Source organism: Prosopis cineraria, unplaced genomic scaffold, assembly GCF_029017545.1.
Source record: "Prosopis cineraria cultivar Desert tree isolate PC_DT_omini unplaced genomic scaffold, ASM2901754v1 PC14, whole genome shotgun sequence".
Lineage (NCBI taxonomy): Eukaryota > Viridiplantae > Streptophyta > Magnoliopsida > Fabales > Fabaceae > Prosopis > Prosopis cineraria.
In genome coordinates this window covers 6,663,217-6,724,164 of record NW_026555345.1, presented here as the reverse complement: position 1 = coordinate 6,724,164, position 60,948 = coordinate 6,663,217, and the positions used below count along the sequence as shown (strand labels likewise).

Sequence of the window (60,948 nt, the reverse complement as noted above, 5' to 3'; positions counted from 1 at the left end):
ACTTGTTACTACTACTATTACTATTATTTTAAATTGATGTTTATGTACTGTTGCTCCCAATGAAACCCCTCTATTTCCTGTTTTTATTTTACTACACGTTAGCGGTTTGAAACAACACAACAAGATCCCTGGTCAGCGAAATTTTTGAATAAAATAAGGGTATAAATTACACTTTCAACTTCCTATACTAGCCACAGTAGCTCTCTTCTCTCAATTATACAACAAACTGTGATCACCTTCAGCCATATGCATAACAATCGAAACTTCTATGTTCGAAATAACAGGGCAAAACTTGTTATTAATTTTTCTTCATCCTATCTTAAATAGGCATTCACATAGTACCTTCCAATCATTTTTGCTACCTCAAAATACCCACAAGTAAGCTCTTTTTTTTTTTTCTAAAAAAAATCTGACCAATATTTTCAATCCCACATTTTATATTCTAAGGCTCATAAATCCATCAAAAAACTCACGAATTTATACCTACCTTACTCCAAACATTCCACAGCCTTCGATTCTTAAGCTTTGTCTCTCTGAACTGTTCTTAAAATCTTGAAATCTCCAGAAACACTAAGTTCAATTGAAAGTTTCAATTGAGTAGGTCCTGCTTTTATATGTGGATTTTGAGTTAACAATGATGGGTATTTGGTTAAGTTAAAGTCTCTCTCTCTCAACTCTTTCAAACTTCATGGAAACTAAACTCTTTTTATCTCTCACTATCGCTGCTGTCTTCGAAGATGAGGAAGGAAAAGGGTGAATGTTTGCTTATCAAACTTTCATTTATTACCTGTTCAACCAACACCTTCCACGTGGCCCATCATTAATTCTTTTAGCTCAAAATAAAAGCCCAACATCCATTCTGCTCGAAGAGAAGAATTGCATTTCGCCCATGGGCTCAAAATGGGCTATGTTAATTAAATATTATGGAGTATTGGCGTGAAGAAAAATAATAGTTTTAAAAGGCTATAATATTTCAAGTCTTATAACTAACTCTTTTAAATATTTCTTTCATCATATTCTAATTTTTCTTTATGTCTCAAAAACAATTATTTTTCCTTATTCAATCACATATGAATATCTTTATCCAATGATTACTCCCAAAATTTTTTAAAAATTATTTCTCATATTTCTTCATATTTAATCAATATTATTATTTAAGTTTTATTCCTAAATTATTCATTAATAGGCATACAAAAACTCGGACATAACAATACCTACCTGTGATAATTCCTAAAGACAAATAAAAAAGAAATCGATAAATTTTTCCCTAAGTTGGTGCATTATTTTCTACTCTCTTCACTTAAAAATTAAGACATTTTTTGAGGATTGGATCTTAAAAAATATAAGGTATTTTTAATTTTTTGAGGTGTAATTATTATCTTTTTTTTAAAGTATCCTTATTAATGAATGACTTTATATTTATTATAAAATATTTAATAGAGGTAAATATATATATTTAATTTGAAAGGAAGTAATTATTTTATTGAGGGTGAGATTTAATTAAAAATACTTATTATTTTTTAATAAAGGGAGAATTTTTTAACTTATATGTAAAAGATTCGTGGAGTAATACTTTCGATTCTCATAACACAGAGCTATACTTTTTTATAAAGATAAAAAAAAAAGGGCATATTGACCTCGTGGAGTTGTTAAATTTACACGTAACACAATTATATTTTTGAGATAATAAATTTTTTAATCTTTCAAATTTATTTCAACCATAAATTTAATATTTTAAATTTAATTTTTATTAATATAATTCCTTATATTTTCTTAAATTATCATGTTAGTTCGTTAAGCTTTGAAAAAAAATAATCTTAAATTAATTTAATATTTAAAGTATTTTGATGACTTCGCATGCATATGTAATTAAATAAGAAAAAACTAGCCCTTAAATAAGTTTAATTTTTTTTATTAATTTATCTCTCGCATTTTGTTCTCTTGTTTTTTTTTTAAATTTCTGAATTTTTTATCTAAATAATCGCATTTCTTTTCATTAATAAATATAGTTGCTCTCAATATTTTCCTATCCATATCAGCAAATTTTAATACTGTTATCTCTTATTAAACAATAATGATCAAATGATAATTAAAATAAATTTAAGAGATTAAGTTGATAAAAATTAAATTTGAGAGACCACAAAGTTCATTATTTCTACATTTTTCTAACGTTCAGCAAAATAAAAGTTTAACTTTATAAAAATCAAACGATTATTTAAAATAAATACAAATCAGGATTTCCAACAATATACAAGAAATAAGTTAGTATAAACTAATAGTGATCACTCATATCACTTTTATTTAATATTGATTAAAATGAAAATTTTCATAAAAAGCAAAGAATTGTTCATATTAAATTATATAGATTAATTTAACATTTTATTAAAATTACATCTTTTTATTCACACTCTGAAATAATGTAAATATTATAAAAAATAATTTAAAATTTCATTAAAATCATATATATATATATATATATGTATTTATTTATTTATTCACCGATATTGTTCTAAATTTTTTCTGCAATTTTTTGAAATTACATGCATTTCTTTCATGTTTTTAATAAAAACATATATGGATTCTAAAAATATTTGTCACATACTTAAACGTCATTGCTTATCTAGCTAGACGAAAGGGGCAATAATTGAAGATAAAAAGGGTTAAGAAAATCATGAAAGCCGCCATTGAGTAAAAATTTGTGCCTAATTGTTGACTAACGCCTGAATCATTTTTCTTTTCAGGGCAATCTTAAGTTTGACGTGCAAAAAGTGTACATGCATATATATATATATATTTTTTACCTATGACTATTTACCTTCCATTCAACATTATAAGAAAGCATTTTTAATTAAATTAAAACGTGTAATAAATTAATTCATTATTTTTAAAATTATATACTTTTTTATTTTTTTTATTTAATAGAGTATCTCAATTAAATTCTTATTAATTAATATTTTTAGAAAAATTTTGTTAACTGTACATTGAAGGACCTAAAGTGCTTTATATTTTTTCATCTCACCTTAAAAAAAAAGTCTTACATTATCCAATGGAGGGAGGAAAACATATAACATTTTTTATTTAGTTAGTATTGGTATAAAATGTAAGATACTTTGCAAAATGTTAATAGCATTAAATTCATTTTTTCCACAAATACCCCTATCAATTGTATTGTAGCCTTGTAGGGAAGGATTATACAATAGTGAAATAAAAGGTTATTAAAATATATTGATTTTAGTTGAAAAATGATATTGAAAAAACAGTGATAGTCTTGTACCATTTCAATGATATAAACTATTTTTAATTACTTTTCTTCATTCTTATGAAACAAAAGTATATTATTTCTTTTTTAATCCTATTTATAAGTTACCTCTAATATATTTCATCATAATAAAAATATATTTTAAATCTTATTAACTTTGTCATAAAATTTAGAGTAAAATACACTGACTTCCTTTTGTTTTGCTAAAATTACAGATGTCTCTCTTTTATTTTTAAAACCTATATTTTCATCCAATCCTTAACACAATTAGGGATATTCCATTAAAAATTCTAAAACACTTAAATTTTTATTTGTAATTATGTTAAAAATTTTAATATTATTAATTTGTCCTTATGATCTAATTGTCTACTCTCTCTCCCAATTTAAAAAGACTTTGAACAATTTAAATTTTCAATATTTAAATAAATAATATATTTTTAAAAAAATTAATTAAATTAAAAAAGTACATATAAACATATTTGGTAATTTATTATATTCAAGTCTTATTTCATAATTTTTTTTATGAAAATATTTCTTAAATGTTTTGAATTTGATGTTTCAATATTATTTTATCCAATTTATATATATAATTTTTTAAAAAAATTTACTAAATAAATACATTTGCATAAAAAAAATTAAAATATAAATGAAAAGGTCAAAAAATATATGCATTATTTTGTTTGGGTAATTTGAACAATTTTTAGACAATATATACTTTTTAAAAAAAGTATTTTGATCAAACACATATAACCTAACAATCAACTAACAATTGAATTGATAGAAATAAAATATTAAAAATAGAGATATTTGTGTTTTATAACTATTCATATTCATATTAGGAGAGGAAGAGAGGTGAATGTAACTGAGGTAAAATAGAGGGTGGTCAAATTATTTTATTCTAAAATTTAACAACTTTTCACATCTATCCCTAATAAAGATAAAAAGAGTTATTCTTAATATTTTTTCCTAATAATTAAAGAGGGTAAAAATGTAAAAATGAATATAAAAACTAGTGAAATGTTCTATAAATAGGATAAAAATTAATGTTTTTCTTTGTTCTATACATAAGATTAGAAGAGTATTTTGAATGTGGGGAGCATAGGGAATTAGGTCACATTATAAAAAAAATAACTTTCAGCGACAACTTTTAGCGATGACTCTAAAAAGTTACTGCTGAAAATGAACAATTTGTGGTGATAATAAAAGTCACTATTGAAAGTGTGATTTTTTGTGACGACATTTGAAGTAGCCGTTGAAATAGTGACTTTCTACAACGATAAGATATAGTTATCATTAATTTCAGACTTTTAGCGGCAACAAATGCATGTCACCACTGAAGGTCTAAGTTTCAGTGATAACATATAAGTCGCTGTTGAAAGTTAACAATTAGTGGCGGCTTCTTAAAGTCATCACTGATTATTAACATATTTTAAAATATGTTATTTTTTTAAAAAAAACTTATGTTATAAGTTTATAAGTCGCCGCTGAAAGTTAAGAATTAGCGACGACACTAAAAATTTACCATTGAAAATGAGACTTTTAGTAGCAACTTTGAGTGTCGTCGTTGAAAGTTTAATTTTGTATTATCATCATAATTTTTTATTTTTATTTATCTAATATTTAACATTTTAAAATATTAATTTTGTTATATTATTGTAATTTTATAATGAATATATAAAATAATATAATGAGTTTTTATTTAATATATTCTATGATTAAATTGTAACTTTAAAATAAAGTTAAGATATTATTTAATACTAATGAGCTAGAGTAAAGAATTAAGCCAAACCATATTATTTTACACGTGTGTTTGGATTAAAAAATTCACAATTGAGGTTAAGATTCAACTAAGGTTAACAAGCTAAGGTTGGAAGAAAAATCAGTAAATGTAATATGATTTATGTTTGAATATTTTTTTTAAAAGTTAGTTAAATAAACTGAAATTTATTTAGATAATTTTATTTAAAAGCCGGTTGAGATATTTAATGACTAAAATAAGCATGAAATTTTTAAGATATATTTTTTGACTAATTAATAAATAAAAAATTAAATTTAAAATTATAACTTATAAGTGAAAAATCTTAAATATTCAAGATAGAAGAGAAGAGAGAGAAAACATAAGCCATCGAATCAATATAGAAATCAATAACACTACTTGTTTATAATAATTAGACATGTGATATCTAAATTTATTTATTCATAGAATGATATTTTATCTAATCTAATTTTTTAATTTAAATTCTACATTTAACACCAATAACTTTAAAGCTTGATGTCAATTTAGAAATATAAATAATTATAAGCTAATATATAATCATCAATATTTTTACTATTTATTCTTAAATATTTGTATATTATAATTATAAATATGAATATTAAAATAAATAATATAACAACCTCAATAAGTAAAAAAATTAAAATAAATAATATAGATGATAGTGTATTAATTATATTTATAGTTTACTTTAAACAAAATAAATAATATAATTTATAATTTTATAAATTAAAAAAATTAAATTGAAGTATTTATGGATAGTAATGATATTTTATAATATTTAATATTTAATATGTGTGTGTGTTTGTATAGTTTAATAATATATATATATATATATATATTTAATTATGTAATAATAGACTACAGGTTCATTTCAACTCAATGACAAAATGGTTAGACACAAAAGAAGGAGGTAATGGATTCAAACCTTGAAGAAGACAATTTTCAAAATAGAAATATAAATTAGTGACATGATGTATTGTCACCGCATATTGAATCAGCGCCACAATAATTTTTTGTTGCTGTTGAAAACTTTTAATAGTGAGTTTTTAGCTTTTAGTAGTGACAAATGTCACTATTAAAAGTTAATTTTTTTGTAGTGTCATAAAATATATGATACTTTAAAAACTTAAAAATGCTTAATTTTAAAATATATACTTTCTAAAAATATCAAAATATGCATACAAATATATCAATACAAACATTCTGTTTCCCTTAAAGTTTTTTCCAGGTTCCATCCCTGAGCAAACAGTAGAATAAAGGTAATTCAAAATTAGCAACATATTACTTCCGATCCTAATTATAAAACATTTTTTAGAAGCAATTTCTTATTCAAAACGTAAGACACATTCTAATATATAAACTATATTTTTTTTCAATGTTTTCCTTTCTTGATTAACGTGATATGAGTTATGTGTTGTTTAATTATGAGAAGTCATTTAAAGTATAGGCATAAATTGTATCATTTAATGATATTAGAAAAACTGAAATTTTTTAGATGCCTGAAATAACAGAAAATGTTCTACAATAAAAATAAGATAGGGCATAAAAATAAATTAAATCGTTTCAAAAGAATTTCGATCCGTGAAAAAAAAAAAAAGTTCAAGTTAAAACTGAATGACAAAGTTTTTGTGGAATTTTTTAAGCGAGAGCACTTTCGTTTATTTCGAGGTTTAAGCTCTTCATTGCTACGCTACACGTACTATCATTCAAGGTCCAAAAAGGCCCTTAAAAGATAATGTCATTATCCATTCATGGTCATTTTTCTCTCTCATACACAAACAACTTAATTTTTAATTTTTAATTAATGTCGCCCACCAAAAACAACCCTTTTTAAAATCGGATAGAATATTAAATAAAAAAAATCAACAATTTATGGTTTGTATGGTTTAACATTGGTCCAACCAGTAACATAATAATTAAATTAAAAAAATTATATATGTATATAATAATTTAAATATAAGAAATACATATGAAATTGCTATTTAACTTAAAAAATTAAATATTTTAAGTTTATCATGACTTAACAAGCCATATGATACAATATAATATTAAATGATTAAAAAAATTAGTCATTTTTTTTAAAAAAAATTGATAAAAAATAAAAAAGTTTTTAAACAGTTCGGTTTTTGAAAACCAGATCTGATTTCCGGCTTGATTTCGGTTCTCAATCCGATCGCCGGTTCAAAACGGCTCGAATCGGCTCAACTCTTAAAATAGTTTTTTTTCTTTGAATCAGATCGGTCGACGATCCGACCCGATCAATCGAGTCCAGTTTTCAAAACAGTGTCAGAGAGAGAAAGGGGATAACAAGTAATAATTGCCAAATAAGCCAAATAATTCAAAGGCTATGAACCATTTTGCTGTTTATCAACTCCCCACACCGTGGCATTACCCATTCCCAGCGAAGCCCACATTCTCTCCAATCAACTTCTTTTGTCTCTTTCCCCATATTCTCCCTCCTCTATCCTTCGTTTTACGCTTCACTCTTCAAATTTCAACGTCGGCTACTTTTTCAATTTTTCTTCTTCTTCTTCCTCATCATTCTTGAACATATTTGTGACATTTCTTATGAAATTGTTTTATAGTTTAGGTTAATTAATTTTCAAGTTAACCACAGTTAAATACTTTATCTAGTAGTGTAAAGTGTTACCGTGCTTATGTAATGTTACATTTGGTACACAATGTTTCTAAGATTAGGAAAGTGCAATGAATGTGTTTATTATGTTTTTACGTGAATAAATGATATTATAAAATAGAAATATCAAAATATGAAAAATGTCACATAAATTATTACAATTTCTATCTATATATGATTTAAAATTTATAAAAAATTTTTGTAAATTAAAAAACTCATATGAAGCATATGGCCAATTCTATCCTTACATGTATAATAAGATATATTTATATCTTGTGTTCTATCAACGTTGCGAAGGTATATGGTGTTCAGACCAAAAAAGAAAGTACATGGTCTTGGCTCTTAAATATAAGATGTTAAATGTAACCAAAATAATAAATGTCAATTACTATATTGAATTGAATTCTTATAGTAACATATCTTTTAGAGTTATGAGAAAATATACACAATCTCATTTAATTTCAGAGTAAAATATTTTGATTACTTTTTCATTTTGTTTTAATTAGACAAACTTCCTTTCTATTTTAAAAACAAGCAAGTTAGTCTAATCCATTAATTTTGTCAAGGACTATTCTAAAGAGATTCCAAAAACTTATTTTTAAATTTAAATTAAAAAAATTTTATTTACTAATTTGCCCCTTACCCTAACAAATCATAGAATATATTACTGTAAAAAAAACATGCTTATAAATTTTAAATTTAAATTTCTTTATAAAATCTTTTAAACTTATGCCATTTCATATTATGCGATGAACAAAAATGCATTTAAAATATATTTTTAAAAATTTTAAAAAATATAAATAAATAAGTTTCAATAAATTTTATAAAAATTAAAATCATAAAATTTTATAATATGATAAAATTAATAAATTGTATAATATAATTAAAATTTAAAAACGTGTTTATTATATTTTTTATTCAATTTTTTTTGGAAAATATAAAAGGGTAATTCTGGTTAAATGAAAAAATTATATGTCAAATTTAATGATCAACTATTAGTTGGATGTATGAAAATGGTATGCAAAATATAGAAAGAAGATTCATATAACACACATTTTAATTTTAAAAAAGGTTTATATAAATTTTCAAAATAGAGATGAGGTCTATATCATTAAGGCATAATAAAAGGGTGTTCAATGTAATTTACGCTTAATTTTATTGATATTTTCTAAGATATCAATATATTTTTTATGGAAATTTTTGTGTGTTAATTAATTAAGATATTTTTGTATTTTAATGTATACTCCCTCCATTAAAAATATAATATATTTTTTAAGGGGTTAGATATTTAAAAATATAAGTTATTTTTAATTTTTTAAGGTATAATCGTTGTTTTTTTTCAAAAGTGTTTCTATGAAATAAATTACTTTATATTTATCTTAAAATGAAATATCCTATAAAATAGGTGTAAATATAAAAAAATTAAATTAATTTAAAAATAAGTAATTATTTTATTAAAAAGTGAGATTCGATTAAAAATATCTTATATTTTTAAATGGATGAAGTAATTAATATTTTTTTAAAAAAATGCTATTAATAAATGAAACACTTTATGTTTGAGGTTATGATGACATTTTAATAAATAAGAATAAGAATAAAAATAATATTAATTTAAATAAAATTAACTAAACATTAATTTATTGAAATAATGTTGGTTGAAAATATCTCCTGTTTTTTCATGGGGCATATTTACGAAACAAAAGTCGGTATGCCCTTCCCTACCAACCAAGGGCAATATGGTCATAACAATAAACTCGCACGCACGCCCACGTTTCAAACCAAAAAAGCGTCCCTTCGAAGTGACGAGATTACCCTCAAAGTAGAGAATAAATGAACGCAAGGCAAGGGCGTTTAGGTAATATGCCAACGGAGGAATGGATGACGACAGATAAATAAGATGATGAAATAGGAAAAAGAAGGAACGCGAGCGTTCCACGCAAAAGCACACAAAGGGGGGCAAAAAGAGAAGAGAGAGAAAGTGAGAAACAAGACCGTTTTGAGTTTGAGAGACGCCATCGGACTTGAAATCTACAATTCGCCGGAATTTTGAAACTGGTTTTGCTTCCGAACACTAGGGTTCTTGTCCGAAGCCACAAGAAACTTGGGGAATTGTCGCCTGCAGAGGCTACTTTAGTTTGAGATTCTCTTCGGTTGCTTTATGAAGTTGAATTCGGAACCTGCGATTCTGGATTTCGAAGAGCTGTGGGAGTTCAATTTGGAATCAAGAGGGTTGGGTTTTGTTGGGAAATTTTTGTTGTGATGTTTACGCCGCAGAAGTTGTGGTCGCTCACACCCAAGAGGGGAACTTTGTCCGGTCCCAATTCTGGTGATGGCACTGCTTCTAAAGGGAAGAGTCTTGCTTTTCTTGAAGCCAAGACGCTGGCTTCTGGTTCTGTTCGGGAAAATGGGGACAACGGATTAGTGGGATCCGGTGGAGCAGCTATGGATCGGGAAGTTTTAGTTGAGAGAATTTCCAGTCTTGAAAAGGAGGTTAGTTAAGCAGTGACATTCATACCTGTGAAGCACGGACAAATTCAAAAATAAAATAAAATAAAAGCATTGTTTCTTATTAGAAACAGTAACACTTCGAATGGCACTTACGCACTTAGAATTTGGCCGTATGGCGTGTCTGTGATATGCCCTTTGAATATCCTTGCGTTTTGGGTTGCATTAAATATGTAGCTTGGATTTTTTTTATGTTACTTGCTCGACTTATTTAGCTTGAATTACCTTCAAAATTTAATTTGCTGGGATGCGAGGAATATCTGTTTTTTTTTTTTGGGAAGGAAGAAAGCAGTGAAGTTGTTGTTTCTTTTTTATTATTTTGGGTAGTTTAAAGCTTACTAGCTTTTTTTACCATTTTGTTTTTGAGGATTTTTGGTCGTAAAAGTCCTTCATTGAAACTAATTTACTTATCCTAGATAAATCGGTTCTGATATTGGAAACTTAGCTTTACACTCTTTGAAGTTCGCAAAAGAATTGCTTTTTGTTGTTGTTGATATTTTTGATTACTTAGTGTGGGTGCAGATTCAGAAACTAAAATTCTGTAGTGGGGGCTTATTAATTGTTATGTTTGCCCAGGAACATTGCTCGGTTATGTTAGTCCTTAGTAATCTGGCAACCGAACCTGCTGTTATTGAAGTAGTTCAAGAAAAACCTTTTTCCTTCCTTTTTTATTTGCAAGGAAAGTCAATCTTTGGAAAAACTTTTTATGTGATTGAAGATTGAGATAGGAGACAGCTTCTTCATTTCTCGTGTTATGGTAGATCAGCAAAAGTATCCATTTGTTCATATGTTGTTTGTTAACTGCGGGGAATTATGGTTTTGCCTTTCCACTCTTGAAGACTTAATTTATGTTGATTTTTGAGATTTGGATAGCTCTGGAAAACATGAATATTGTGGCAACGTTCAATTATAAAAATGTAATGTTATTATTAAAATATGTCTATTAAATTAGCTCGGTGCTATTTGAAAGAAGAGTGATGATTTTGAGGGTTGAACATTATTCCCAAAACTTCATGCATGTGGGATGTTTCGACTTTCTTTTTCAAGTTTACGTTTTTGGGTCTTTCTATTTGATGTTTTATACCTGATCATGTGTTTTTGGATCAGCTTTATGATTACCAATTCAATATGGGGCTTCTATTGATTGAAAAAAAAGAGTGGAACTCCAAGTTGAACGAGCTAAGCCAGGAGTTACAGGAAGTGAGGGATGCTCTTGAGCAAGAAAAGTCAGCTCATTTAATTGCCATATCTGAAGCTGAGAAACGAGAAGATAATCTAAGGAAGGCCTTGGGTGTTGAGAAGGAGTGTGTGCTTGATGTAAGATTTCTTTATGCATAATTTTTGTTTTCTTGCCTTATTTGATGAAATATTGACCTCATGGATGATGTATACTTCATCATACCTTTATCATTGTTGTTGAAGTATGTCTATTGCTTGATAATATTTGGAAATTTACCCACCAACAGCTTGAGAAGTCTTTACGAGAAATGCGTGCTGAGCATGCAGAGATCAAATTCAGTGCAGACTCAAAGCTGGCTGAAGCAAATGCTTTGGTGGCTAGCATTGAAGAGAAATCTTTGGAAGTAGAGGCCAGGTTACGTGCTGCTGATGCCAAGCATGCAGAAATGAACAGGAAGAGTTTAGAGATGGATAGAAGATTGAAAGACTTGGAAGCCCAAGAATCTGCACTTCGAAGAGAGCGCTTATCATTTATTGCAGAGTATTCCCAAAGCTGTTTATTTTTATTGTTGTTGTTATTGGTTGTTATGAACTCACCTTGCTTTGATTTATGACAGGAAAGAATTGCACGAGAGTACATTATCTAAGCAGAGGGAGGACTTGCGAGAATGGGAAAAGAAAGTGCAGGAGGGAGAGGAGAGGCTAGCAAAGAGTCAGAGAATTCTCAATGAAAGAGAGCAGAGGACAAATGAGACTGACAGAATATTGAGGCAGAAAGAGAAGGAACTTGAAGACACTCATAAGAATATTGAAGCCTCCAATGTGGCCTTGAGAAGCAAAGAAGATGACATAAACAGCAGGCTTGCAAATATAAATCTAAAAGAGAAGGCAAGTTTTTTGTTTTTTGAACCATTCTTTGGACATTACTTCCTTTATTCTGTATGATGTATTTTATCATTATGCATTGAATGTCAATATCCTTTTGACGCAGGAATATGATGCAATGAGAATGAAATTGGACCTGAAAGAGAAGGAGCTGTCTGTGTGGGAGCAAAAGCTCAATGATAGAGAAAAAGTATGTTAATTTCCTTGATCTTTGTTAATAGGAAATTCTTGAGTTGGAAGGCGATTGACGTATGCACATTGCTGAATCATCTGTGTAGCTATTTTGAAACTTTTGGTCATTCAAAAAGTTAGCAGTGTTTGAGTTCTCAACTCTTTTTGGTGTAATTGAAATTGAAATGGATGGAAATTGGAACAATTTTTTTCTGAATTGTTACTCTGATGCAAAATTTTAGTGTTTGGGATCCTAAACCTTATCATCAGTTATTATTGAATTCAATGTCCCTACTGCTACTCTTTTCCCCCCCCCCTTACGTATTGATAAGTATGTCTCGTACTTTTTGCAGGTTGAGATTCAAAAGCTCCTTGAGGAACACAAAGCTACACTTGATTTGAAAAAGCAGGAGTTTGATGTGGAATTGGACGAGAAAAGGAAATCTTTCGAAGCTGGACTACAGGATAGAATGGTGGAACTGGAAAAGAAAGAGGTAGAAATCAACCACATGGAGGAGAAAGTTGCAAAGCGTGAACAAGCATTGGAAAAGAAAACAGAGAAGCTTAGGGAAAAAGAGAAAGAGTTTGAATTGAAATTGAAAGGTTTGAAGGAAAGGGAGAAGTCTGTTAAGTCTCAGGAGAAGAACTTGGAGAAAGAGAAAGGGCAATTAGAATGCGAGAGGGAGAGATTGCTCAGTATGAAAACTGAAGCTGAGAAGATAAGGACTGACAACGAAGAAGAGCTGCAAAGGATACATGAAGAGACAAATCGTCTTAAAGTGACTGAGGAAGAGAGGTCAGAATATGTGCGCTTGCAGTCAGAATTAAAGCAAGAAATTGATCAGTACAGGCTTCAGAAAGAACTGCTTCTGAAAGAAGCTGATGATTTGAGGCAGCAAAAGGAAATTTTTGAACGAGATTGGGACGAACTTGACCTGAAAAAAGCAAACATTGACAAGGAGCTGAAAGCTGTGACTAAACAGAAGGAAGAAATATCTAAACTGCAACAATTTGAAGAAGAGAAGTTAAAGAATGAGAAGCAGGCAACTGAAGAATACTTACAAAGGGAGTTGGAAGCTCTTAAGTTGGCTAAAGAGTCATTTGCTATTCAAATGGAGGATGAGAAGTCTGAATTAGCTGAAAAATCTCAAAGTGAGAGGAGCCAAATGCTTCTGGATTTTGAGCTGCGGAAAAAAGAACTTGAAGCTGATATGCAGAAACAGCTAGAGCAGAAAGAAAACAATTTCCTAGAGAGCAAGAAATTATTTGAGGAAGAAAGAGAGCGGGAATTAAGTAATATTAACTATTTGAGAGAAGTAGCCCACAGAGAGATGGAGGAAATGAAACTTCAAAGGAGTAAAGTAGAAAAGGAAAAACAAGAAGCTGCTGAGAATAAGATGCATATGCAAAGGCAGCGGCTGGAAATGCGAGAGGACATTGATGTGCTTGTAGACCTTAACAGCAAGCTGAAAAATCAACGGGAGCAGTTTGTAGAGGAGAGACAGCGTTTCATTAATTTTGTTGAGAAACTCAGGAGTTGCCTGAATTGTGGTGAAATGGTCTCTGAATTTGTGTTGTCTGATTTACAATCCTTAGCTGAAATTGAAAAGATAGAGGTTCCTTCACTTCCAAAATTGACTGATGATATCATGCAAGGTAGTCCTGATGTAAATCTGGTCTCAGGGCAAGATACTGGAGTGTCACCTGCAACTGTGTCAAAATCTCCAGTCTCTGGTGGAACAATATCTTGGCTGCGAAAATGCACCTCTAAGATATTCAAAATCTCCCCAGGTAGAAAGATCGAGTCTGAAGATGTCCATGCTTCAAGAGAGGCAGTGACTTTGTCTGTTGAAGAGGGTAGACTTGAGGAACCATCAGGGGGAATTCCTGGCCCTGAAAACGAAGAAGAGTTATCATTTGCAATTCTAAGTGATTCTTTTGGTGTTCAGAGGACCCATCCTGACAATGACCTGACACAGGCTGAAGCTGAGAAAGATTTATCCATTGACAATCAGAGCAATATTGACAGCAAGGCACTGGAAGCTCCAGAAGACTCTCAGCTTTCTGATTCAAAGGGGGGTCAGCAGAAACCTCGCAAAAGAGGAAGGGCCAGAATAAAGCGTAATTACTCTGTGAGAGCTGTTGTCAAAGATGCTAAGAACATACTTGGGGAACCCTTGAATGATGATGAGACTGAATATCCAAATGGAACTGCTGAGGATTCTGCCAACGTAGATAATGAGACACGGAAACCATCCAGGAGAAGAATGCCAGCAAATGCCAGAAAACGAAATCATGTTCAAACGTCTCAAATGACAGAGAGTAAAAATGATGATGTCAATGAAGGACAATCTGATAGTGAAGTACAAGGGCAACCAAAAAGGAGGAGGAGGAAGGTTGCTCCTCCTGTGCGTGAGCCAAGATATAATTTGAGACGACCCAAAGCGTAAGTGCTTTATTCTGATTCATATATGCCAATATGGATTATCCACCTCGAGCCAATCTGACCTCATCTTACTCATTTGGAGAATAGAAGAGGGAAAAAAATCGATGCATGTTACAATTTTGATGTTCATACTTTGTAGAATCGAATAAGTTTTCCTTAAAGTTATTTTGTGCTGGAGCTTGTTAAAGTAATTTTTACATGCTGTCATATAGAATTTTCTTAACATTCTGGTTCTATGCTTGATTTGGATTCAACAATGCTTTATTGCTTGATCGTTAGCTGATATCATCTCTTATATATATCTATTTTAATTTTTAATATTTATTAGACCATTAGTTTTCTTTTAAATTTTAGAGTTGATAATAGCTGTAAAAAAATTACTGGCCTTTTCTGTCTACTGACGTGGTTGCACACTGATTGCTATAGTGGAACAGCAGCCACATCTAGCCGAGCCTTGTCTGGAGGCGGTAGCAAAGAAAGTGAGGGAGAGGTTGATCGTGTAAAAGAAACAGAGGATGCAATTTTTCACTCTAAAACTTCTTCACTCTCAATGGGTGTCCCTAATGAGAATGGTGGGAACACACTTCCTGTGCAGGTGAGCATAGCACATGGCATTTTATGTTTGCATCTTGTCTCCCTGTTATTTTTTTATTTTTAATTTTTTTATAATCTATGTTTGATTTACCTTTTTCGTCATTAAACCATTGAAAGTTTGGGATTGAGAATAAGCTCTAAATTTTGATGTGAAACTGCATGTGTTTCAGTCTGAGAAAATTGTGGAGATCCAGGATGGCTCTGGTGAAACGACAAGGAACGCTGCCAACAACACTGCCTTGAGTGAGGAGGTGAACGGAACACCGGACGATGCGGGGAATCACGATGCCGAGTATATGAGCGAAGAGTCCCGTGGCGAAGACACAGCAGACCGTGAAGAAGATGAAGACATTGAACGTCCTGGGGAAGCTTCTATAGGGAAGAAGCTGTGGAATTTTTTTACAACATAATTCTTTTCTTATGTTGCAGCTTCAACCCTTTAGGCATTGATGTCATTGGTAGGCTGATGGGTAGTAGTCTGTATTAACTGTTAAAAACATAAATGTAAGTTGTAACCACGCAAGTACCTAGGACTACTCAGAGCAGGATGTTGGATTTTTTTGTTTTTTGGTGCTCATTTTTATTTGGGGTCAAGGACATTAAGGCCCTCTGTACTATTGACAGTCTTAGGCATTGAATAGTAGTAGTTTTCAGTGTTAGGGTGGAAATTAAGCTTATTCCTCTATTGAAAAATTGATTGTTGTATCAAAATGTTTTAGAATCTTCTCTGAAATGTGACTTAATGTTGGAATCGGCTTTGCTCCTCCTTGGAGGAGATCCACTCCAGATCCAAAATCTGGACTTTTCAGATTAGGTTCAGAAATGATTTGGATTTAATATTTTATTCTTTATTTTTATTAAAATAAAAAATTATGAAAAAATTTAGTAAATCTGATTACCAATATGGATAGTTTAATTTTAATATTAATGGTCTAAATTTAATATTTAAATTTTTGATAAATTTTATAAATAGATTAATTAGATTTACAGATTAAATATAAAATATTTAACTTGTAATTTTTTTAAAATATTTTTTTAAAAATGTTTGTTAGTAGGTATTTGTATTGTGCTAATGTCAGAGGATATTCAAACAGTCAATTTATAAAAATTTTTAATATTAAATTTGGATTAGTCATCTATAGTGTTTAGAGTACAACTGTTTGAATAGGCAATTTAAAAAAACTTAAATATTAAATTTAGATCATTAATATTAAATTTATATTGTTTAAATTAATGATTGGATTCATTAAATTTTTTTATAATTTTTGTAATTTTTTAATAAAATATTAAATTTGGATAATCTCTAGACCTAATCTAGACAGACTAAACTTTAGATGTGCAGCAGGGGCTCCCCCTCCCGTTCATGTTTACGGTGCTTTACCCATTGGCGTTGCTGCTCCTTAAGATATACTTCGGCAAAGTTAATCAATTTTGTGATTATTAAAAAAATGATTTTTTTTTTAGGGGAGAGAGGAGAGAAAATATTTTTTGATTAAATTATCCTTTTTATTTTAAAAAATTTAAACTACCCTTGATTTTATAAAAATATACCTTACTACTCCCCCTCTCTCTTATTATAAAATAAATTTTATTACTTTATAATTATTATATAATTTTTTAATGTATAAAATTTTAATATTTGATCTAACACCTTGATAAATTGCAATATTGATGTATTGGTTCTTACAAAAAATTAATGTAAGTTGAAAATATTGACATCCTTAAAATAAGAAATTAATAAATTATAATATAACTATTTTTTTGAATAATATATAAAAAGCAAAAAAAAATATTTAAATTTGATAGGAATAAAATTATCAACTTATTACTAGCTCCCATCTCTTTGTCTCATGAATCAAACAAAGATTCATTAAAATCCCTTCATTTCCTCCCATTTCCTACAATCAATCTTAACAAAGGATCATTAACTCTCCTCCGTTTTATTAAAATCTTTCCTTTCCCTTCACTCCATTGAACCAAAGAGATGGCAAAAGGTTTTTGCTTGTGGGGCAATTTTTATAAAAGACAAAGTTCATTTAAGCATAGTTATCAGTTATTACTGAAAAAAAGTATGTCCAAATTTTAAAAGCACGTCATTACTCAAACAAATCAACATGTTCAAAATTTGCTTCACTAAAGCTCCTCCGGTTTTTTTTTTTTTTAAATTTTTTCATAGATAAAACTTCATATTAATGTGGGAAGCAAATTTGGTGCTCATCAGGGGTGATGAGCACGCCCCGAACCACTCTAAATGGTCTAAATTAAACTATTTTTATTTTTTAAATAAAATTTTATAAAATTTTTAATAAATATATTTATTATTAACATGTACCGTTCATATTTAATTAGATCAGTCTAAATTTAATATTAATTTTTTTATAATTTTTTATAGATTCAAAATATAGATTTACTTTGAATTGTTTTAAATTTGACAATATAAAATGTTAAAAATTTTGAATTTGAATTCTGAACAGTACAAACTAAATCTGTATGATCAATTTATAAAAAAATTAATATTAAATTTAGACTCATTTGATTAAATATGAATGATACATTTTAATAATAAATATGTTTATTAAAAATTTCATAAATTTTTATTTAAAAAATAAAAATTTAATTTAATCTGAATTGTCTAGATTGGTTCAAGGATGATAAGCATGCGGTGCTCATCACCTCTGATGAGTATCAAATGTGCTCCCATTTAATGTCTAGTAGAACATTCTTTGCAATTATTACTTTGATCTTATTTATAAGATACTTTCAACATGTTTTATCAATATCAAAAAAAACCTTAAAACTCATTAACTCTGACTTAAAATTTAATAAGTTTTTAACTTTACCCTTATTAAATATACACTTTCAATAACATATTTTTTCTCTCCAACATTCAATGGAGAGTAAAAAAAAATTTATGATAATAATTTAATGATGTGATTTATAAATAGGACTAATTTTTTTTTCCTTTCTGTCATATAAAATAGGACAAGGGGGAGTACAGTCCAAAAGCTCTTCTAATGAATGCCTTATCAAATATTTTCCTTCTGTTTATCGTTTATCATTATTACATGTAATGAATTTTTATTTTTGCAAGAATCAGTTTCATATAATATTATGTTTTGCAATTAGAATTTATTTTCTATATCACAATGCAGAAAAGCTCTCCAAAAGTGTTGGGGAGAGCTTTTCATTAGTTGTGTATTGAATTAATTTAGAAAAGTAAAAGAAATTGCATGTAAAGAAAATGAATGCTTTCTCCTATTCACAGCTGTACACTGAATCAGATTTATTAGGGCTGTGCAAAAGTCTTTCAGTCCTGTCTGGTCCAATCCAACCCGAGATGATCTCAGTCTTGTTCGGTCTGTATAGTCACTGGTCCTTCAGGACCAAAAGGACTAAAAAGACCAGACTATTTTTTCGGGTTGGACTGGACAAGAGACCAGGTATCTGGACCACTTGGTCCAGTCCAGTTCTATTAATTTTTTTTATTATAATTATAATTAATTTATTTTTGACAAATGTTTAAAGTGTAATTGATGCTAAGGAGATGATTGCATAAAGATTTATTAAGTTTGTTTCTAAATTGTTATTGTAATATAGTGTTGTTGAATTTTGTTGAGTACTGTTTTTGTTAAAGTTTATAAATTTAAATAATTTAGATTATAACAAAAATATTTTTTTTCTTATTGTTAGACATTATTATGGATTTATTATTATTATAAGTATTTTTACTATCTTAATTGAGTTTATTATGTTGGAATGGATTATTGCCTCTCATAGAATAAAAAGAGGGAAAAAAAGCTAAGTGAGTACTGGACTGACAGGACCAGTCTCTCAGTCCTATGGACCAAGTTCGGTCCTGTTAATCTTCGGGTTATCACTGGATAAGACTGGACTACGGGTTGCCTAACCCAGTCTTTTTCATGAAAGAGACCGGACTTCGGGTTAGGGTGAAGTCCAGTGCCGTCCTGTCTTTTGTGCAGCCCTAGATTTATACATGACGGGCGAAGGAAAATAAACTCTAGTGTAACTCTTAATACCGTGCATGATATGATAATGTGATATCCGTGATTACATACTCTTTTCATTAAAAAATATAAAGTATGTTTTAAGAGTTAAATGTTAAAAAATGTAAAGTATTTTTTATTTTTTAAAGTATAATCATTTTCTTTTTTTTTAAAAGTGCTCCTATTGATAATAAATTTATATTTATTATAAATTATTTAATATAAGTAAATATAAAAAAATAAAGTTTGTTTGAAAGTAGGTAACTACTTTATTAAAAAATAAAATTTAATTAAAAATATTTTATATTTTTAAATGGAGGGAGTATCAGCATATATTACTATATCTGTACAGTGTAATGGACGTAAGTGCAACACAAGGGAAGGCGAGGCCCACAAGGCCCATGTCCACATTCTTCGGTAGCATATATCCGTACTTTGAAAAATAAAACATAAAAATATGAGATTTTATGTCTAATTTAATTTGGGTAGACTTTTTGCTCAAAAAAAGAAAAATTTGGGTAGACTTGTAGGCTTATTTGAATTATACTTGATTTATAGGGATTAAATTTGGAAAATTATGTGAGTATCTTAAAAGAATAAAAAAGAAACTTGGAGTGGTGAAAAATTTGGATTAAATTTAAAAGATTATGAATTAAATAGGATGATCATAAATAATTAAAAAAGGAACTTGTAGTTCAAGTCACACAGGAAAAAATGAGAAGAAAATGCGGATTAAATTTGAAAGATTCTGCATCAAATAGGAATATTTTAAACAATAAAAAAAAAACTCGGAGCCCAAGTTTACGGAAGAGAGAAATAAGGAAAAATTTTGGATTAAATTTGAAAAATTATGCATTTAACAAGAACGTCTTAAACAATAAAGGAGAAACTCTGAGTGCTAGTTACAATCTTGCCAAAGAGAAAATAAGAAAAAATTGGATTAAATTTGAAAGATTATTCGTTAAATAGAAACATCTTAAAGAAGAAAAAAGAAACTCGGAGCTGAGATGAATGTTTTTTTTTTTTTCCTGTGTAAAAAACTCGAGCATGGGGTGCTTCCCCACTGCAATTTCACTACTTGCTTTAGAATATATATTTTTAAATTTTGTTTGTAAAAAATGTAAAAATTAGCTTTAGCCTCCATATTTTAGGTGATTTTCAAATTTGACCCTTGTACGTGTTCCTGGATTCATTAGTGACTCAGAGTGCAAGATAAGGAGAACATTTGGATTAAATTTGAAAGATTATGCATTTAATAGGAGCATCTTAAACAATAAAAGAGAAACTTGAAGTGCAATTTATATATGGTCTTGCGGGAGAGAAACTAAGGAAAAAGTGGATTAAATTTAAAAGATTAAATAGGAGAATTTTAAACAATAAAAAAGAAACTCATAGTGCAAGTTAAGAAAGAAAAAATAAGGAAAAAACTGGACAAAATTTGTAAGATTTTGCATTTAATAAGAGCATCTTAAACAATAATAAAATAAAAACTCGGAGTGCAAGTTACATAAGAGAAAATAAGAAATTTTTTTTGAAAAATTTATATATTTCTAAATAGGAGTATCTTCAATAATAAAAAAGAAATTTGAAGTACAAGTGATGAAAAAGAAAATGAAAAAATTGAATTAAATTTGAAAGATTATACATTAAATAGGAATATCTTAAAAAAATAAAAGAGAAAGTTAGGATGCAAGTTACAAAAGAGAAAATAAGAAAAAATTTGAAGTGCAAATTATGAATACAACATAAGGAAAGAACATGAACTACAAGGTTTAGGAAAGGAGAAAAAAAATCAAGGTCAAAGATTATAGAGTAAAAGGCTAAAAGCTGTGATTTATGAATTAGGCCATAGAACTCTCTAGAAACATTAAAGATTTCTCAATGAAAGGAGGATTGGACTAGAGAGGGCTCTTGCAAAGTGCTAGAAGAGTGAGAGAATGTGTAGTAGAGGCTGAGGATTCAAGGTTTGTATATCTTGAAGTAGTTTTCTTAATCTTTCTTAATCTTTCTTGTATTTGTATTTTCATAGGCTATATATGTTGAATATTTTGTGGTTTTACTTTTAGCTAGGCGTGGTTAAATTCCTTTTTAAAATTAGTTTTTTTTTTTTTACTAAATCAGTGATTACTGCTAATTCTTTTATTTGTTAATTGCAATAATATTTGTGTGTTTGTTCTTTTTTCTATTTTTAAGTGCAACTTCCACAGCTCTATATTTGATATTCGTTTTTTTTTCCCCTTTTGGATAACAAGGCAAGTAGGATATATACAGGAAAAACGAGTACACAAAAAAAGGGCTCTCTGTAGTTAGTACAAAGAAACTAAAAGCCCCAGACCCAATAAACTACCAAACTAATAATCGTTTTTTTATTATCATATTATTATTTATTTTATGATATCTAATTAACTAATAATTATTTTTTATTATTGTAACCAAACATAAAAGAATAGATGATTTTTATAAAACTCTATAAAATAATTTTTTAATAAAATATTTAAATTATCTAAAAATAACTTATTCTTTAATTTTAAATAAATGGTTCTTATAGTGATCCATAAAAAGAAAAGCCAATGGTAATAATTAATGATGATAATGAAAATGGTTCTTATTTTTATTATTCTATATTTTTACCTGTGCATCTTTTTTACTTGTATATAAGTACTGTAAAAACTTGCTTAAAATAATTTTTTGAGTATTTGTAAGAATCTTTTTTTTTATGGGCAAGCGTAAAATAAAAAAAAATAAAAATTTTAAAATAATTTATTTTTGTGTACTGGTAATATGTTACTTTATGAAAATTTAAATTTAAATAAATTTTTTTTCTATTATGAAATTTTTTTACCCAAATATATTAAAGATAGAAATAATAATTTATTTTTATTTTAAAATATGTTGCTCCCATAATGAATTTATGAAGGCAACATTTACATTTGTGCCCTTCATTCAATTGTTGTGAGGGGAAACTTTGAAATTGTCTTAAAGACTAAATTTTCTGTTAAGTTTCACCTCATAATTATTTGAAGAAAAAAATTTATTCTCCAACAAATATTATTATGTTTGTCATTATTTTCTATGTCTAAATTTCTAAACAATAATTCCTATTTTACAAGGTATTGCCCTCACGCATACTAAAAATTATAAATATTTTTTTAAAATTTAGAATATCATGCAAAATAAAATTAGCTCATTTTCTTTAAGAATTTGTCGGTCCATGCATCATGAGAAAAATAAAACATGTATCATAATGAATCACACACTATAATTTAATATTATATAATTATTTATTAATCATATAAATGCCTATAATGATAAAAAAAATGACTAAGAAAAGTTTAGGATTCGGAGGTGTGGAATGAAAAATAAATTCATCAACTTCATAGGATTCAATTTGACGTACATGATTGCAATGTTTTTAATAGGTTTTTAAGTTATGGTATACTTGTATATATTAATAATAAATTTGTTAACTCATGCATACTAAAAATATCCACAATAACTTATTTTATTTTCACATATACTATTTTATAATTTATTACTCTTGTGTATATGATAAATATAATAAACAATTTGTTATCCTATGATGATAATAATAATGAAAATAGCATATATAAAAAATGGAGCATATGTGTACATCTAACAAAATTTTCAGCTCTGTGCATCGGTGTATGAGCCTCTCTGTACAAATTTTGCATGAAAGATATTCGCAGCACACAAGCCGACTTCTTCAGCCAATCCTATTTACTATTATATACTTTGGTGTTAACCAGCGACCTCCAATTCTATAATTCTCTCGCCGATCCCAAAACTGCTTCTCGCCGCCGAGATTCATATTGTTCTGCTAACCATTTTGCATGATTCTTCAAATCACTGCAATATTAACATAAACCAGGCAATTAGTATAAAATTACTGAAGTATGCAACTAAAAACCAATAAACCTTATAACTGCATGTTAGCTCCCCTGCCCACCAGATATTTTAAATAATATTTTAATTTGTACTTCAGAGCATGAATATGTTGCATTATAATGTCAAACTTAATTTAAAAAAAAAAAAAGGTTTCAAGCCCGATCTTTAGGCCGGTCAATAAGGACTGGTCTTGAAAGAATGGTTAATTTTAGGATAAAAGCCAGAAATGATCTGTTGCGAACTTGATAGATTGCTTACTTGCATCGTGGGACGCGACACTCCGAGTCCTGGCAATTCTTTGAGTGTAGCCTCAGCACCATCCATGCCTTCTTACAATGTGAACAACCACCGTGTGCTTTAACAGTGCACTTACTGGCATGGAAAAACAGCTTCTTGATCTGAAGACAATATGGATAAGAGCATTGTTGACTTATAGTTGATTTACATTGAGATGCATGCCTTAGAACTTCCAATAGTTTTTGTATCTGCGCGGTCAAGTGCATAAGTCAGAAATTGCACGTACTATGACAAAGAAAAAGAGAAGATGAAGGTGTGGTGGGAAATTGACAGTTCATTGTGTTAAGAAAGCAGGTTGTTTCATGGAACATGTCTTATATATCTTTTGGCCCAGCATAGAACTACTAATCCAACTGTAACTCTGATAAATTTATGAAAATCCAAGTTTCAAAGATTATAACTTAATATGGTAAAAATAGATTATAATATGAATTGATTGGTAGCATTAGATATTAGATGATTTGTCACAACAAAAGGGAAAAAAGGGCAATCAAATTAAAGCAAAAAGCCAAAAATAGCCAAAAGAAAAAGAACGGAAAAATAAAAAAGATCCAATACCTACCCGGGTAGTTTTCTGCTCTAACACCTGATTCTGAGCTTGTCTCAGCACGTGCTCATGGGAATTGGCACCTTTCTCCTCGTAGCATGCTGAGCAGATGGACAACTGTGGACAAATCTCACATTGCCAGCTCAGCTGGGACACATTATCTTTGCTGCAAATGCTGCATCTTGGATCCACGTTTAAAACAGAATTCTTGAGATAATAAAGAAGCATCATTGAGGAGTGCTTAGCATGACGGAGTGTGTCAAATTGAAGTCTATTCTCTTGGCAGAAACTCAAAAAATCAACCCTATTCCCAAATAATTCACTGTCCAGGATGATATCATTCTCCTTAGTATCACAAGGTATGTCATCCACGACCACCTGAGGAGCAAGCAATTCAAAAACATGTTAAATTCAATGGCAAGCTATACGTTGAAAGAGCCAAACTCATCAACTTTAGATTTAGTTCAGACAGTCACCTGACACAGTTTATGCGTCTCTCCACTTTTTGAAGTATGTGTGTAAGAAGTATGGCATCTAAAACAATAACAAGAAAGGTGTCAATATTAACAAGAACAGCGCAAAGCAGCAAAGTCTAAAAAGCAAGTCAGCGCAGTGAAGGAGCAAGTGGAGAGAAAAAGGAATTCAATTCAGATATTAGTTATAAATTTCGTAATTTTGATTCAAAGTTTAAAACTTCAGAAATAGCTTTTGCAAGAGCAGGAAATGCCAGATCTTTCTCAACCATTTAAGTTGGTTCGAAACTCAATCTTTTATATATAAAGCACCTGATCAATCTCTAGGTTATAGCAAAGGATCCTAGTTATAGAAGTCCGACCTAGGAAAAACTTAAACAGAATACTAGAAAACAGAAACATCATGTCTTGTAAAACAATGTCAGATTCTGATAAGTTGAAGCAAAACAAGCAAAACCACTTAAAAAGAACAAAATAAGAGGAGATATGAGAAGAGAAAAGAAAGGTACTAAACAAGTTCTGTCATAACTACCTGTCACACTGCTGGTATTCCTTGCACTCAGGGCAAAACCATCGCTTTCCAGACAATATCACCTCATGGCAAAGCGTGCATGCATGCTGCAACTGGACTATGATGAAGTCTTCCTTGACGGGTGATATAGTTTGGCCCAACTAATAAAAGGAAAGTTGAAGATGTCAGATTACGCTATCAAATGAATCATGAACTATTGAACAAGTCATATATTTAATGATTTTGGACTTTTGTATGCTAAAATGCTGAATTTTTCTACCAACAACAGTGATATAAAAATATGAGCAAAACACATGAATAAAAAAATATTCCTCTTATCAAGTTGTACAATAGCCACTGCTTCCAGAATGCAACAAAATTTTTCTTCTGCTGCTATGATCACTGTCCATGTCACATATGCTGCCTTTGGTCCTGGGGTGTTTCTCTAACAAGCTTTCTTTTCTGAGGTCCTTAGCTTTGTTTCAAGGGAAAATTCAGTATAGGATCTATGAAGACATTTCATTTCAAATTCAAACCTAAAAGATTCTGAAATTTAAAAACATGGCATGACCAAGGGACTAAAATGTTTTGATGGTACAGGTCTAAATTTAAATTTTGTTTTAATAGTCAATGACCAAAGTGCCCTTTATTTAAAAAATTCCTCCTACTCTACTAGAGTTGCTAATTCATGTGGGGGTTCAATTAGAGTTGATCCAAATAAGTCCGAACATAAAAAAAAATTTATATAGCCAAATTTGGCCCTAATAACATGGGCTTTCGGGTTTATTCAAGTTAGATTAAATATTTGAATTATTATCATTTTTAATTTTTTTTTGAACCAATTTCAATTTTACTTTAAAATTAATTAGTGTTGTTATTATATAAATAAACTTTTTGAGATGCTTAAAATATATAAAAATAAAATTTATTAAGAAAAATATGGGTCTTAAAGTTAAACATTAAGACATTTTATGTATTAAAAATTATATAAATATAATAATATGAAGCTTTTTAATTTTTAAGGAAGTATCTATAACAATGTATTTAAATATACATATGGAATGGATTAATTCATAAAAAGATTAATCAATATTTAATATGTATTATATATTTAAAAAAAAGGGAGAGAAGAAGATTTGAGTATTTAGGCCAAACTTAAACCTACTTGTGCTTGGCTTGAATTTTTTGAGCTTAGCTTAAATAAGCTCAGTTATAAAAAATAGTGACATTTTTTTAAGCATGGCTCTAAGATTTTTCAAGCCTTAACAATACCTGATAGAAGGGATGAAACTTTGGACCTATGACCCTTTGATTGACCAAAAGCATGTATAACTACTAAACCATTTGTGTTTCTTAGTTATATAATGCAAAATATTATATCTAAAATAAGCCAAATTTCCAAATCAAGTCTAATTAAATGGCATTTCACTAATGGCATATAATTCATTAAGGCCCCGTTTGGTATGATGGAATAGTTTTTGATGGAAAATTTGTTAGCAATAACTTTTGCATATTTAATCTTGTTGATTTGTTAAAATATGAAGTATACTTATTTAAACTCTAACTTGTTATTTTAGTAATACTTACTTGTCAATTTATTAAGGAAAACTTGTTAACAATACTTTTTATATATTCAATCTTCTTAACTTGTTATAATATGCTTATTAAATCCTAATTTAATTCCTGATTTTAGTAACTTGCTGCAACATGAAATTCTCCCTGGTTTTAATCAATCACTCATTTCCAAGTCTATACAGTGAAAAGATTAGTTTCGGTTCTTTAAATCCATGGAGTTCAAAGCTTGTCTCCCATGCATTGCAGCACATCCCTTTCTTTTGGGTGATTCGATTTGAGTTTATCTACGCCTCAGCATGCAAAATAAAATTCTCACAAATCATGCCTGACTTTGGTCCCAATAAACTCATAACACCATACTATTAAATTTCCTCTAGTCCTTATTATAAAACATCTTTAATTATTTCACTAAAATTAATGGGAGGTGGTTAAGTTATTAATTTTATTTGATAATATAATAAAATTTTAATTTTATCTCTATTTAAATAAAAAAATTTAAATTTGCATTACTCTTTTTTATAGTTAATGAATTTAAATAAGGGTAATATTGAAAAAAATATAATTAATGCTCCATCAAATGTCTTATATTAAAGACTATTTTTTTTTCCCCAGAAGATGTCTTATAATAATGATGAGAAGAAAAACCTGTATGAATTCATCTAGCTATTGCTGCAATCATTAAAATCTTCTAAGCTAACTAAGAAGCTATTTACGCTGTCATATATGAAGACATACTATACAGATAAATACAGGCGAGAGACTAGATAGCTTACTTTTTGCATCACCAGAATGTCTTTTGTGGCGCCTTTAGAAGGGTTTGCATGTCCCATTGCCTTCAGAGCTCGTTTGGTCAATACTTGTTTCAACTTTCTGTTGTACTCTTCTTTACTCTCTTGTTCAATTCTCTTGATTACATCCACAGCAGCACCAGACCAGTAGTCTCCATCAAAGTAAGGCAAGCGAGCAGCCGTCACCTTGGAGTAGCATTTTTCAGCAGGAACAAAGAAATGATCATAGATATTTGTCAAACCAACTACAATGCTTTCTTCAGTAGCCTTGCTCAGCATTGAACGATACCTGTACAAATTGAACAGGCAATGTAAATATACCCAAAATTATGATCAGTAAGTAAATCACAAGCGAATACAACAAACATGCATAAAGATTGAGAAAGAAAGAAATACCAATGTCTTAGTTTATCACCCTTTGGAGTTTTCTGGCTCTGAGGATGGCAATATAGCACATAATCTTCTCCTTTCAAAGGTGGACATGCCCAAATGTAACATTTTCCGAAACCTCGTTTCTTGCAAAATTCAAGGTATCCAATCTATGCATAGCGAAATCAAAAACGCAGAATTAATACAAATTCCAATAAATTTAATTAACTTTGAATATAAACTGGGAAAGGAATTTATGAGCAACAAACCAATATTTCATGGTACACAAATGTACGAAGAGCTTCTCCAGTCACGGTCTCTCTTTGTGGCCTAAAATACTTGACCGAATCAAGATATGAGATGTACACACTACGATGATTTGGGTGACCACATTCTGAACCAAATTCCTGGACGAAAACAACATAGATGCACATGTCTACTCCCTCAATATTCTGGAACAAAAGAATAACCTGCAACAGAAACTAGCGCGTAAGTTCTAACCTGTATAATGAGAGGGCTTGTCCTGAAGAAGTCACCGAACAAAATTATTCAGAAATCAACCTCTCAACTTACTTTTGACGTATATGGGAACTCTGGAGGGTAGTTTTCCCCACACAGGATGTCAAGAAACTCCCTTTTCACTTTCAATTGCTTTTCAACTGATTGCACCACCCTTACAGTGAGCTTTTCTGCTCCAGAAATCTGCAAACCAAATGCATAAATTGAAAATTAGCAAATAAAGTAGTAAAAAATGAAAGGTAATTTAGAACTAGTTTACTACTCTTTTGCCTGTTCGCTTGTTTAGTAGAAAACAACAATGGGACATAATATAATAACAAAACTTCTGGTATACATATTTTTCAAATAGATGTGACATAATATAATAACAAGACTTCTGATATACATATTTTTCAAATAGATGTTCAACAACTGTAATTGTGCTGCAGTTTGCTCCGTACCTCATCAACATTCTTTCCTTCAACTTTTGCCTTGTGCGCTCTCTCATGCTCAAGCCGCGAAAAAAGTCTTTTCTCTATGTGGTCACTAAGCTTGGTCCTTGGCAAGTCCTTAGCACCAAACACAGAAGTCCCTAAGGGTGTACGAATTCCTTCTTCGATTTCCTTGGAGCAGCATTTGGGACACACATACTGAAATTTTCCTTCTAAATTTCTCTTATTGTTGAAGAGCGCACATATCTGATGTTGCCACCTCTGACATTTATCACATTGAGCCCACTAGAGGAAGCAACACATATAGGGTGAGTTTATCGTTCTCTGTACAGTATACACAAAAGAATTATACGACATAAATAGTTAACTTACATCTTCTCCTGGGGCATCATCGTTTTTCTTACTTTCAAGTATTGTCTTCGGAATAGATACCCCGTTGAACTGGATAGATTCACCAGGAGAATTTTTGAAACAAGGGGAGCAAAAGCACTGTTCTGTCTTCCTCTCTCCTGCTCTACTGTAAAATTTTGTGTTTCTTTTGATGCGTTTGCCACAAGATAGACAATAGATAGGCACTGGTGCAAAGAAAAGCTTCTCCAGTCCACACAGCGTGCACGTGTTATCCCCAACTCCAATTTCTTCAAGTGTACTCTGTTTCAATAGACGCATTAGATGTTAAAAATTATAAGAAAACGTATTCACGAACCTTAATTAACAACCTGAACTGTTGAATTGTAGTCTTTGACACGACATCAAGGTCTCTATAACTAAATAGTAAAGGGCATGTTCCTTGCAACTATCTATTCTTTTAGAATTTTAATGAAGTTACATTTCAGCATAAGGCATGTGAACTTGTGCATTGCTAACACTTAAAGCTCAGATGGCTTGTGTGAGAAGGGATGTTAGAAACTATGATAAAAACTATTCACAAGCCTTCGCATTAGTGCTTAAGCTTTTTAGTTGAAATGGAGGTGAACATATATGAATGCAAATTGAAATTCTCGTATTAATCACATCCAAGGACCAGAGAAAGATGCAAGAAATAAAATAAAATTAAAGGAATTGAAATGTTAATATAACCCTCCCCCCCCCCCCAAAAAAAAAAAAAAAAAAACTCACACATATAGAAACAAGGTATTATGAAGATAATAGCAATTGCTTAAATGCCTTACTAACCTGGCCAAAACCCTGCCTTAGACTTAAAATGTGTTGCCTTATTTGATCATATGTGAAAGTTTCAGTCAAGGAAACACAGCTTGAAGTTGGTTTTGAAGAACTTTCTCCACTCTCTAAATCAGATTTTGGCTCAGTAACTTCCTCTGTATTGTTTTTAACAGACTGGTTGAACTCATTTCTGCTCTGAACATCGTCTATATCAGAAATAAGATCTTTCTGAAGAGTGTGGTCACTCGAATTAGAAAAGCCAACATCATTCCGTGGGTTACAGACTGTCAACTTCACATCATCACTGTTGAGGTATGAATCCTCCAATGTGTTGCCAGCTTCTATGCCTTTAGGGATAGTCCTACTCTTGTCAGTCTGTTCAAGTAAATCATAGGAAACACCACTTGTTATTGGATTTGCATCTAAAGACACTGTTCCCTGCTTTAAATCATATTTTGGCTCAATAACCTCATCTGTAATGCTTTTCCCAGTCCGGTCGATCCCATTTTTGACCTGTCCCTCCATTATATCAGCACAAGGATCTTTCTGGAGACTGCAACCTGATCTGTTAACCGTATTGCTTGAGTTTCTGGCTATCACACCATCGCTTTCGGGGTATGACTCCCCCAATACACCATCAACTTTTGAAACTTGAGAAATAGTCTCATTATCAGAGGTGTCCCCAAATACACCAACCGAAACAGTCATTATTTTTGGATTTGAAGACTTCATTTCCTTCTCTAAATCAGCTTTTGGCTCAATAACTTCTTCTGTAGTTTTCTTCCTGGCCATGTCAAACCCACCTCTTTCCTGTACACCGTCGATATCACCACAGCGATCTTTATGGAAAGTTTGGACACTGAAACCTGATCTGCTAACAGCATCCATATTGCTTTCGGGGTATGACTCCTCCAATACACCATAAACTTCTGAACCTTGAGAAATAGTCTCATTATCAAAGGTGTGTCCAAGTTCACCATCCGAAACAGTCATTATTTTTGGATTTGAAAACTCTATTTTCTTCTCTAGATCAGCTTTTGGCTCGATAACTTCTTTTGTAGTTTTCTTCGCGGCCCGATAAAACCCACCTCTTTCATGTACACCATCTCTATCAGCACTAGGATCTTTCTGGAAAGTATGTACGCTGGAATTTGATCCACTATCATTTTCCCCAAAGTTTCTGGTTACCTCATCATTACTTTTGGGATATGAATCCCGTAATTTCTGACTAGCTTCTATGCATTCAAAAATAATAGTTTCTATGCCAAACATATTGTTGTCTATTTCGCTAAAACTTGCAGAATCTTGCTTTGCATTCGCTGATGATTCCGTGTTGTTCTCTGTAATTTTAGAATAGATAGGAAAGGAAGATTCTGGCTGTTGCTGCAATTCTGGAAGCCCTTCAGGAGAATTGGTTAGAACCATATTGTAATCCCATGGGTTATGAATACCATTATTTCTCATAGAGACATCAAAAGTAGGTTCGATTTTCAGTCTTTTGGCAGGTGGTAAGATGTCTTCAAGGTAGCCATGACCTCTTACAGTAGAAGTCATGGTCATGCTGTTAGCAGAATCCAAACTATGACAATCACCCCTTCGGCATTCATCAAAATGCCACGAAGCTCCATTAGAACCATCTAGGCATGCTGAACTTTCTGAAGAAAATTGTTGATTTACGTTCATAGCTCTTGAAGAAAGCAGTGGCTGATTCAATGTTTTCTGCCCCTGCAATTGGCAGCAAGTTTCATCTTTACTCACAAAGCAGGGTCTTGTCTCGGCAGTATATCCTTTAGCACCATGCACATATGACTGCTTAAAATGTTGGCAGTTCGGTTGACTATCCAAATTCTGGGGTTGATATTGCATTAAATTGTTAACGGTTGAGTACCGATGGCAAGAGTTCTGGACTGGAAAATTATTGAAAGCTGGAGAAGCTTCCGTTCTCACAAATGGAGGGATCATCAAATTTCCATATACGGACAGCGGGGGTTCTCTCAGTGTAGTGACAAAAGCCGAAGATTCATTTCCACTATACTTGGTCCGATCCATCCTCACTGCCAAAGTAGCAATTCAAATGAGTACACAAGATTAAAAGTAGGAAGACTTCAGACAAAAAAGGGAAAGAAAGTTGAGACAACCGAAAAAAATTGATTATATACAATGATAAACTGCTAGGAAGAAATCATATAAGATTATTTAAGATACCATGATCTCCATGTTGCTGCTGAAAATGGGAGAAAATTGGTTTGGTGTTTGATTTCAGATTGCTTGTTCCGCCAGAAGCATTGAAGTTAGAAAACCCATCTGAACCAGTGCACCTCAGAAATGAACAGCCATTAGAAGAAAAAATTGTCTCATTGCCAGCAGAACCTTGAGACTGCCTCCTGTTTGAAAATTCGTACTTATTAGTATTGTTCACAACCACCGTGCTATAATCAGTGAAATTAATGTTACTAGCAGCAAACATCTGCGAAGCTGGGGCTGCTTGATTTCTGTTATGCCAAACATTTGATAACCCAGAAGAGGGACCCTTCATTGGCATGTTAGTATTATAACTGTTTACTTGAGGACCGAATATTGTTCCTTGTAGCTGGTTCTCCAATCGTTGGACCAATGTATCCTGATTCTTATACTCATTCTGCAAAATATTAATTAAAAAAAATATCAATAAACGGCCAGAGGTGCTTTATTTAAAATCAAAAGCCTCAGGCACATACAACATAATTATTAAACAGACAAACCTCTGAAGCAGCTTGATCAAACAGGCAGGTTTCCACAATACGTGCAATCTTGGGTACCTCCTGCCGTGCCTCGTTATCAAGATTATTTTTGGAACTCAAAAAATCAGAGCTGGAGCAGAATTTGATTTATTAGTTTCAACTAAAAGAAAATCTTATACAGAAGTAAATGCTTCCAGTTATATTTTGGCATCTCTACTACTAGATTTTGGAAAATAATACAAGTACACGCTAATAAGAAAACCACAATTACTTACATTTTTCCTCTTATCGATTTTCGGGTATGCTTGATTTCTGCTCTTTTGCGCCATTCAGTGGAATGGCCAGCTTGATTTCTTATATAGGCATTCATCTTCTCTGAATCAGGAGAAACCAGAAGATGGCCGCCCTACGACACAAAGAAATTGTTATCATCACAGGTTCGTATAGCCATCACAAATACTTAAAAACCGTTAAGTACAAATAAACAAGCACAAGATTAGTATCTAATTACAAAAGAATCAATTGAGGTTGTATTCATATTAATATCTAGTAAAACCAACTAAATAGCATCTAGCATTCTAAAATCTTATTCTTGGGGTGTCTTGATCTTAGACCATCTTCCTGCAAGGAAGAGATTTATAACTATAAGTACAGGGTAGCAGTTGATGAATAAGAAGTGAACATTTCTCTGAAGCTCCAAACTCATTTTATGTTAATATTCGAAAGTTCTAGGCATTGCAGAAATGACAAAACATTATGGCAAATTCTAAATCAGTTTTCACATCTTAGTCTTTCTCCTCAAACGAAACCATCCCGAAATCCGTCAATAGAAGGATTTATAAAACTCAGTATCTAAACCAGACGCGAGCTTTAACAGTGATCCTAGACAAAACTTTTACTCCAGCATGCGACAACAGATTCAACATTGCTGTATATATGAAGTCATATTATTATTACCGAACTTTTAAATGACCACATGAACAGTGGAAAATAAAAAAGAGAACTAAAAATGAACGACCCTTTGTTAGTGTACATCACAATTATCCATTTTCAGAATTGCAAGGTCACTATATGTTACTTTTCTTTCATCATATTTTAAACTATGCCAATAAGGATAGTAAATGAGCCACTGAAGTGGTCATCACCTTCACTTATTTATTTTCTTTTTGTTACTGTACAAAATTACTACTACCATCTAATATCTAACGTTTGATAATTGATTCTCGTCCAAAACAAAGTGTTTGATAATTGATACTGCAGATAAAAACATGGGGCTTCAAATAAATGATAGCTCTTTTTTTTTTTTTTGGTACAATGATAGCGCTTTTAATATTTTTTTTTTCAATATCAAATGAGAACTTATTAAAGGGTTATTAAATTCCTTAATACTTGACAGAGCCCCATCTGTATTCTTTAAACACTCTCATCCGCAAGACTTGCATGGCCTAATTCAACAATGGAATTTGGTTAACCCGGTTCAAGTTCAAACATTGAAGTTCAAAAATCAATTCAACATTGTTGATTGTTTTTTGAACTGCAAAAGAAGACATTCCTTTAAAGTTGAACCCCTTAATTCAACGGACAACGCAAAAGAAGGATCATCCTCGAATTTAATTCGCCTTGGTTAGGCCACTGACATGGAAGGAAAACATAAATTAAAAGTAGGGTTTGGAATTAGTAAATAGAAACGTCAAGAACAAGGAAGATGGAAACAAGTTAGAAAACAAATCTAAAGAGGATGCGGTATCATATAGAGAAGAAAGAAAAGGGTTTAAGGAAAGCACCATGATCCACAAAATTAGGTTGAAAGAGTCATAATTAGTCCCAAAAATAGCGCGCAGAGACAAGAGTTGTGTTGTATTTAAAAATAAAAAGAAAGGAAAAAAGTTACCTAAGCAGGGCTGAAATCTCTGGTCTTTGTCCTGTCTCTGTCACTCGCTCGCTCACACACTCTCTCTCTCTCTCTCTCTCTCGAACTACGCAAAGTTTCGTGGTGGGCCGATGTGTTTCTCTGCTGTGGGCGCCGTAATACTCTTTGAGAAAACTACAATTAAGGATTGATGATTATATATAGGCCAATAAAATAAAAATAATAACTAGATTATTTTAAATAATCTTGAAAAAAATTATATTTTTATTTTTTTATAAATCAATTTATTTTATACTATAAAACCGAACTTGACTTTTATTTTGTAAAAGTGGTTTTTTAATATTTAAACCGCAAACAGAAATCTAGTTACGAAGAGAAAATTATATATTTAAAACATAAATATCTCATCTGCAACTAGTAAAATTCATGAATTTATAATCATTCAAATTAATAATTTCAATTTATTTTTCAGAAGAATTTGTGGAGATTTCACTATCATTAATTTAATTATAGGGACCTTACTGTCATTCTTTTTAATTTTCTTTACAGCAATCTGCCTATAATAAAACATTGGACTAACGTTAACATACGTTGGTCCTACGGGAAAAAGTTATGATGATCTAACCATCTTAATGTTAAAATCAAATTCGTCTGGTTTTAACTTGTAATTCATAAAGCACGTGTTAAATATGAATATTATGAACTGCAAAGTATTTTCTGTCCTGTCCCATTTATAAATCACAATTTAAAAAGTTTATTTAATTTTATTTTTAAATTATGATATAATTTTTTAGATAATATTTAAAAAATATTTTTTAAATTATTCTTCACGAAAGAAAAAAATAATATGACATTATTTTTTAAATTTATCATATAAAAATATATTTAAAATTTTACATATTTTTATTTTTTTATTTTTTATATTAATATTGATAAAATTAATAAAAATAATTTATAAAGAGTATTGACAGAATAGTTTATCATACTCACTTGTTGGAACTGTGATCGAGATAGTCTCTGCACGTAATATGCCTCAAAGACCAGGTGATCACCAAAAGTTCCGAGAAGGAAAAAAAAAAAAAAAAATAGATGCACACAGAGTAACGAAATTCTGCCTCGTATTCATATGATTAGATTATAATATAAGGATTATCTTTTTTTTTTTTTTGCCAAAATAAGGATTATCTGTTTGACCTTCAAATATAAGGATGATTTAAATCATCATTATCATTATTAGATATATAAAAATAAAATTAACAGCCCATAGATTCATACCACGTGTCCTTTTCCCCCTGATTCTGTTCTTCAAATTTAGATTTGAAATTAAATTTGAGATAATTTATTATTATATATATATAATAAAACAAATTTTGATTATTTCTGAAAAGTTTGGTTTGGAAAATAAAATCACACACACACACATATAAAGGGGTGGTTACAGGTTGTATATATGTTATTTTTCTTTAACTAGATTTATTTATTTGAAATTTAAATTAAATCATTTTAAAATAAGTAATTAAATTATTTTATATTTTTGCACAATAATATAATTAACTGTTGTTTATATTTTGAAAGTTCTGATTTAGAATATAAAATAAAAAACCATATATATGTATAAAATAAATTAAAGGAGTGGCTACGGTTTTATATATTTTATTTTCTTTTAACTATATTTTTCTATTTAAAATTCATATTAATATTTAGCCATGGAACAATCTTATGATATTTTCTTGTTTTTCACAGTTTTATAGCATTCTTTCTCATTTATCTTATTAGATTATGCAATTAGTTGATCTTATTTAATTTGAAAATATACTCCATGTTGCTCCTAAAAAATATAGGCTTAAAATTTAATTGATTTAAAATTTAAAACTCTTCTGGATTTTAATAACTTTATTTCCTTAAGCTTCCCTGGGGGCTACACTAATTACTAATATCATGGGTTGAGATGTTAAGTCCATTGAATCACAAGGGAGATGTTGGTCAAACCTTTTTCAACAATCTACCTATGGTGACGACACATGGAGATTTGCCTTTCTTCCTTTTCCTCCCTTAAACCAAACAGGGCTAAGGTGTGTTATGGAATTAATCGGAGAGAGATAGAAATAAATTAACTAAGAATATTTTTACATATTTACACCCACATAATATCCACTATTTTCCTATATTTTTTTACAGGATCCAAATTCGTAAATTCATCGGTTTTCGTTAATGCTCCTTAATTAAATTAAATAATTGTTTGACGTGAGTATGGTACGGGTTAAAGGATAAAATCTTGTGAATATATATTGCTTCTCTATTATTGTAAGCCTGGATTAGAAATTTAACGCAAAAAATTAGAAAAATCATTTTATATAATTAATTATTCATGCCCATGTAATTAATTAAAGCATCAAAGTACAGTTTAATTTTAATTTTCAATCGTTAAAAAGGTACTTTTTGAATGTTTATATATTCAGGCAAAAACAAATATTCTATTTAAAAGAGGATATTATGAAGAGTTAATGTTATTAGCTTTAACTGAACTAGTGTGGCACCTGTGCCATGGCCAAGGTATTTTGTAACCTAAAATAAAATAATTTTAGAATATTAATAATATAAATGAAAAATATTTGCATAAAAAAATGTAATTAATATATTTCTAATAACAGTTTTCTTGTAACAGTAACTTGTTTGCCTTTTCCTTCTTTTCTGTGTTCTTGGCTTGCAGGGAAAAAAAGAAAGAAAGAAAAAAATAGGAGGAGCGGAAATGAAAAGAAGAGAAAAGTATAGAGATATAATTTTCTCACATTATGTTTGGCTGAGTAAGAAAACAGAGAGAAAAAGTTATTAATTTTATATGAACAATAATAGCTTTATTATTTATAAAAATATTTATATAATAAAATTTAATATTTTAACATATTATATATATATATAAAAAATAATTTTATCATATATTATTGATCAAACAAAAATATAATTAAAAATTATTTACCCACTTTAAAATTTATTTATTAAATTATTAAATATATACTTAACTAAAAATTAACCAAAAAATTTAGAATTAGTATTTTTTAATTAATTTAAAAATTAAATATGTTATTTGTTTAACAAAGATCCATAGCCAAAATGTAACTACATTATAAATATCCTCATAATTGAAGAGAAGCAAGAGGTGGCAACCAAAAAATTAATGTATAGATTTGAAAATAAAATTTTTTTTCCAAAATCTCCTCATAATCAGAGAGAAAAGTTAGAGGTAAAAATATATGAATCTTACATGATATTTTTTTTCATATTTTTCTCTCTCTTCCACGTTTTTGTGTAGCTAGGTAGAGAAAAAATGTAATTTTTTCTTTACTTTTTTCCTTTTACTTTTCTATCATGCCAAGCATAACATTTATTCTCTTCCCAAATTACGTGCCACTTGTAAAAATTGCATTCTCACAATTTTTAATTATTATTTCAAATTTCAAATAAAAATGGTTGAACAGCCCGTAATAAATAAGCTAGATAAATGGGTTTGAAGAAGATCAATGTATTTACGGATTGTACAGATGCTTTGAACCTTCTTCTCATATATAACCAGGAGCTTCATCCACATTCGAAAATTATTGCCTAGGATCATCTATCCCTTTATAAGGAATGGGATTTGTCTTATAATCTTATGTTTAGGAAGACTAACTTTAATGCTCATTTTTTTGGTCAAGTTTGTTTTAAATAGAGTTTTAGTCTTTTGATTAATCTCGTCTTATCATCTTTTTTTTTTTTAAGACTTCACCTTATTATCCAAAGGTGATAAATGATGATAAGGGACTCTTTAGCAAGTTTTCTTGTGGGCTGTTATTGTTACTCCGTTTCCTTTATAATTCAAAAAAATTTAAAAAAAAATGTGGACAAAGAGAGTCCAATAGGCCGGTCAACGATCCTGCATAATTGGCAGATTTTTACGTTTCTCGGGTTGCGCTCCATGCTCAATATGGCTTGCTTGAAACTCTGTTTCCCAAAAGCCCTTGCCTATGTTGAGCGCATTTAAATTTTAGTTGGATTAAAATAAATTTTTATTATAATTAATTATGTTATAAAATAAGGCTGTTTGAATAATATATTTTAAAATTTATTTTAATAAAATTAAAAATATTTGGATGATTTTAATCAAAATTATTTTTAAATGTGTAAATTACAATAAAGAACATGAATTTTAGGGTAAATATTGATAAAATTATATGTAATATATGGGACAATCGTTTGATCCCTCTAATTTTAATTTGATTGTAATTAAATTAATTATTAAAATTTAACTTATTATAACTCGCTCGTTATAGTTATGACTTAGTTACAACAAATTATTAATTTTTCCATATTATTAAATTTATTTTGATTTATTTAACAAAAAATATAATAGTGATATATTTAACAAATGCATATAATAAATGTTTGAAACTTTAATAAAATGAATGCATAGGGTATATCTGAATGCAAAGAAGACGTCCCCAAGCCAAGCAATGTCATAAATTATAAGCCACGAAATGCCAAGGGTATATTGGGTACTGCATGTGCAAAATGCCAACATCATAGAGCATGAATGGCTACGTTTTGATATGCTGACAAATAACTTCTGGTGTTTGTAAGGCAAGATGGAGACTAATGCAAAATATGACCAATTTTAAGCTTGTTATTCAAATTTTTATCATATAGATATGCTTTACTCTCCATAATTATATTAGAAAGATAGACTTAGATGATTTGGATATTCTTTAAAATTTTAAGAATCTAAATGAGTTATAAAATAGAGAACGACATTTTAATGATGAGAATGATAATAATTAACCTGATTATGATAAATGACAAGATCTCACATAAGCATATGTCAAATACATAACAGAAATGAGAAATGATATTAAAGATCAGATGTTAAGACAAATGTGTCACTCGATTTTTTTTTCTTTTTTTGTTTTTTGATGTTAGTAATAGCTTTGTCATTTACTTTAATGGATTGGAGTTTGGAATGATTTATTTTAAATAATATTACTAAAGTATCTACAAATTTATTAAAAAAATTTTTTTGTACAAATTTAAAGAACTTTTTTATCCAAACATTTTTCTTTAAAAAATATTTTTACACGTCTATTATTATAATTTAATAAAAAAAGAACTTTTACATTGTTTTATGCAAATAAGTTAAAAATTATTTTTTAAGTAAAAAGTGATTTTTTATAATTATAACCAAATGTAAAATATTTTCTGATTTTTTTCAAATTCTTTACACAATAAATCGTTTCTTACAAAATTTTTAAATTATTTAAAAATTACTTATTTTTTAATCTTAAATAAATGTGCTCAATAGACATAATCAAAATTGAAAAGTTAAGGAGATTAGCTTAAAGTAAAATGCAGTTTGAGGCAAATAATCGGTTATATAAAGATTAGCAGCCTAAAAAACTCCATCCTCGATCCTCTTTTCACTTTCAAATTTCAAAACTCCCACCCTTTTCTCACCTTAAAAAAAAAAAAAAATCAAGTTGATTATTTTGTCTCTTCTACAACCCATTCCCCCTTTTCCCCCCTTTTACTCTTCCTCTCACCTTTTTTTCCGTCTTTCAGATCCTTCTCCAGCATCTGAAGGATCTGTTCTTTCTATGTGTTTCTTCATCCATATGTCTCATTTAGCTCGCCATCGCTAATGAAAACTCCAGTACTTTTGCGGATGGGAAATCACACTTTGCCTTTTCGTTTTAGAGGAGAAATCAACATCTGGGCTTTCCTGTTCTTATTCTACAACTGTGAGGATGGTGGGGACATCTAACTACCCCAGCAGCAATGGAGAAGGAACGATAATGACGGCAAGATGAAAACGGGTGAAAAAGGGCGATAATGGTGGGGAGGCAGCAACGAGGTCGTGAAGGTGACGTTGATATCATTATTATTGGTCTCCGATGGCTTCGCTCATGATCCTCACGTATGAATAGTTAGACGCAGAGGCCCTGAGAAATAGGCCCTTTCGGGTTGGCAGAGCCTTATATAGGGGGGGAAAACTTACATTTTCAACTTTTCGGGCTCCTCTTCATGTTAGGGTTCCTTTCTTTTTATTTTCCTGTCTATTCAGAAGCAAGCAATTCCTTTGTTGTACACTTGCATGCAAACCCGATTTATTGTACTAACTGCACTAAGTTTTGGTTTGTGTTTGTGATTTTACTCGTTTATGACAACAATGTTGGCTTTGAGCCGAGTGAGATGCATAAATTGTTTCATTATGATTGATCCTTTTATGTTGTTTCCGTTATCTACTCTGAAATCTAGATTTGTTTTGGAGGAATATCAACCGTCTTGATGTAGAATTTAATGGCTAAAATGAAGCAGTATTTGTTGCTGATGCTTAGCAAGTTGGTAATAGGGAACATCGTGTATTCTGTCTGGTGGATTGTACAACCCCTTATATGATTTGATTTAAAGATGTGAGAATCAACGTCTAATGTTTTTTTTTTTTAATAAATGTTACTCCGAAAATATCATGAAACTGGATACTTCTGTGAAAAAAGCTTAAGAAAACTAATTTCTATCTCCTATGATGCAGAGAGACTTTAGAGGGTTGATTAATGAGAACAAGGAGCTTAAACTGATCTGCTTAGAGGCTATGGAGCAGCAAGCACATCTTAGAGACGGTATGCTGGGTTCCACAATTGTTTATGCCTTCAAAATAGAGTCATCGATATTATTGGTAATAGGCAAAGTTCATCGTAAGTAGCATCATGTACATGTGTGTGTGTGTGTGCATATATGTATATATGCGTGTGTATTATTGGTGAGACTTTTGAATATCATCATCGTGCAGTTTGGTGCCCTCTTTGTCCTATATTGTGTTTTCTATATTATGCAGCTTCAGGGCAAAAGCATAGTCTTTTGCTTTGTGTATTTTCTGCAGTTATAGTGTAGAATCACAGGTTTTATATAACATCATCATGATGTAGAGAGCTTGGACTATTGGTTCATTGTTGTTGAATGAAATCATCTTTATCCGAATAAACAGCTTTTGAATTATCTGTCATTGTCACGTATTGCTAGTTATTATGTGTTTATTTTTGGGGAGGGAATTTTCCTCTTTAGATAAATTATAAAGGGAGAACGATAAGCAAGACCTTATAAAAATCTTAATATTAAATTAAAAATTTTAGTACTGAAATATAATAAAAAGAGTATTAAAATTTAGGAATGTCATTGTCAAAAAATTTTAATTTGACATTAATACTTTTACAAAGTCCTTACTTATTATTTTTTCTAATATTAAAAATAACCTTAACTTTTCAAATGGCCTTTTCCTTTCTTTTAAGGTGGCTTATCAAACATAGTGTTATACTTGTTAGTATTTTAAATATATATATATTTTAATAATATATTTTTTCTTTTTAATATTTAATTAAGGATAAATGAAAAAATTTGTAATAAAAATTTAATGAGGTGATTTACAAACAGAATCATAAAAATCTTGTTTTCTATCCTATAAATAGAATTAGAAGAAGTATGTAATTTTTAATGATTTGAATTGTTTGCTCTAGGCACAGTTAGTTAAAAAATATAATACTCCTTATAGTCCTCTTATTATAAATCATTTTTAACCACTTTATTAGAATCAAAGGATGACATTTAACCAATTGAATTTATTTTAAAATTTAAAAATATTCCAACCCTGACACTATTAAAGAGAGAAAAAAATTCTACGAGTCATATAAACATTCTCCCTTCATTTTTATTTATAGAATAAACTGTTACTTTTAATTTATTTTTTATATAAGCAAAATTATATTTTTCAGTAGAAATTTATTACAAACTTTCTAAATTATCCTTCATAATTTTATCATTTACAATCATAAGAAACAATTAATAAAGATTTAATAAAAGGTATTATCGTCCAATTTTTTATTTTTACATATAATTAATATAATTAATTAATTTTTTTAAATTGTGTGATATAATTTTTTTTCCTACAAATAGAAACTGAGGGAGCATTAAATTTAAATTAGAATTAAATGACTTATATTAGAATCTGAGAAATTATTGTTCTATAACAGTAGCTAGAGCCAGTAATTCAGGCTAAACTCGACAGGCTAGCCCGAATTCGCTTGAAAAAACTTAGGGTTGAGCTTGGCTATATATGGTTTTTTAAGAGAGTAAGATACTTTAAACCCAATCCAAATAAGCCCAACTATTGAAATTTAAAGCTCTCTCTCTCTTTATATATATATGTTGAGTTGGTTATTTTGGCCAAGCCCAACAATCTATCTTGAACCCGATTGAAAAAAGTTAGGGTTGAATTTGACTATATGAGCTTTTTTAAAAAAGTAAGATATTTCGAGTCTAATCCAATTAAATCTAGCCTCAATTGAGCTCGGATACTCTGAATTACCGGCTCTAATAGTAGCTAAAGAGTAGCATAATTTTGAAGTGACATTTAAAGAATTTAATTACAGCCAACACTCATTACTCTATCCACTGAATACAAAATGTAATTGCAGTAATTAATGAGTCTCTAAAGTCTAAACATTAATACTAAGCATCACATCCAATAAAGCAGACTTAATATTATTAATAGTCCAAAATAGATTTAATTAATTTTGAAATTGGTTACAAGAATATACTATAAATACATGAATGATGCAACCGCAGTCAACACATCCATCCCTTTTCCTTCAAGAAAATTTCATCTGACGAACTTGGAAAATAAATCATGAAGGTGAGATCAGTTTTCGTTCTTCACTTGAATATTTTCTTTCTCTTTGGGCAACAAGGTCATGTCCAAGGTACGGTTAATTCCTTCCAACATGGTGAATCTTTGTCCGGCCATGAATTTCAAACAACAACGCTCATGATTTATAATTTATAAATTGTCTGAATTCCTATTCATTTTTCTTTTGGTAAATGGATGGGATAAAAGCCCATACATTTTTTTTAGTTAAGAATCGCTTTTATCTTTTAACTTTACGTAAAAGGTTACTAGGCACCCTAAATTTAAATAGAGATTAATTTTGTGATCTCTTAACATTAAAGATTATCTCGCTTGTTATCTTACCATTTTCTCATTTTCTATTAACTATTAGTAGGTTTCACATTAAGTTTTTTAGTGCCTTCAATTATAAAATATTTTATTTCAGGGTGTCCACTGAACATTTAGAGCAAAACTAACGAAAAAAAATGACCATTAATCTAATATTTTGTAATAAAAAATATTTAAAAAATGTAATATAAAACTCATTAACAGTAGAGATAATTTTTAACATTAAAAAATAGAATAAACTTTTATTTAAATTCAAAGTACCCAGTAATCTTTTGAGTAAAATTGAAAGAGAAAAATAACCTTTAACACTCCCCCCCTAAATCTCAGCTAATGTGGAATGAGTATGATTAGTTATTAATGAAGTGTTTGGTGTGAAAATGAGAAGGTGATCCGAAGACCTGTCATGAGGCGTTGACGTTAACAGGGAACTGCGGAGGCATAGGGCTTGACTGTGATCTTGAGTTCATCAGAAAGTATGGACCTTCCGCAAATCCTACCAACTGCTCCTGCACGGACGTTGGACTCCAACGCCGATGTGAATGTGATATTGTTTGTTCCTTGTAATTGCACCTTTTTCTCTATTTCCAAATAGAAGTCCTTCATTTTGTCCACCTTTAAATCCAATTAATGGATTCCTATTGTCATAAATGTAATAAAACTGAGCATTTCAAAGAAAAAGAGCACGTTTGAATTTTAGTTAGATATAATTAACTGTAAAAAAATTAATTAGATTATAATTGATTACATTATAATGGAATCATCTTTGGATATTATTGTTTTTAAATAAATTTTAATAAAATTAAATATGTTTAGATGATTTAGTCAGAATTAATTTTAGATGTATAAATTATCATAAAAAACATTGCTTTTGAAAAATTAAAATATTGATAAAGTTATATATAATAATATTATTAATTTTTTTAAAATTTATTTAACTAGTAAAATACATTATTTAACTTTTATACCTGATTAATTATCAAAATTTAAATTATATTAATATTAACATTTAGTATTTTTTATCAGAATAAAGAAATTTAATATGTTTGTTTTTGGAGAATTACATCTAGATCTCATACAAGAAAATTAATTACTACAAAATTTATTGACAACTGAACTAAGGAGATTGACAACATAATCAGTTGTCAATCTCCTTAATTCAATTATCATTGAATCTTATAGTAATTAATTTTTTTTATGTAAGACTTTAATGTAATTCTTCTTTTTTTTAGATTTAACTATTTATATTGATCGGTGTGAAAATATTTTGTTAAAAATTTATAAAGATTAAAAAAGTTAGTTAAGTGAATTATTTATAAAAAATTGTGTGTTTTTGCCAGCAATAAAAAATTGTGTTGATTCCTTAAACAACACATTTATTCATTTTTTGTGCTGGAAATTATTTTGTAAATCTGGCTCAAGGAGGACACGAGCCTACTCACCAATAAAAAGTACATTTTCAAAAGTTTGACGCTACTAATTTCCTCATAACCAAACAAGTTGCCAATGAACACAAAAATAAAAAAAATTTTGAGTTAATAGAAAATGGATATCCTAGCAACAAAAAAAAGAAAAAAAAATGGATATTACACTGAGGCATGAGCGATAAGATCATGATAGATTACAAGAGCACAATAAAAAAATGGATATTACTTTGACAGTCTTTGTATTCATATCTTCGATATCCCGCCCCCTGATTGTTGTAATATCTTACACATTGACATGATTTATCTTATCAATTAGCACGATTTACTCGTGGTCTCTAATTTAAAAATATGTGTGTGTGTGTGTGTGTGTGTGTGTGTGTGTGTGTGTGTGTGTGTGTGTGTGTGTGTGTGTGGGGGGGGGGGGGTTCGCAGGGATATATTAGGCATATTTGGTAGGTGAAAATTTTCTGACACGTAATAAATGCATATGACGGTATAATTGAAATAAAAAAGCTACTTCCCCAACCTTAGGGAAAAGCGTTGTTTTCATCCAAATAATTGATTACGGAAAAATGGAGTGTTTGGGTGTTTGTTTTTTAATTTTTAAGATCAAAACCATTGTTAGGGTTCAAATAATTGATTTTAGATACAAATCCAAATGGGCACAAATGTTTCGGAGCTTTATTGGTGCCACAGTAAGTCTGAAATTTGTTTGGATTCTATCATGAAACTAACTGCGCTAAGAAAGATGTATAGACCGGAACTTGAATATCTACATCCATTAATAATATTTTCCCTTCACGTCTAACTAATCTAGGCTGTTGGTTCAGGATAAAACTTTCTGAAAAGAATTTTAAATTAATATTATCAAATGTTATTTGATATTGACGAAAATATTTATGTTATTCATGCTCTTAAAAATAGAGGGACAAAATTTACTAAATACATTTTTCTTTCAAAAAAAAATTAATCATAAATTATAAATGAATTATAATTTTTATTTTTTCTTTATTTGAATACCAATTTATAGTTATGAAGGAAGTCATTTTATAATTTTATATATTATTTAAAAATATTAAATTAATTATAACTTGTCCGCTAGCTCAATGACAAGTTAATTATTAACCCTTAAATTAATGAATGTAGTTGTTCAGGTTTCATGTATAAATACTAAATAAAGTGAAAAACGAGCTCCCATAATATTGTATCAATTAACATTTGGAAGCCTTTCTGTATACAGCTACACTCTCACATGTAGCATTTTTGGGGGGAGCCTCTCCGGGAGGGTTGCGAACGTATCTTGAAAGCCCAGCAAGAACGGTCGTGCTTGAACCATTCGAGCTCATCAAGCTAGGCACTATGTATACTCGAGTCCCGTTGTGCTCAATTCAAACCAAACATATGCCAACTTCTATTTTTAAAAAATTGTGAAAAATATTTATTTTATGATTTTGTGGGCATTTCTTGTCATTTCAATTTTTTAGTCTCTTTCAAAATTTAAATCTTATTTTTAACTCAATACTATATAAAAATAATTGACAGTTGTTGATTATATATAATTAGATAAAAATTCATTTTTGCTCTTAAAGTATTTCAGTAAGAGCAACCAGTAGCCTTAAGTCTTTGTCATACTATTTTTATCTCTTAAGTAATTAAAACGTAACAAATTTGCCTCACCTGTTAAATCTCCAAATGTTGACCATTAAGTTGGGTGAAAGAGGGAGAAATCTGACTCGCAGTAATGGGTGTCATCTAATGTAGAGCTAAGCGGAAGAGTGGATTGAAATCCGAAGGATAAAATGGACATTTACTCTTTAGTTAAGCTTGGACCCATTTAAATTGTGGTTGTGTAGGACCAAACCCAAGAGTGAGAGTGAAAAGTTTTATAAAAATTACTGATTTTTGTTATTGATACATTTATTTTATTTTTTATTGATAAATTACTGATTTTTTATTTATGAAAATTTACACACGAAATTAGAAACCCGAGAGGGATAACAAAACTTCATAGGATACTAATCAATCCGGTCAGAAGTTTCCTTTTTTCTTTCACATACTTGATGCTCATCCTTGATTATTTGACATTAATAAGATTTAGTTTTGATTTAATTTTGACTCTAACAGGAATTTCAACTTTCTCGATCATATGATTACTTGCCCACAAAGTTACACACACACACACACACACACACACACACACACACACACACACACAGAGTCACACTACATAGTCAGTGTAGCATCTCGCTTATAGACCGTAGTTAACATTAACAACAATAATTTATCCACTTAGCCTCCTCAAAGCTAAATTAAAGAGAGGGAAAAAGATAAGATTCATTTGCTGTTATGCATTGAAAAAAATGTCAGAGTAAAAAGGCATGTGAAATTTATTTCTTTTCCATTTCCTCGTTTTTTATTTTCCAATGTATTATATCAATAATTTATGACTTTAAAAATTCAAATTTATGACTTCTCTGCTTTATTTAATTGTGTTTTTTAAAATAAAATAAAATAAAAATTGAAGAGTGAGAAAGTAGTGTAGAGAATAAAAGTCCATTTTGTCCTTCTGATTTCAGTCTACTCTTCCACTTAGCTTCACACCGGACAACACCTATCATTACAAATCAAACTTTTCCTTCTCTCACCCAACTTAATGATCAATGTTTGTAGGGCAAATTTGCTATGTTTTAATTAGTTGAAGGGGAAACATATTATGACAAAAACTTTAAGCCATTGGATGCTCCTATCGAAATACCTTAAGGGCAAAAATAGACCTTTATCCTATATAATTTTAAAAATAATTACTTTTAATCCTAGTCTTAGCTTTATAAAAAATATATTTTAAATGATAATAATAAATTTTTTGTTCAAAGATATATTTTATATTTTTTAAAATTCCTTTCAAGTCTAGGCAAACCCAGCCCGGCCTTAGGTATCTGCGTTGCACATCTTTGCCAAGTATTGGGTAAGGGTGATGCTAGTCCATGTGCACCTCTACTTTTTGGTACATAAATACTCCCATATGCTAATGCTACATGAACATTTTCAAACGCTCCATTGAAAATGCGAGTGTTTTATTGGTCCTTGAAAATGCCAGTGTTTTAGAAAGGTAATATAGGAAAAAAAAAAAGAAAGAAAACTCTCGCAAAAGCCCTTTCTATACTAGTGTCAGCTAAATTGGATGCTGCATGTGTTGTGAAGTGATGAAATTATAAAGATCAGCTTTCTTGACGATGACTCATGGATACTCATGAAAGATTAATGAGATGATTTGATATAACAATTGATAAATTAGTTAATATAATTTATACTTTATTTTTCTTTAAAATTTATTAATTTCAAATCAAACAATATTTTTAAATTATTTAAAGTTCATCAAATTGAGAGAGAGTATACAATTCAATTATAAAGGCAAACTAATAGCTACTCCCTTTGTTTCTATTTGTAAGAAAAAAACTATATCACATGATTTAAAAAATTTAATTAATTATATTAGTTGTGTCTAAAAATATAAAAATTAGACTATAATACCCTTTATTAATTGTATTAATTAAATCTTCATTGATTATTTATCATAATTATAAATGGTAAAATTATGAGAGATAATTTAAAAAGTTTGCAATAAATGTCTATTAAAAAATGTGATTTTACTTATATAAAAAAAATTTAAAAGTGATAGTTTTTCTATAAATAAAAACGGAGGAAGTATAAGTTTTCTAACGTAATTGCAAGTAAAAAAAAAATAAATATTTTAAAATCTTTAGCAAAATATTTCTAACAATATTAAAATTTGCACTAAAGTGTAGGTCATGAAAACAAGAGAAAGGTCCTGTAATTTTAATAAAATAGAATATAGGTCACATTAATTTATTCAAAATGTAATTGACATTGATTGATCATTAAGCAACGCATATACTCCCCCCTTAAAAACTACGAAGATATTCGTATATTAAACATTTTGATGTTTTCTAGATTAAATTAAGGAGGCTTTTCCAAAATTTTCCTTAATAAATATTTGAAATTGATGAGATTTTTGTATTTATTTGGGATTAAATTATCCTACTAAATATAGATAGACATAAAAAAATATGTAGTCCTTCTGTTTAAAAATATAAGATATTTTTTAAGAGGTTGATTGTTTTAAAATATAAGACTGCTGGCTGTGATCAAGACTAAACCACTAGTCTATGATCACCATCTTTGATCCATTCACCTTCATCATCAGACGCCAAACATTGCTATTAATAGGGAACGATTTGGTGTTGTCATCCTGGTCCAATTTGTAGCCTTTAAACTACTATAATCATCTCATGCTAATTCGTAAGTATTATTTAGAATTGGGCTATTAATGTCGATCGAGATTGAACTACCTCTTCGATCGAGACTGGACCACTAATATTATCCAGGTTCAAATAGCCAGAGTTGATTGAGATCAGGCCGCCACCCCTAATTTGGATAGGACCACTGACTTTTGACAAAGATCGGAGCACCGATGTCGTGCGAGTTGTCTTTAAATTCAAACATAAAATTTGAATTTTCAAATTTTATCTAAGATTCAAACAAAAAATTTTAATTTATAATTTAAATTTTTTTATATCATTCAAATAAAAAGTTTAGATTTTATGGATATGTTCAAAGTGATATTTCAAATATAAAATTTTAAATTTAAGTTTTCAATCCAAATCCACCCATAAATGTAATCTTAAAGAACTTAATTGCAGCGAACACTCATTACTCTACCCAGTGGATACAAAATTCAATTGCAGTAATAAGAACTCAAAACATTAATACTCAGCATCGATTTCAATAATAATGCAGATTTAATTACAATAGTCCAAAATAGATTTAATTAATCTTCAAATTGGTTACTAGAGTGTAACCATAAATACTCGAATGCAACAGTAGTCAATAGTCACAAACTCGTCTATCTCTTCACCCCCACTGCTTAAAAAAAAAAAAAAAAAAAAAAGCCCTCATCTGAGGAATTTGGAAGATAAATCATGAAGTTGGGAGCAGTTTTCGTTCTTCTCTCTGTTATTTTCTCTCTCTTCGGGCCCAAAATGCAAGTCCAAGGTACGGTTAATTCCTTCCGACACGATTTTGTCCCGCCATGAAGTTCAAACAACTCTCGTAATTTATAATTTATAAATGGATAATTGAGCAAATTAGTTCTAAAGTATAAGTCTAAAAATATTTAAGACTTTAAATTTATTTTTAATGTAATAATTTCTTTCAACTTCTAAAATAATGCAATTTGACCCCTACAATTAATAAAAATTAATTTAGATCTTTGGTTGATTAGAAAATAATAAAAAAAGATATTAACAAATTATAGAAAAAGACAAAAAATTGTTGATCATATATCATTTTAAAAATAATTACTTTTCATCATAATCTTAGTTTTATAAAGAATATATTTTAAATAATAATAATAATTATATTTTTTTGCAAAGATAATTTTTTTTAATATTTTTTAAAAAAATTGAAATTCTTGGCCAAACCTAGCCTAAACATTTTGGCATTAGGCTTGCTGAACTGTACGTCTTGCTAGCTCAAGGATGATGCCCGGCCCATGTGCACTCCTATTTTCTGGTACATAAGCACTCCCACATGCTAATTCTACATGAACATTTTCAAGAAGCTCCAATACACATGAGAGTGTTGAAAAGAGAGTGTTTTAGAAACACAGTATTCAGGGACGTATTTAAGGGCAATCAGAATTATCTCCTTATTATTATTTGACGTCAAACTTTAGAAATTGGTTATAAAATTTTGTAGTCAAATCTTGCCCACTATTCATCGATGGGCCAGAAAAAAGATCTCTCCCAAAAATCCCTTTTTATAGGGAAAACATCATTCAAATATCTCCAAGGCTATTTAATATCAATGAAAAATTAAAAAATTCTGAAATATGATTGTAGGATTAATGGATTGATTTGAAAATAATTTTAGATGAAGAAAAACTATAATACCCTTGCCTTTCTTTTGTTGTTGTTTTTTTTAAATTGACAAGCAATCATTTGTAACTTAACAAGTATCCATTTACATTTAACAAAAATTATTTGCTAATTGACAAGTTCAAGAATTTAAAAAAATTTAATTATGAGAAGGGATAATTATACATCATATTTTAACAAATAACCATTTATTAATTAACAAATACCCATTCATATTTAACAAAAATAATTTACTAATTGACAAATTTAATAATATGAAAGAATTTAATTGTGAGGAGGAACAAGTGTAGAGCATGTTTCAATAAATAGTTATTAATTAATTAACATGTACCTATTTACATTTAATAAGAAGTTATTTGCTAATTAACAAGTTTTAAAAAAGGAAAAAGAAAAGTATGAGTATTATAATATTTTTATCTAAAATTATTTTTAAATCAGTCCCTTAATCTTATAGTGATATTTCATAATCCTTCAGTCTTTGTTTGATATTAAATTGCTTTCATAGTGCTTGAATAATATTTTCCCCCTTTTATACTCGTGTTAGCTAGAGTCCCCCAAAGCCAGTCAACTTTGATAGTGTGTTGTGAAGTGATAAAATTATAAAGATCAACTTTGTTAATAGTTAAATTAACAACTAATGATTTTACATAATAAATACAAGGTTCTTTAGTCTTTTCACCATTGAAATTATTTTTATTTCAATTCCTGTGGATTGAACTAAAATTTTAAATTTTTTTAAGACTCACTAGTAACTAAGTCCCATTCATGTAATTGAAATTCTCTCTTAAATCTTTCCCACCATAAGTAGAAGGAGAGGAAAATTTGGCCCCCCTTAAAAAAAAATCTGGATTTGTCACTAGGAGCATGGGAAAAAAATCTCTCCCAAAAGGCCTTTTTTATGGGAAAAATATCATTCAATAATTATTGAGGGTACTTAATATCAATTAATGATCAAAAAATTATGAAATATCACTGCAAAATCAGGGATTTGATAATAATTTTAGATGAAAAAAGATTATAATACATCTACCTTTCTTTTTTAATTGAAAAGCAGCCATTTGTGAATTAACAAGTATCAATTTACATTTAAAATGAAGTCATTAACTAATTAACAAGTTTAATAATATAAAAGAACTTGATTGTGAGAAGTGGTAATTGTATATCATGTTTCAACAAGTAAACACTTGTTAATTAATAAATATTCATTCATATTTAAGTAGAGTCCAACATTGACCAGCTATCTCTTTCAACTAAATTATTATATCTGTAAAGGTTGGGATTTGAACCCAACCATTTATTCAAGTAGAGTCCTTGTCATTCACCTCCAACATTGACCAGCTATCTCTTTCAACGGACACTGTTTAGTCAAAGACTTAGTCAACAAACTGAATTAGTCAAGGAAAAGTTGAAGACCGTTTCGCATATTATCAAGAATATTCTGTTTCATTAAGGACAAAAAAAAAAACTCCTAATATTTTCCGTGGTCAAGAGTAATAACTTCTAAATTAAACGTTCAGACACCCCCCCCTAACAGTTCACATATTAGTCCAAAATATAAGCAGCATAATACATGTAAAAATTTTTTCTCTTATTTTACCTATTATATTTATTAATTTAGATTCTTGTAATAAAATTATCTTTCTCTCATCATGAAGTGTAGTAGAATTTGGGATGACTAAGGATTAAAACGAAAAAATAATTTATATTTTTATGAAAATGGAGACTTTATTGATATGTGAATTTTTCTTAAAAAGTAATTATATTTTGGACAAGAGGGAGTATGATGATATAAGTGTGGATTTATTTATTACAGTAAAAAATGAATTTAATTATTTTTCAAATCGGTTACTAAAAGACTCCTATATAAATACTTGAATGCAATGGTACCCTTTAATCACCCATCAATTTCACATAACATAAAAACGGTGAAGTTAGGAGCTACTGTTACTCTATTTCTTGTTATTTTGTCACTCCCTGGCCATTATTACTCTCATGTTATGATTCATGGTGCGCTTCTTTCTTAGTTTCCAATATCACGAGCTATTTTTTCTCATATGAAAAGGCTACTTTTTCTCTTCAATTTTCACTTCCTTTGGTCTTTATTATAAGATCATTATATTCGTTTTTATTATAAGGCCCTCTAATAAATTGTGTAAAATATTAATTATTATTTATTAAATACCCTTTGTTTTCATACTCCATAAATTCTCTAACGCGTTAACTTTGTTAATGAACTTTATTAAGGGTAGTTTTAACAATTTTGAAAGCTTTTGATGACAAGTTTAAAAAAATTAACTAATTTTAATTAATTGAATTTGTTAATCTATATTTATGTACAAGGACATGTCCTTGTAACAGAAACCAAAGGATTTAACAACTAGAATTATATTTAGTGTCAAATCATGCTTCAAATATGATTACTTTCAATTGAATGATGCCTAGTGAAATAAAAAAACCAAAGGGCATATTATTTGTTTAAAATGTGAAATTCCAACACCATTACATTATACCCTCATTTTTTAGAACATATTTTGTTATGTTTTCCAGGTGTGAGTGAACTTAAGTTAATGTGGGAAAATCTCACATTGGATTAAATTAAATTTAATAAATAATATTTAAAAAAGACAATGACTCATAAATTTGAATATTGAGGTTTTAAGTTAAGATATGCTTTTTTTTTACTGTTTTTGCCCATTTGTTATCTCTCCTATTTTTGAGCAATCAGTCCCGACTTATTATACAAGTCGTATTATCTTATCTCCACTTGCTAACATATTTGATTTCTTCGTGTGTCTATATGTCACGTGGCATGGTTGTTCATTTATATGTAATAATATCACCTTTTTTAGTTGAATTACTATTTTTGTTTGCATTCTCTAACAATGGAGACACATACTTCTACGTAGTTAAGTAGCTTTGGCATACACGTTCAGTTTCTATAATATGTTTTTCTTTTACATAAGGCTCCTCATTGTGGAACAAATAATATAAATGATATATTTTGTTGTAATAATGCTCAGGTGATCCTAAGATTTGTCGAGAGAAGCTGATGCTATCAGGGAACTGTGGTGGTTATGGAGTGTATGACTGTATCGTTGAATTTAAGAACAAGTACGGAGAAGGATCACATCCTACGAACTGCGATTGTACAACCGTGGTTCTACAGGGCCAATGCGAATGTGATATCATTTGTCCATGAAATGAAACTTTATATATGTATTACATGAGATAAATAATACTACAATGTGACTTTGTTCGTTGCATCAAAGGGAACCTTATTATTATTATAAATTGGATATGAAAACAACAAGATTGACTTAAATTTTCATCATAAAATTCATCACAAATTTCTTCGGTAATTTTTTTTTTGATGAATTTTATGATGACAGTTTTAGAAAAAAGGCAAAAGTTTATCTTAATTCTTTATTTTTATACAAGATTTTATTTTAATTTCTTAATTTTATAAAATATTTTTTCAATTCTCTAACATTAATATCGTTGTACTTCTTTTGTAATTAACTCGCCCTAAATGGAAAGGGGTGACAATGATGGGCTTTCAAAAGCATTTAAATTTTGTAATGCCCTATTGGAGGTGAAATGGTTTTGTAACAAAAACAATATGTGAAGAAACTTTCTTGATTTCTGTCTCAAATATCAGATTGTGTTACAATGGTTCTTCTAACATCAGATTACTTAAACAAGTATGCTTAGCATTGACTCTCATTCCGTACAGTTTTAAATCTTCTGAAGTTGGGATTAGTGAATTTAAGTAAAGTTATATTTTTCTAGTATTTTCACTCATTTTATTTTTTATAAAATATAAAATTTCTCTCTTTCTTAAAAAAGGAAAATTCATCAATACTAATTCCAGAGGATTTAAATCTCATTACGTACAAAGCAAGGATTTAATTAACATGCCCAACTCTTTTGATTAACCTTCTACGACCCAAAAAAGACTCTGTTAACTTGAACAAAAAATAAATAGCTTAACAACATAAACGCATTACTGATGTCAACAAAAATCAGTATTAATCGTCCATATTGAAGTATTTAGAACTCAAGTTTGTCTCTGTCAAAATTCTAACCAATTAACCTCAAATTAATTGATCAATTCAATAAGTGATGGTGATTATATAAGATTTGAAGGATGAGAATATGCTTCGTGTTGAGATTGGCCATTTTAAAGAATTGATGGTATATAGAAACTCACAAAGAACCGAAAGAGAGCCTTACGCTTGGTTTATTGATTGAAAGAGAAGTTAAAAGAAAATAGGGGGCAAAAAAATAAAAAACTAGGAGAATAAATTTCAAACATAGTATTTTTTTTTATATTTATAAGTTTTTCCTCCTAGTTTTCTTTTTTCTCTATTTTTATTCCCACTTAAAGGAAAGGTTAAAGTGTCTCAAGATTGATGATAATTAAACTTGTGATGATATTCAGCTAAAATACCAAAAAGCAAGCTGGCTTTTGATACCATGCTTGTTGTGAAGGGACGAAATTAAAGCTGAATTTGTTGATGATATACTTGAATGGACGTAAGAAAGATTGATGAGGTCATTACAAACAACACTGGAGTGAAAAATACAACAAATATTTAAAAACAAAAAGCCAAAAAAAAAAAAACAATCAATCAAGCTCGTATAAAGCAAATCGATGACGTCTCAGTTCTCCCTCCCTCCCACCAATGACTTCTCAGTTTTGCGTTGCTCCCTCATGTACTCACTCACAAGCCAAAAACAAGTGTTTAATCGAGGAAATAATAATATTAATGACAATTACAAATTAAACCCTACATTATTAAAATTTTAATAGCTGATTATGGTCCTTATTTAATATAAATTATTTTTTATTAATTGGTTTGAAAATCACAATAAATTATAGTAAATTTCCAACCAATGCTATAAATATTCCCAACTATCTTTTATTGATTTTCTGAACAATTGCAAAAAATCACAAGTGACTATTGACTTACAATTCACAACTGACTTTAGTAAATTTTTAATTGATATTATAAATAATCTCAAGTGTATTTAGTAGGTTTTTCAAGCAATTTATTTATATATTAATAGCAATAAAAAATATTAGTGATTGGTTTGCAATTCACAACTGACTCTTATAAATTCTTAAGCAATGTTGCAAATAATCCCAAATGTATTTACTTGATTTATTTATATATTGATAACAGCAAATTGAGATTCACAATGAACTCTTATAAATTCTCAACTAATGTTATAAATAATGCCAAATGTATTTAGTCAATTTTTCAATTAACTATTTGTATTTTTTAATTGAAAATAAGGACCATAATTTGTTATTAAAATTTTAATAATTCAGAGTATGTAATTATCATTAATATTCTTATGGGTCTCTAATAATAATTTTTCCAAAAAAATGATGATTCTAATATATACTTTTCTTATACAAAAATAAAATAAGTTGGGTCTTGAAGATTTATCACCAGAGTTATTATTTCATGTTTTTGAATTCAACGAACGCTCATAAAGATATTTAATTATGATTCATCTATTCATAAGATATTCATTTCGATAGTATAGGATTAAAACCGATGATCTTGTGAGTTATATGGGCTTATAGTCAAATACACTCCACAATACACACACACACACACACACACACTAAGAACCATAGTCCAACAACCAAAAGACACTCTCAATTACCAATATATATATATATATATATATATATATATATATATAACCCAAACAAACCGACTATCTCTTCCCACTGACAAAATTTCAAACCCTCGGTGACTGACTAAAACAGTTGGTCAACAAACTGGAATGATCAATCAAACAAAAGTTGAAGACAGTTTTGGATTATATTCAAGAATTCGGTTTCATGAAAGTCAAAAACTCCTAATTTTTTTTTCGTGGTCAAAAGTAACTTCTAAGTTAACTGGTTACACATTTTTTTGGCCAGAAGAGTTCGCACATTACATATGATATGTGTAGATTTATTTATTATAGTAAAAAATGAATTTAATTATTTTTCAAATTGGTTACTAAAAGTCTCCTATAAATACTGGAATGCAATATAGGACCCATACTCACCCATCATCTTCACATAACATAAAAATAGTGAAGTTAGGAGCTACTCTCACTCTATTTCTTGTTATTCTCTCTTTGTGCCATTACTCTCATGGTCATGGTACGCTGTATTCTTTCTTCCATTAAAATCAATTCTAGCTACTTTTTCTTTTCTAATTTTTTACTTCCTTTGGTCTTTATTAAAAGCTCACTTGTTTTTATTATAAGACCCTCAATATTAATTATATTATACTCTAATTATTCTTTGTTTTCATACTCCATAAATTCTCTAATGCATTAACTTTGTTAATGAACTTCATCAAGGATACTTTTAAGTAAATAGTTTGAAAGTTTTTTACAATTTTAAAAATATTAACTAATTTTAATTGAATTTCTAATCTATATTTATGTACAGTAACATGCCCTTCTAACAAAAACGATAGGGGCATATTATTTGTTTAATACTTGAAATTATTATACCATTACCTTGTACCCTCATTTTAATTTTTAGAACATATTATGTTATATCCAAGCACGGGTGGACTTGAGTTGACGTAAGAAATCCCACATCTAATAAAATTAAGCTTAAAACTAATATATAATGAAGAAAAAGTATCAAAAACTTTGAGTTTTAAAGTTTTTATTTAAGACACACTATTATTTCATTATTCTTGCTCATTTGTAATTTTTTGATTCCTTGTTTTCCGGTGGTCACTCCCCACTTGCCATACAAGTGTGTGCGCCTCACTTTTTTAAGTCCCATAGCTTGTGGGATGCCATTTGAGGATTGATGTGGAATGTCGCACATTGGATGAATCTTAAAGTTTTAATTTAAATAATTCAAGTGTTTATATCTCTTGGCATGAAATTGTTTATATGCATTGATATCACTTTTTCTATCAACACATAACTCATTTTTATTTTCTAGTATTTTTGTATTTATTCTCTAATCAAATATACACATATATTTCTAGTTTATTATATATTTGGCATACACTTTCAGATTCTATATGCCTCCCTTTTTTTTGCTCCTCATTGTGGAACAAATAATGAATAATATATTTGTTTTGATAATGTTCAGTTAAGATTTGTCACGAGAAGCTGATGTTAGTTGGAAACTGTGGTGGCTCTGGAGAGTATGACTGCTTTGTTGAATTTAAGAAGAAGTTTGGAGAAAATTCAAATCCTACAAACTGCGATTGTACAACCCTTGTTCTTCGAGGCCAATGCGAATGTGATATTATTTGTCCACGAAACTATATCATATTATATGAAATAAATAATAGTACAATGTGACTTTGTCCTTTCATCCTCTGCATCAAATGGAACCTTCTTATTGTTGTTGTTATTACTGGATATGGAAAAAAAAACTACGACAAATTTAAATTCTCATCACAAAATTCGTCAAAAATCTGTTACAAATGTCTTGGTAGAATTTTTTTGTGATTAATTTTACGATGAAAATTTTAAAAAAGGCAAAACTATACCTTGATGATTTATATCTTTACATACAATTTCATTTTAATTTTTTAATTTTATAAAATATCTTTTCAATTCTTTAATTTTAGTATTACTGTACTTCTTTTCTAGCCACTAACTCGTCCCACTCTAAACAAAATTGAATTTTAATGACGACTTTTTAAAATCTCATTAAAAGTCTTTTTTTTTTTCTGGTAGCTAGTATTAGCCGGAGGGGGGATGCCACTGCTGCTTGAGGTGACAATGTTCGAAAGCATTTAAATTTTGTAACGCCCTACTAGCAGTGAAATGGTTTGCAAGAAAAGCAATTTGTGATTAAATTTCTTGATTTCTGTCTCAAATTAATCTCATTTCGTGTTATAATAATTCTTCTAAATTCATATTAATTATTCATAATAAAGTGAGCATTAACGCAAGAAAGAAATATTCATGAGCTACTTTTCTTCATATCGATCCTATCCATGGCCACGTACAATATGCCTAGCATTGACTCGTACAGTCTCACTCCATACCACATAGTGCAAGAATTAATCTATAGTTCTATCAAGTACTTCGCCAAAACCTTTTATTTATACCCAATCATCGCCAAGCACAACATGCCCAAAAAGCACACACAACGCACATACATAACATCACATCAACTCATGGCAACCATAACATGACCATAATTTAGTGAAAGCCCCCAAATCTTATGATTATATCCTTTTACAGCCAGAAAAAAAGACAATGATTTAGTGAATTAGCCAAAGCTAAATTATTGTTGCTCTCCGTGTCACATTCTCACTTTTAACATTTTCACCATGCAATTAGAAGCGATACAGTAAAAATATGTTATATTGTAATTTGAAAGGAGGATTTTAAAATTCACACTACTTAGGATATGTTAAAGATCACACTAGGATGTTAAAATTTGTACTTTTAAAGAAGTAACTTAGTAATTGATCAATTCCCATATATAGAAATACCCATATTTACGATCAACAATGTTTCAAATAAGATTATTTCCAATAAAATAATACTTATATATAACCAAAGTTTTACTTTGGTATTTTTTTCTTTCAAATGAAAAAATAAAATATTTTTTAGAAACAAATAATTATAAGTTCTTAAGAAAAACAAGATTAATCGAACAACTTATATATTAATGAAAATATAGGTTAATTTCATCTTAGCTGATTTTTTCAAAAGCTTTTATTCACACATTATTTTTATTTCATGAAAGGTTGAAAGCTTTCACTGGCAGGAAAAGCAAATAGGAAAAATGATAATAATAATTTTTTGAAATATATAAATGCCATAATTTTACTGAAGTTCCTAGAAACTTTTTCATCATTAATAAATTTATATAAATTATCAAATTATTCTTATTAAAAATAAATGATTCACAAGTTTTATTTAAATATTTACAACTTTCTTTCTTATATTAGCAACAATGCAACATCAAATAAGGAATTTAATATATGAATATTTCAAAAAAATTTTATTATCATTTTTCCAAGAAAATATACAGTAAAAAAAAAAGATAACATTGAAGCAAGTCGTACAGTACAGAGGTCTACAAACAAACAAGGACACACACCCAAGGAATTATGAATATATCTTTTCAATCACACATATTAAAACTTAAAATCTAGTCCGTTCATATTTAATAATCTAGGCAGTGCTCATCAACCTAATGAGCACCAATGCTAGTGGCAGATTTAGTTTGAAATGAGGGTGGGCCAACGCCCCTACTCAACTTGGTAAAATCTAAAAGTTTGCATTGTAACTTTTGAAAAGTTGCACCCACTAACCCAATAATTTTGAAACCACTAAATTCAAAATAAAACATATTTGAGTTCTAAAAAAATTTAAGCCTTTAATATTTCACTTAATTCTAATATATTTTAAGCTCTTAACTTGATAAATTTAAATTTATATTATTATTTTTTCGGTGATATAAATTTATATTATCTTTTATAATAGTTTAATTTTAATTTTTATTATTTTTCATATATTTTATGCCCCATCGATCCAGAGTTCTGCATCTGCCACTGACCAATGCTGGACGCCTCAAGACTAAAAAATAATTAAACTTGTAGTGATTTTCAGCTAAAATCTCCCAAAGCAAGCCAGCTTTGATACCGTGTTGTGAAGTGACGAAATTGAATATAATGTACGTGAAATATCGATGAGGAAATTACAAAGAACACCGGAGAGAAAAATAACCAATGTTTAAAGGAGGGAATAACATGAAGGGAATTGCATGATCATTCTAACTTACACTTAAAAGACTTTTGCACACAACATATATATACTCTCTCTGATCCAAATTAATTGTAAACTTTTTTAATTAAATTTAATTTAAAATGTAGGACACTTAGTGTCTTTTCGAATTACTTTTT

The 60,948-nt window shown here is 29.3% G+C and overlaps 2 protein-coding genes across 2 annotated transcripts; one reads left to right on the top strand and one right to left on the bottom strand.

The window, feature by feature from the left end:
• The first annotated feature begins 9,598 nt into the window (after positions 1 to 9,598).
• Positions 9,599 to 16,184, top strand: LOC129292924 (nuclear matrix constituent protein 1). The gene is made up of 8 exons (XM_054930632.1): positions 9,599 to 10,161; positions 11,284 to 11,493; positions 11,643 to 11,896; positions 11,973 to 12,243; positions 12,347 to 12,430; positions 12,765 to 14,857; positions 15,284 to 15,452; positions 15,622 to 16,184. The coding sequence occupies exons 1-8, from the start codon at positions 9,931 to 9,933 to the stop codon at positions 15,859 to 15,861; spliced, it is 3,552 nt and encodes a 1,183-aa protein (XP_054786607.1). The 5' UTR covers positions 9,599 to 9,930; the 3' UTR covers positions 15,862 to 16,184.
• A 7,001-nt stretch (positions 16,185 to 23,185) lies between these two features.
• LOC129293164 (uncharacterized) lies at positions 23,186 to 34,758 on the bottom strand. Its single transcript, XM_054930964.1, has 17 exons — positions 34,647 to 34,758; positions 33,031 to 33,161; positions 32,777 to 32,885; positions 32,241 to 32,673; positions 30,048 to 32,089; positions 29,244 to 29,522; positions 28,881 to 29,156; positions 28,495 to 28,623; positions 28,191 to 28,391; positions 27,949 to 28,091; positions 27,538 to 27,841; positions 25,211 to 25,350; positions 24,682 to 24,739; positions 24,221 to 24,583; positions 23,807 to 23,846; positions 23,620 to 23,687; positions 23,186 to 23,322 (listed from the first exon to the last, which is right to left on the bottom strand). Exons 2-17 carry the CDS (start codon positions 33,123 to 33,125, stop codon positions 23,320 to 23,322), a joined length of 4,683 nt encoding a protein of 1,560 aa, XP_054786939.1. The 5' UTR covers positions 33,126 to 33,161; positions 34,647 to 34,758; the 3' UTR covers positions 23,186 to 23,319.
• Between the last annotated feature and the right edge of the window lie 26,190 nt (positions 34,759 to 60,948).

Bases quoted from the DNA above. Each gene is read 5' to 3' on its own strand.
- LOC129292924 (XM_054930632.1), top strand. From the start codon at position 9,931: ATGTTTACGCCGCAGAAGTTGTGGTCGCTCACACCCAAGAGGGGAACT. The intron at 11,494-11,642 runs GTAAGATTTCTT...ACCCACCAACAG, and splicing joins AGAAGGAGTGTGTGCTTGAT to CTTGAGAAGTCTTTACGAGA. The intron at 11,897-11,972 runs GTATTCCCAAAG...GATTTATGACAG, and splicing joins CGCTTATCATTTATTGCAGA to GAAAGAATTGCACGAGAGTA.
- LOC129293164 (XM_054930964.1), bottom strand. From the start codon at position 33,125: ATGAATGCCTATATAAGAAATCAAGCTGGCCATTCCACTGAATGGCGC. The intron at 32,674-32,776 runs GTTTGTCTGTTT...AATATTTTGCAG, and splicing joins TTGATCAAGCTGCTTCAGAG to AATGAGTATAAGAATCAGGA. The intron at 27,842-27,948 runs GTATTTCTTTCT...CAATTTGTACAG, and splicing joins GGTGATAAACTAAGACATTG to GTATCGTTCAATGCTGAGCA.